We start from the raw sequence: 72,089 nt of genomic DNA, 5'->3' as shown, positions 1-72,089 counted from the left end.
TGTTTTTTTAACCTCAAAGAGTAGGATGATTCAGTTGGTTAGTTGTAGGTATGGTGATGTTTATCAAGCATTTTTATTTCTTAAGTTGTTTTTGTATTTGGTTGTGCTCAAAAGAGAATTTTAGTTTATTTCCAGCTTGGCAAAGTAAGATTCATAAATACCTGGACATATCTGTTATACTGGTAGGATAGATCCTCCAGAAGCCTATCTTTGCATGAGAATTTCAGAGTATCTTTAAAGAAGAACCAAAAGCCAGATACAGTGAACTCAATACTGTGAACAAACGAGTTCCTCACAAAGTTACAATGGATCAAGGACTAGTCACCCATAGTGTTGGCCAACCTGATAATATATTTTGCATTGTTTGTTCGTTTGTTTTTTGTTTTCCTTCCCTGTTTCTGTTCTATCTGTACCTCACTCCTGATCTCTGGAAACACATCCTCACATGAAATACGTATATAATATCATTTGTTGTCTCAAGCTCTGCTTTGATGGAAATCTAGGCCAGAAGAAGGAAATGCTGCTGTAGATCACCCTTTAATATACTGTCATCACATACTCTCAGAAATATAACCCAAATCATGTTGTGGAATATAACCTTATGAGATTACCATTCTCCATCCCACCCCAAACAAAAGCAAGAAGAAAAGGGGGAAAGAAGAAAATTCTTCCACCCGGCCCATATATAACTCTCAAAAAACTGAAAGTGTGGCGGAGATAAGAATTTACTACGAAAAAAGTTAAAAGAAACAAATGACTTAAAACGTGTAATATTAACTGTTTACAATAACAAAGTGTATAATCAGTACTGCAAAAGATTCAGGGAAAAGAGGAACTTGTGGAATTTATAAAGAAGGCTTTATTACAAAGGATTGGGTATGGCCTGACCAACTGGTAGGGAGAACACAAGTAGAGAAGGTTGATAGAAGTTATTCTGGGAATGAGGTCTAGAATGGGAAAATAGAAGCATTGTGCAAAGATGAGGAAACGTACACCATGAATGCATGTGGGGCTGAGTCAGTTCTGTGCTTCACTCCTGTCCTTTCCAAAGCAATGTGCTCTCTCTTTCACTTCCTCCATAAGCTCTGGACAACACATGTTACGTTCTCAAACACTGTTTTCAAATACCAAGTTCAACTCCTTCTTTTCCAGAATGGCTTCTTAGGGCTTAACAGACAAAGTTGCTAGAGAGATGCTTGAGGCAATAATAGGACAAAATAGATTGAAGACCTACTTCTAAGGAAGAAGGAACACAGATTAGGAGAGAATTAGAGGTGAGTGGTGAGGGAAACTGAAAATGTCACGATTCCTAGGTTTCTAATTTGGGCAGGCATTTATCTTCTAAAAGGGAAAGTAGAAGGATTAAATCATTAAGCTTCGCACTCTAACTTCTGGCACAGAACTGTTTGGTAACACTTTTTACACATCATCTTTGTCATCTGTGATCTCTGAGTCTACTCACTCTGGATCCTGAGTGACTTTATAAGTAACTATATTTATAAAGTATAGTTAAAGGCATGGTTGAAGGCATAGATTCTGGAGTCAGCCTACGTGTAAAACCTGATTCTAACACTTTTTTGGTTGTTTGCCCTTGATCAACATGCTTTACTTATTTGTGCCTCCATTTTCTCATCTGTAAAGTAGTCATAATAATTAGACCCAACTCATAAGTTTGTTGTAAAGAATAAAAACTTCCCACATAGAAAAATACTTGAATCAGTACCTGGCCCACCATAAACAGTAATTGTTAACTATTAGCACCTAGATTTCAAAAAACAAAAATTACTCCTTTGCCAGCCCCAATCCTATGAAATCCAACCTAATTTGATTAGTACCAGTCACCCTGTCTGACTAAAAGACTAAAACAAATAAATTGAAGAAAAAAACATTAATTATTTATATTTTGATTATCTTGAATTTAGTTAGTTTAGTTTTAATATACAAGGGTATTGTAACATTGGGAATTTTGTTTTATTTATTCCATTTTTAAATTTTCATTTAATTTATTGGGGTGACATTTGTTAGTAAAACTATATAGGTTTCAAGTGTACATCTCCATAACACATCAACTATATATATAATGCATTGTGTTCACCTCACAGTTCTCCTTCCATCACCAAACATTTAACCCTTTTTCCTCTTCTACCACCCCCCTCTCCGCCCTACCCTCTGGTAACCACTAAACTGTTTTCTGTGTTCATTGCAGCATTACTCATGGTGGCCAAGACATAGAGACCACCAAAGTGTCCTTCGATAGATAATTAGATAAAGAAGATGCGGAACATATATACACTGGAATATTATTCACCCATAAGAAAAGATGAAATATTGCCATTTGTGACAACATGGATGGATCTTGAGATTATCATGCTAAGTGAAATAAGTCACACAGAAAAAGTTGAGAACTATACGACATCTCTCAAATATGTGGGAATTTTAAAGGTCACTTTCCAGCATTAATTTTTCACAACAGAATGTACCCCTTGGCAATAGCATAGCAGTAGGGCTGCCCCACTGCCAACTGTAGAGAGCAGCACTATAAAGGGCCACACAGTGAGGCGTGCTGTGCTTCGTCTGGCAACTAAACAAGGACACCGGCGATGGAGTCACAAAAAGATGAGGACACACCACTGTCTTTTGTATACGTGGCACTTTCTATCCATATAATGTTAGCATGACCAGAACTCCTTGTGTCTATTGTTTAGCATGAACAATACTGGTACTTATATGTAGAATAAGCTAAGTAGTTCTTGTTTTCTTCAAAATCCATCAATTTGTTGGAATTGGAACCATTGCTACTGTAAGTTAAAAAAATCAGTTTGAACATGTTTTTCCTGTATCGAAAGGTTGAATTATTCATTTTATGCTTGGATTTTTTCAGAATCTTTTCTTAGTGTAACTTTTAGAGTATGAATTTACAAATGAATATTGAGATATGAAATCCATGAAATTGAAAATATTAACAAATCAGTGTAAGCAAGAAGTGCCAATTGACAATAATACAAGAAAGCTACAAATAAATATGGGGTTGTTGTTTTTCATCTTCTTTTTAAATTGCTTCATAAACAATATGTAAATATGCTACAAATCCTTTAAAAATGTTTTGTGAGGAGAAGATATTCCAATGTGGAGGACAAAGCTAGAATTTGTCTCTTGAAAATATGAATTTTATACAGCTCAGGGACCATCCTGTCACAGTTTGCACCAATTTTGCTCCCTTAGACAGGCTTATTTCTGTCTGAATTTGCTAGAAGGTATGTCAACACAACAGAAAAAAAAAAGGAAAAGAAAAATAATAATCAGAAGGAAGCAGTTATTTATAATCCCCATTGCTTTCTCAGGAGAATAGATACCAGTAACTGGAAGTTCTATTCTTTCCTGGGAGTGCAATGAGTGAAGTGATACAAGATCTGAGGAACAGAGGTCAGGAAATATATAGATAATTTATATATATTATAGAATTACATAAAAAAAGGACTTAGAAATATAAAACTGGGCTTAGTAAAAATTCAGAGATGCAAGGCTTTGGGAATAGTGGGGATATTTTAAAGTACTTTGCTGTGTGATTTGAAATGTAAACTATATTCTTCATCTCCCTCCCAAAACTTGTGTAAAATGTGAAACAATCACTTATGCTTTGTAGATTGAATCTACAATAATGTGCTCTTCCTTTCTAGAGATCAATGGAAAAGAAAAAACCTGGAGAACCAAACCAGATGCTGCTAGAAGATCCCTCCACATAGAAGTTACACAAATAAAGGGTCAACAAAGAGAATCTGAATGGGAGGGATAAAACGGTGCTTCTTCCAATATTGCATATCAGAAAACTCTAATATTTTCTAGAAAGGGCCTTTCTTCCACAACATATTTCATTATTAAAAAAAAAAAAAAAAGGATGTTAGTAACTGCTTAAGCAGAGAACAAAATCTGCCTGAAATGGAACACTTTCCATCGTAATTCAATAGATGTTGGGAAATGCCACTGCATTCATAGGAAACAGAAAGTGTGTGTGAAGAGAGCATGAATACACAGCTGGTGTATTTGAATGATTGGCTGTTTTCCTGTGATCACTGTCAACAGCTAAAGAAAGGGGTCTGCAGTTTCTCTAGGAAAAGTACTCAAATGGCAATTCCTTTTTTAGCCTCAAACCAAAATTGTTGTTTGTTTGTTTGTCCTAGTTTCACTGGATACAAATAAAAGACAATATATTAAAACAATTTAGTCAAACATATAAAAGATGTAAAATAGGCTGGCCGCTAGGCTCATCAGCAAATCATTCTAATTGCTGCTTAAATACTATTTGGGAAGGTCAAAAGGAGAGCCTGCAGACGGACATGCAACCTATGCCCGCTGGCTGTAGGGCTACAGATCCCAGGATAGCAGCAGTGCTGGGGTCGGCTGCAATCTGCTGCCAGGCTGGTCCTCTGCAGCCCACCAGGGAATGTACCGGAGAGAAGGACGAGCAGAACAAGGCTGCCGACCAGATGGCACTAAACCTGCCTCCTCTGGTAAGAGAAAAATCTGCCAAAACCAGGTGTTTCACATTTTACTATTTTTTTTCTTCCCTTTCCCATTCCCCCCCTCCCCCCCCAGCATGTCTCTGTGCGGGTCCATTGCAAGGGCTCTGACATAAGCACAGCTGTCTAGGAATTATCTAAAGAAATGAGTTTTGTTTTGTTTTTTTAAGTGTAAGAGATTTTGGAAACAGCTTTCGGGGACTACCCCTATGTACTGTACACTCAGAGTCCTTTGATCAGATTATTTCCAGGCACAATAGGAGCCTAAGAGGACTTTCAACAATTCCCCCTAATGGTTCTGATATGACAACAGGCTGGACTGATTAGATTCCTTCATTGGTGAAGACTGTGGTAGAAGCTTGAGAATAATCAGATTAGCTATATCAATGATCTTGCATATATGTTCAACAAATCTTCTTTGCTCTCTTAAAACAAGAGGGAGGGTGTCTTCTAATGGGAAAAGTGACCCAGATGTACACCCTTCAGTTCACGATGCACCAGTACAAGATGACAGGGGAATAAAAGAGGATTAATGAAAACAACTTCATACAGTGACAGGCAGGGAGCACAGGGTTATTCCACATTTATTTTAAAGTTCTTCAGCTTTGGCCCATGGGAAAAGAAAGTACAGAGCTCATGATTCAAAACCGAGAACATCTACTGAGTCACATTTTACTGGCATTTGTTGGGGTGGGGGGACACTTTTCCATATATGTCTTACTGCTTCATCTCAGAGAAGGCTAACCTGCCCATTTCCTCTCTATCCCATACTTCTGGCTGGGTGAGTCAAGGCCCAGGCATGTCTCCTTAAGTAAACATGAGCATGAAAATCCTAAAATGCAGGCTGGGAACTCGTTGAGGCAAACAGGAGAGCTGTTTGGGGACTTGAACCATTTTGTCAACAAATCCTGCATTTGGAGGGTTATGAGATATAGACAATATTAAACAATAACATTCATTCACCAACTACTTATGAGGTTCTGTATGTTTTTCTAGTGTTATACTACTTCTAGTCCAACTAGCCTACGATTTCTTGGACATTGAGCTGCTTTAGGAATGTTGTGGATAGATTCAAATGATGCCCTGGCCTGAGCATCACAGAAAATACATTGTTTTTTATTGAGAAGTACATGATTTAAAATATGCACAACATCTGGCAATTAATAGACACATGGTCGTTGTTAGTTTCCGCTCCCTTCATTTTGAGAAGCAGTATGCTATTGTGCAGTGAGTTTCCACATATCCCAGGTAGAGAACAACCTGGGTTCTATGGAGATGCCTCAGGCTGATGCAGAGAGAGATGAGAGGCATGAGTGAGTGAGTACAACTTCATGCCACTGTTTTTCAAGCAATGTTCAGCTCTGATATTTAACTGTTTTCTATCTTACGGTTTAGCATGAGATTGTATTTGAAGGACAATGTTGGAAAGAGCTACGTAGAAAGAGGGAGGTATGTTTAAGGCCATTAGGAGAGTAGGAAAAACACTGGTTTGAACTAAGAAAAACCTAATTTTAATCCTGATTTGGCTACTTACTAATTTTGTGAAATGGACATATCATTTAACTTCTTCAGTATAAATGGCCTCAAGACACTGAGGGTATATATCACTGTTGTGATTCAAACTGCATTGCTGTAATGAATCTAATATTTAGATTTTCCATTTGTAATCACAATATGTGAGTTAGTATAATTAATGCAATTTTTTTTTTCCATTTTGTATTTCTTATATTCCCACAACTGAAATCACATTTGAAGCGGGCTAATAAGGGGTATTTTAACTACTGTAGAACTGGGATAGTGCATATAATCAGCCTGAAATCTTTTGTCATTGCTTTTATTTTCATAATCCAAAGACCCGTATAACTTACCAGATTTATCATTACAAATGTGTTGTTAATATGGATAAGAGTCTCATAATTTCTGTCCTTAATGATATTAAGAATTGATATCCTTTTATATTAAAATAAAAGGTTTTTAAATTGGTTAGCTCTAGGGAATGAGAAGCTATGCATCTCTAATTGTTTACACTATTCATTGTCACTATGTGGGATTATATGCTTGGGCCTTTGTTCAAAAAAATTAAATTGAGCCATTAGACCAACATTTGAACATTGAAATATGGTTCTAGGTATTTCTTTAACTATTATTACTCTTAGCACTGTAAATGCTCACACTTCTCCAAGCACTCAGATCCCTCTACCTAACACTCATGCTCCTGTCCACCCCTCATCCCACACATACACTACTCAGTAGCTCATGCTCCTGTCTGTGGAATGCTTACCACTGTCAGTTAGTTATAAAGCCAATAAGATGTCCAACTCTCCAAATTCTAACTCGATCAATGGCACTAATTAGGTCTAGGCTAATATTTTTTTGGCTTTGCATACCATATGTAAAAACTCTTTTCTGTCTACTTTTTACTTAAATTTTAAACTTTGTTTTCTTCTGTCCTCTCTCTTTATAAGTCAATTCCAAATTCAAATAAGTCTCAAAAGACAATACTATAAATTGATTTAATACCCAATGAACCAAATTGACATTTATTTAAGGTATCCTATATAATATTATCAATCCACAGAATATCAGTTAATATACATGATATTAATATGGAAGATTATAACATCCCCTAAGTTAATTTGTGCACACGCACACACACACACACACACACACACGCAGTTTACGTTCAGTGGGACTTCAGGTGTTTTTCAGAGAACTATAAAATTACAACATTTAAAATTACAGAGATCACAATTAGAGCATTGTTTTTTTCCAACCTGTTTAGACACTGAGTTGTTACAGTGAAAGCTAATTCCAGCGTTCATTTTCAGCCTGAAGGAAAACAACAGTAGCTACACTATAACCTTTCTTCTTGCAAATCTGTTCCCCCAAGGCAAGTAATAGGCTGATTTTACCATTCACAGCCTGTCATTCATAATGTCCATGGTGTTATTAGTAATCTGAGCTCTAAAAAAATGCCACAGTTTGAATACTATGGCAGGGTGTGCAGATTTAGCCTTGACCTACATCCAAATTTTACAGAAAATAATGAGAAAACTATTTTGTTGGCCCAAAAAACAAAAACAAAAACCCAACAATAAACACAAGCTTTTTACATGTTACTGAACTCTAGAGATTTTTTGAAACACAAATACAAAAGGTGAAACAGAAGAATAAACTGAAAGGAAGAAAGAAGCAAAAATGACAACAAACAAAACATAAATAATTTCTCTAGCTGGAAAGACTTTTACAAAATTAGAGAGAAAATCTTTCTAAGCAGAGATCCTATGAAACCTTAACCATACGCTTTCTGTCAAAATGAGATTTGTTATGTTACACTTCTATAACTCAGACCTGCCGTGCTTGGAAAATAGCTTGTTCAGACTTACTCCATAATGATTTTCTTAGCACTATTTTTAAATGCATGTTTCTTAACTTGGGGAAAAACCATAGTTTGTTATGAAGCTGCTTTTTTCTGGGTCAGTGAAGATTTAAGGAAGCAGGAAATATCATTCAGAATGAAGACTCACACACCTGTCTCCAGATGGTCAAATTAACCAGCATTTTTATACTCATCATTGCTCTATTAAAAAGGGTCCAGGCACCTCAATTAATTTAGTGTATCATGGTTTAAATAATGTTTTATTTTGGAGGTGGGAACCATGAATTGCAACTGACATGGTTTCAGTAGAGGAGTCTTGTATGAAGATAAAATCAAATAATAAAACAGAACCTACTTTGGTAGAAAAACATCCTTAAGTTATTCAGAATTTTCCTCTTCATGAATTTTGATAACTAAAACAGTCAAGGCTCATGGATAAAACCATGCTATATATATATATATATATATATAAAAAATTTGCTTCAAGGGATTGATTTCATTTTCACAGATTTTAAAATAACTTTTGTTCATCTCCATTTGTTTGACTTATACCCTGCCTCCCATGAAGGCACTGGAAAGCCATTTTCCAAAACTCTGGATTCTTTTTTAAGGTAGCACATGATACACTTTCATAAACTAACAATAAAGAAGAAAAGGAATCACTGCCATTGTCACTTCCCCAAACCCACATTTCTCTCAACAATTATCTAAGCAGCTTTTAGGGTGAGCTGTTATTATTATTAACTGTGGTTACTTCATCACCAGAGTCAACACTGATCTTGGGAAAATAACCAAGATGTGAAAACAGCAAAATCCAGAATGTTTTCCTGGTTCTTCTCAATAAGACTCAATTCCTGGCTGTAATAGATCTATGAATAGTGATAGCCACCCAATCTTAGGCAATGGCAATTATGGTGACAGGTCCCGAATTTCATTCTGATTAATTTAAACAACATAAACACCCAAGGAGAACATGCCTTCTTACAAGAATTGCAGTCTGGTTTATTAAAACTTTGGTAGTTTGTGTAAGGGTTCAAAATGTTCTGCATAATGTCTGGGGTTTACTTCTGAGTTCTACATATTCAGTCAGAAAGGTCTCTTTGTTAGTATATTATTGACAAGATGGATTTTTTAGTAGCTGGTCCTTTGGTTTCTGGAGCATTTCACTATGGTTTATTTTGATGCATTTAAAATGCTAAAGTTTATAATTCCATATATTCATGATGCCATCTCAATTATTGTTTTAATAGGATTTTGCATCAGGAAAGATATGTCACAATAATGCAACTTTTAAAAATACCCGAATCTTTATACTTTAAAACTACAATCATTTATTTTTTTCTCATGGATCTGTGGGTTTGCTGGGCAGGGCTGCAAGCTTTAAGTTGGATCAAGTTCTGCTCCCTTCCTTGGAGTAAAGGGGCAGCTGGGTCATATTCTTTTCATGCCAGTGGTAGAAGTACAAGAAGGATGAACAGAGCTGGCAACTCTCACTCCCATCCACATCTTATTACCCAAAGAAGGTCACATGGTCAACTCCAAGATTAAAAGGGTGGAGAAATATACTCTAATGCTAATGTTACATACCAAAAAAAGGGCAAAACATTTTAAACAAAGATACAGTCTTCTAGTCTTTATACATGGTAGTTTATGTTCTCCCATGTTGCTTTAAAAGTACTAAATTTGAGGTGTTGAAATAAAAGATTTGTAAAATAGCAGACCAGCCTACTATCTGTTTTATTAGTAGAATTGAATTCCTAAAGAATAAATGATTAAACTAATCAAAAAGTACTTTTTTAACAACTTAAAAATGTTAAATAAAGAAAGGACGTTGTCAAGATGGTGCAGTAGGTAGACAGTGTGCTCACCTTCTCTCAGGACCACATCTAAATTACAAGTAAACTACAGTACAGCCATCACTGAGAATCACCTAAAATCTTGCTGAACCAAAGTCCTACAACTAAGGACATGCAGAAGAAGCCACATTGAAACTGGTAGGAGGGACAGAGATGTAGGACAGACTGGTCCCACACTCTCATGTGACCATTAAAAATTAGGAGGGATATCTACAACTGTGGAGGTATCCCAGAGCAGCAAGGGGTACCAACCTTTCCTGGGCCCAGAGTTCCAGTGCCAGGGAGAGAAGTCCCATAATTTCTGGCTGTGAAAACTGGTGGAGATTGTGGCTGTGTGAGATGGAGGGTAGCTCCGTGAGTCCCAGGCCCTCCTCTTAAAGGGACTGCACATGGACCTACCCACTGATGGAATCACTGGCTCTGAGCCCCAGATCTGGGGCAGTGGCTGGAGAGGCAACAGGGACAGTAATAGGGAAACTGAGTTGTCTGGCTTCAGGATAGGTTCTGGAGGGGCAGCTGTCTCCTGCAGGGAGGAGTTGGCAGAGGCCACTGTTTCTTTGTTGAGCCCCGCTAGCCTTGTGCAGACACAAGCAGATACCATATCTGAGTCTCCACCAAACTGGCTAAAGCTGTTTTTTCACCATACCCAGGTGACTAGAGATGCCGCCCCACCCAACTTTTGGTAACACTCAAGCCCCTTCCAGTGGCTTTTTCATATAAACCGCCTGACTTGGTTCTTGCTGCCAAGGATTTCCTAAAGGTTTGCAGAACCCAGACAAGCAGCATCGGGCTTGAGCATGTCCTGTACCTCTGGCTGAGTAGCCTAAGCCCAGCACTAGAGGCAGCCAGCCTTGGTTTGAGGTTTGGCCTCTCAATGTACTTCCAAGCAAAGCATGGGCAGCGAACATCTGTGAACTTCTTTGTGGCTCCTGCCAGAAGGCCCTGGTTGGGGCAAGGGCTGGAGCTGAACTTGACCTGCAGTGGGTCCTGCCCTGGTGGTCCTGGGGCAGGCTCCCCCAGTGGCCAGCTTCAAAATGAGATGGAGCATCACCCAGCCATCTCCAAAGACAACACACCCAAGGGGCAGATTTGGCAGGGTCCAGAGCCCGGCTGAGGCAGGTCCTGCTCTGTAGCATCAGCCCCTGCACCACAACTCCTCCACCGTAGTCACAGACAGTCCTCACAACGCCTGAGCCCAAGGGTCAGTCCTTCCCACTGATATGCAAATAGTAACCAAGGCTCAACTATAAGAGGAGGGCACGCACAATCCAAACAAACGAGTGCACGGCTCAAGTGACCAGGAAGATTGCACCACTGAGCCCCACAGCCCACCTACTACAAAAGGCCATTCTACAAAGACCAGAAGACAGAGTAGCCCTACCTAATACATAGAAACAAACACAGGGAGGCAGCCAAAATGAGGAGACAAAGAAACATGTCCCAAATTTTTAAAAAGAGAAAATACAGAATAAAGATCCAGAAAAAGAACCAAACAAAATGGAGGCAAGTAATCTACCACATGCAGAGTTCCAAACATTGGTTATAAGGATGCTCAGTGATCTCAGGGAGAACTTCAGCAAAGAGATAGAAAATGTAAAAATGGAAATATAAAGCATAATTAAGAACCAGTAGGAAATAAAGAATATAATAATGGAAATGAAGAATAATTACAAGACATCAACAGTAGATTAGATGAAAAAGAAGATAAAATGAGTGATTTAGAGTATAAGGTAGCAGAAAACACCCAATCAGAACAGCAAAAAAGAAAAACAAATCCAAAAAAATGAGGAGAGCTTAAGGTGCCTCTGGGACAACCCCAAGCGTATCAACATTTGAATTACTGGGGTACCAAAAGGAGAAGAGAGAGAGCAAGGTATTGAAAATCTATTTGAAGAAATAATGACTGAAAACTTCCCTAACCTAGTGAAGGAAATAGATATGCAAGGCTAGGAAGTACAGAGAGTCCCAAACAGGCCGACACCAAGACACATCATCATTAAAATGCCAAAGGTTAAGGACAAAAAGCAAATCTTAAAAGCAGCAAGAGAAAGGCAGTTAGTTACCTACAAGAGAGCTCCCATAAGAATTTCAGCTTATTTCTAAAGAGAAACTCTGCAAGCCGGAAGGGATTGGCACAAAATACTCAATGTGATGAAAAGCAAGGACCTGTAACCAAGATTACTTTACCCAGCAAAGCTATCATTTAGAATTGAAGGACAGATAACTTCCCAGACAAGAAAAAGCTAAAGGAGTTCATACTACCAAGCCAATATTACAAGGAATCATAGAGACTTCTTTAAGACAGAAAAACAAAATCAAAAATAAAATAAAATGGCAATAACTTTATACCTATTAACAATTATAGTCAATGGAAATTGATTAAATGCTCCAATCAAAATATATGGAACCTGAATGGATAAGAAAACAAGACACTTACATGTGCTGCTTACAAGAGATTCACTTCAGATCAAAAGACACACACAGACTGAAAGTAAAGGGATGGAAAAAGATATTTCATGAAAATGGAAACAACCCCCCCAAAAAAAATTGGGGTAGCGATACATATACCAGACAAAGTAGACTTTAAAACAAAGACTATAACAAGAGACAATGCAGGACCTAGTAATCACACTTCTGGGTATTTATCTGAACAAACCCAAAATGCTGCTTCGAGGAGACATGCTCATCCATATGTTCATCGCAACACTATTTACAGAAGCCAAGATATGAAGGCAACCTGGGTGTCACTGAATGGGTGAATGGATAAAGAAGAGGTGGTACGTATATATTATACAATGGAATATTACTCAGCCATTAAAAAAATAAAATAAAATCTGGCCATCTGTGACAACATGGATGGACCTAGAGGGTATTGTGCTGAGTGTAGTAAGTCAGACAGAAAAAGACAAATGTCATATGATTGTACTTATAAATGGAATCTGAAGAACAAAATAAACAAACAACAGAACAGAAACAAACTTATAGATACAGAGAACATTTTGATGGTTGCTAGCTGCTGGGGTGGGGGTGGGGGTGGGGGTAGATAGAAAGGGAAAGGGATTAAGAAATAAAAAGAAATAGATGTTATGGGAACTTAAAATGACATAACTTAGCGGCCCAAATTTAGGAGTATAAACCACTGTTTAATCAGTGCTGATTACAAGACAGAAGGAAAGTATCTTGCTTTATAAATCTTAAGATTCAGAGTAGGTTCTATCTCATCGTTATTCTCCAGTTGCAGGGCTAACAGACAGTTAACCACTATGCATTGGTCATTAAAATATTAAAATGATTCCATAATAGTGATGAACAGCCAACACCTTGAGCCACAAACACTTAGCATACACTCAACCCAGGCCACCAAGTTCCTTCCCCTGGCATTCTCCTTCCACAACTTTCTTACTGTCCAGGAGCTAAGGGTGTCATGTCCAGCTCTGCAGGGATCCACAGGACCCTGTTTTGATCCTCAAATAGCATTCAGTCTGATCAGACAGTGCCATTGTCAGTGCCCATGCTATACTGGAAATCGAATATTTTGAATATTACCTCCTCAGGTTTGATCAAGAGTAAACATTTTAAGTTTATGATCTATTGTGAGAAGAGACTAAATTCCATTGCTCATGATAAACATTAAAAAGCAGGTTTATTCTTCTTGATATTACCCAGCTCACTTTCTCTAACTATTCAATCCTTGTTAGTAAACAAAAAAAGCAGTGCTTTTAGTCATTAGAAACAGTAACAAAAATAATCATAACATGTGCCTCTGAGTAGTCTTTAATAATCATTTTTCACTTTATTACCTAACATAAGCAGAAAACATTTTTATTGTGGAAAAGAAAAGTATTGCTAATTTAAAAAAAAAAATTGATATCGTATTTGAAGTATCAGTAACAATCCAATGACTGTTTATTTTAAAACTATAATAATTAAGCTAAATATTAAATACCTATCCACAGCCTTCTACTTGAAGTACAAAATTATAGAGGGATGTATACAAAGACAGAAACCAGGGAAAATACGACTCACAGATGACGTGGCGGTGACCCTAATTTGCAATGCATACCAACTAAAAGTATCGAATACAAAGTTTCTGTATTTTGATAATTGTTGCTTAACCACAGTTTTCTTTTATGGACAGCACATCTGTCATCATTTAAGAAGAAAAGAAAATTTATGTCATACAATAATAAAAGTAATTTCAGAACAGATTATCTAAATGTGGGCCTGATCTATGGCCAGAGTGCTCTGGGCACTAGGGATTAGCGAGAGAGGAAAGAGAAAGATCTGGAAAGTGGATGTGTTTCATAAAGTCTGAAATTCCATGCGCTGCCTTGCCATCTTTGACCTTCACAATTCCCCAAAGGCGTAGCAATAGGTTCCCCTGCTTTCACCCGAAATGCTCCTTGACCCAATAGGAAAAATTCCCAACACAACTGGCTACCCTATAAACTAGACCAGCTGCAACTCACCTGGTCCTCGATCTAAAGGGTTTTGACCATATAGTCCCAAAAAATTATTCAAACAAGCCAATCACAAGTTCCCAAGGAAATCAAAGTTCACCTCACCCTCTTGTCACTCTAATGCCTGCTTCCCACAAGTGCCTACTGGTTCACTCTATTCCTGAGTGCAACCCCCAGATGGCCCTGCATGGTCCTCCTTCCCTGGGGTGTGAGTACATGAGACTAATAAACTGTTTCTGGTGTCATCTATCCAGTGTCAGGTATCACACGTTCAGATTTTTCATACTATTTGGAGGAGAGAATCCCTCCTTCATCAATAAGGTGAATAAGAGGTAATGAGAATAGAGTGAAATAGACTGAAATGATAACTATTTCAGGAAAGAGGATATAATTCAGGAGACACGGGGACCTTCAGTTATACAATTCCAATCCGTTTTATCTATTAGACACAGTGTTTAACTTCTGTGAGCTTTTTCAATGTCTGCAAAATGTTTCATATTTGAAAAGAACTGTTAGCTCCAAGTGCAAAAATAAAACTGTGAAATTAAATTTAATGAAAGATTAAGCATCTATAATACCTAATTACTAAATGTTTGTATAGTTATATATAAATTATATTTTATGTCGAAATGCGTACATTTTAGTGTGTTTAATATGATGTGGGATGAATGATTCTGATAATAAAAATTATTCAGAACTGGGAAGACTGTGGCTTAATAAGTAAATATTACTTTCTGAAAATTTAACAAAAAACAAACAAACAAACAAAAAACTTTTAGAATTGGCTTGAGGATGAAAACACTGGAATACAGTAGAGAAGAAAGGAAAGACTGTGGTAAGAAGAAAAGACCTAGTAGTAAAAGAAAAAATACATCAATACAGACATATGGAAAATTGTTTTCTGGAGGGCTAAGGAAAGGTCATTTTGCTTGCTACACAGTATCTGGTTATATCTAATAGTAAACATTAAGAAAAAGAAAACATTCATTCCCTCTTATCTAATGAACTCTTGGGTGAGAAAATTGTGAGATTCCCATATTGGGTCACAGTTTCGTTATATGTAACATATATTCAAGTCTTCCATACAACAGCCTATTTCAAGAAAACAAAACTAAACTAATATAACTGCATAATAGCATAGAGCTATGTCTATAGGGCTATTAATCTAGCTCCTTTCAAACCAATTCAACTGAGAGTAAACAAATAGTAAATGAACAGGGCCAGAACGAACACCAGAAACTGAAACTCTCAGCATCTTTTTCTAACTAATATAATTCAAAGGAATAAACTATATGTATTTTTCACGCAGGGAGAAATGTGGTATTAGTCAACACAAGGAACCAGAGTGAATATATATAATAAGGCATAGTATTTTTGTTAAAGATTTATTTTTACTGATTTTCTTATCTTTTGAAACTAATCTTCATCACTGCTAATTTTTTCACTTTTTTCCTCTACCTGTCACTGTTATTTCTTGTTTTCTTTCTTGTTATAAATAATTATGATTGTTATTTCCTCAAACTGAATGAAAGTATTATGGTCTGTACAAATCCATCAATTTATTACATCTAAATTGTCATCAGTGATTGTTGTTTATATTCATCAAGCTGCAATATAATGCAAAGAAATTACCTTTAGTATTTATTTTGAAATTCACAAAATAATTTTACTTCTTGTGGGAGCAATAATATTCCTCTTAAAACCTTCAGTTTTGAAAGTATTGTAGTAATTAATTTAAATAGCATTTTTATTTTTAAGATTGAAAAATACTGAAATAGCCATAATAAGGAATTTTTCTGATTTAAATATGGTGACAATTAGAGGGAAAATCTGTTTGCTGTTATAAGGATTTTTGGTTTTGATTTTGTTTTAAATTTCTAGAACACTTTCTCCTAGTTACTTAACATAGAGCTTTCCTTTCAGTGACAGATAAGGAGAAATGGTGTATTGGAGTATTAGGAGAAATGGTACCTTGCTTTGAAAGTTAGAGCAAAGAACGATTTAAGTCACCAAAAGGTTGGCTGCTAACTTTGATTTAGTCCCATTTATTTAAATGGTTGCATTATAGCTGACAACATTTTGTGACATATACTGAGTATAACAATTCATTTACTTTTTCTGCTCTAGTAACTGCATCATAAAATATCATTAAAATCCACCTAAAACTCAGTAACAATCATCCTTGGCATATTACTCTATATTCTAGTAATACTTGTCGACAAATTTCTATGTCCAGCATAAATCTTTTGCTTTCATTTTCATAATGCCTATGCAGGCTTAGAACATACGTGAGATTCTAGGACCCTTTATAATACACAAAATATTTAACAGTTTAATTGTCTGAAAATATAAAAGAGCCTAAGGTCCATTTTCCTATTTGTCTACAAACACTGAGCATTAAAATTTCAGTTATGTGACAATTTGAACTAATCTAAATGTTTGACTTTTGTATTCTTGGTTGACTTATAATTTTAAAATTATGTAGTTTATAAATGAGCAGGAATAATTAAGCTAGTGGAATAATGATGTATAACTAACTCTGAAAATAGTAAAACATACTATAAAGACATTATACTTTTAAAAGTGTAGTACAAGTACAGGAAAAGGCAGGCAGATACATCAAAAGGAGAGAGAACGAGAGAGAAAGCTAGAGCAAGAGAGCCTGAAAACATATCTTGGTAATGTAGGAATTAAGAATATGAGAAAGAGTAACATTTCAAATCATTAGGAAAAATATAGGCAAATGAAAGTAACAAAAACATTAAAAATACAGAAAACAACACCTCCAAAATCTTTTAATTGATAAGTAGACATCAATTAATTCAAACTTATTAGAAATGACTCTAAAAATTTTAAATTCTTGTCAGGCAAAGGTTTAACGTCTTTCATTTTAAAGAGATTTATAAAAATGAATGTATCAATAATTGCTCAAACAATTTATAAAAGAAGAAATGTAAGTAAATAGTGAATGTTAATGAAAGTGTTCAAACTAGTAATTTAAGTGAAATTGAAAACAGTAATGTGCAATGTTTTTGATTATGGAATTGGCAAAATGGAAGAAAGAAATAAAAGAGGGTAGAAAAAGAGGAGTGGAGAGAAAATAAGAAAGAGAAAGAGGGAGCAGAGGAAGAGGCAGCGAAAAGGAGGTGGGAAAGGAGGAAGAAAAAATATATAAGATGAAAAGAGAAAAGAGAAAATCTCTACCCATTGTTAGCCAGGGTATTTAAAAATGCAATATCATACAATGCTAAGAAACATAGAAATTGACACAAGATGTCTGATACAAAATTTGGCAATGCACACAATATATCTCATATATATGCATATATACCTCAACCCTTTAGGAATTCATGCTAAAGAAATCAAAGCGTGTCCAAATATTTAGCTCAAAAATGTTACAGCATCTTTGTATATGAGGGAAAGTTGCAAGTAATCAAATGACAAATTCAAGATGTTAGTTAAGAAAATTATAACATGCACATATAAGAGTTGCAGTCTTTTAAAATAAGGCTTTTGAACTGTAATGAAAGATGTTCAACATATATCGTTTAGTGGGAAAGGCATAAAATCAATGATAATATTGCTTATGAAATAATAGCATATCCCATTTGATAATATACATTTGTATATTATATGTATATGAAATCACTAACAGTGGTTATTACTGGAGGAAACAGTATGGTTGATTTTTCTACTCTTCATTTATATGTATTTTCTATAAATTACTGTTCAAATTTTAAGCAAGAAAAGTTGCCATATGAGTTTCAGCAAATCATTAACAGAGATTTTGTGCATACACCCCTAAGTTTTATTTAATGTTTTTCTCTTAGCTAACAATATTTTCTATGTGAATAATCTATTCTTATTTTTATATCTTAAAATTTCTAAAAACTGGAATGTAATATTTTATCCAGATATCTATCACTGGAGATATAACTGAAAGTACATACAGTATCTTTTTCCTAGTAAACATGGCATTTCATAGCAATGAACAAACAACAATAATAGCTGATATTCATACAGTACATCTACTTACCATGCACTTATCCCAGCATTTTACATATATTTTCATAAGTTTATAAAGTTTAACTATAACTATTTTGTTCATTTTATCTGATTTACTATTAACATGTATTTTAAAATATAACTTCTCTTTGAGGAAAAATATTGGATTACCAAATGTTATAAAGTTATACTTAGAGTAGAAAAACTTAATTTACCTCACTTAAAAGGAGAGAGAGAGTAGAGGAACTTATAAAGAAGAAATAAGTTAAACAGTAAGACTAGTCTCAAAATACTATGAGCATACTCACAGTACTTTCAATAATTAATCAGTTAAATAAAATAAAATAAAATAAATAAATAAATAAATAAATAAATAAATAAATAAATAAATAAATAAATAAAAAGACCAAAGAAATATCAGCTAGAGAAAAAGTAGGATATCATATACCAATTCTTCATATACTAGTCACATATACTATACATACTAAACATCAAATATTAATCCCTTTTCCTCACAAGTTGTTCTTACTCTTAAAATTAGTACCTCCAAAAATGAATATTTCACAATTTGATCAAATATTTCATTGTCCTCAAAACCCCTATGCACTTCCAACCAAGTATTTTTTTTTTTTCCAACTTGCTTCCCCTGCCACTTCAATTCAACGGCCCCTTTCCATTAATGTTTGCCCAGCAGCAAATAACTGCATCCTTTGTTCTAGCACCCTGAGAGAGTAGTCATTTCATAGAGAAAAATGACTGAAATTCCATGTACTTGGTTCATAATAGATATAAACCGCATCCATTCTAGAAATATGAACATAGAGTGACTAGTAACTAGTATTAATGGATTAGCTTAATTTATATTCAATACTGTCAAATGATCAGGCTCCCACAAGATCACAAAAAACACTTGTCAGATATATACGTATTTTTAACCACACTTTGTCCCATTAGGGTTTACAGATCCTTCTAGTCAAGAAATTAGTAATTATTTCAACATCAAATGCCTTTTTGAGAAATGAATGAAAAATGTGGAAATACTTCCTATAAAAATGCACTGTATCACTGAGAAATAGTTTAGGATGAAAGAGAAAAATCCGAAACTTAAAAGAGATACAAGATCACTTCTCCTTCATGTAATAATTTGGAGATGAGCAGTCCAGGGTAATTTGACAACCACAGGAGGGTAGGAAAACTAAGCCAGTTCTATTCTATGGCTTTACTGTGCATAGCTTTCATTTCTCAGACCACTCGTGAACCCAGGAAATGCTTCAACTCCTGCCATTTTGTCTACATTCCAGACAGCAGGTGGGAAGAAAGGATAAAGAAGGGCACCCTGTTTATTTGTTTGTTTTTTTCCAAATGGCACTCCACAGAATTTTCATCTTACTCTCACTTATATTTCATTGGCTGGAATGTATGATCATACTAACTGCAAGAGAGGCTGGGAAATCGAAGGAAGTTTGGGAAGATGGACGTTCAGAGACCACCAGCTGACTTCACATGTACTCAGAAACCTTTGCATTCAAATTAAGGTGGTTTATGAAGCCCTCCCATCCCAGAAGTCTATCCCAAGAATCTGTCACACAGATCCAATATCAAGAACGCCTGCTCCCATGGTGAAAATGTCCATAGTCTAAGAGGCTGGGTTTAAGACATAGTCCTGCTTTGTTGCTCCACATAGTATAGAAACCTGAGAAGTAGAAATTCTATGGTAACTATATTGAACATCTATAGGTCATGTCTGTTTATTTTCTGACTTTCACTTTATCATGTATGACAAGAATTTAGCCTCACTAAAAAATCCTTGGGCTGGCTGGATGGCTCAGGTGGTTAGAGCACGAGCTCTTAATAACAGGGTTGCGATTGGATTCCCACATGAGACAGTGAAATGCGCCCTCCACAACTAGATTGAAGACAACGAGCTGCCGCTGAGAGGCCAGCAGAGCAGCCAGATGGCTCAGTTGGTTAGAGCTTGAGCTCTTAGCAACAAGGTTGCAGGTTCAATCCCTGCATAGGATGGTGGGCTGTCGCCCCAGCAACTAAGATTAAAAACGGTGACTGGATTTGGAACTGAGCTGCACCCTCCACAACTAGATTGAACGACTTGGAGCTGATGGGCCCTAGAAAAACACACTGTCCCCCAATATTTCCCAATTTAAAAAAAACAAAAAACAATAAAACATCCTTCTCATTTATTTTGAGAATACAGGATAGGTTTCTCATGTACCTGCCATCAAGTCATCTCAATTATTACCTGATGATTGTCATTTATTCCCCTCTTACTTTAGCCTTTGTTGTGATTTCTCCTTCCAAAAATCACAATTTCAAGCATCTGCCATGTAAAGCTCCTTAAAGGGTCTTTTTTTTTTTTTTTTCTGTCTGTCTGGCAAATGGATTTTTGTAGGGCTTTGGGGATTTAGGGACCAATCTAGGAAAAAGATATGACCAAGAAGTAGTAGTAACACACACAGACTTTAGCTTTGACATGTTTGCATGTGAGGGCAGCCCAGATGCTATAGCAGGGGCTGGAGAGGTTAGGGATAAGTGGGGGGTGGATGTGTCACTACCCAGAAGAGAAGATAAGGGAACTCCCCCTGGGAGAGGAGGATCAGAGAGGGAGTTTAAACATCTAGATGACGTGCTCAGCCAGGAATCTCTGGGTCAGAGAACTCTGAAGTGCAGCTGGGACTTGAGGCCCTATAATTGCAATAGGTCTTTTCACTAGGTGATGGCTGTCAAGGTGAGGTTTCACAGGGCATGTAAAACAAGCAAGTTTCAAATGGCTAAATATGCATGTCTGAACAATTTTTAAAACTATTGTATGTGTAAAATTTTTAGTTTGGCATCAGTGGGCTTTTGAGCTAAGAGGTCTCAGCCTGCAGTGAGGAAATAATCTATGGGCCAATCATTTATCAACATCACAACAAAAAATGCCTCTACTGCTAGGAACTGCCCTTGCCCCTGGGTCAGGGAGTGGGGCAGTTAATGAACAAGACTGCAAGTGTCCAAATGGAGGAGACTTCTTCTGAGTCCTCAGTCAACTCATGTCCACTGGTGTTCCAGGTGGAAATGGGAAGAATGCTGATGAGTAAGGAGCTTGTGCAATCACGTGGTGCACACAGTTCATGCTAAAACCCAGAGGCAGAAGGGCTGGTAGATTGGACAGTTTCCCAGCCTTTGAGTATACCATGGAGACACATGATTGCAAAGAGCACAATTATGTGCATTTGCACTCTAGTGAGGGGACCTTGCCCTTTTGATACTTTTGCGTGTGATAGTGTCTCTGACAGAGCCGGTGTGAGAAGAACAGCCTTGCATTAGCTACAATCCCTTCTCTCTCTTTACTGGTGAAAGACACAGGAAAGAAAGAAGCCCTGACGAATGTAAGATTTGGTATCATGTTCATGATACCAAACAATGGCCATCTGATAAATCTAAAATGTAAGGATGAATTTCAAGACAAGTTGATTAAATTCCAAACTGTTTCAGATAAGGGTTTTCACCTGCATTTCTGAAACCCATTAAATGAATGCTAAAGTTGACCACTGAGAAGTATGAAAGAGCTAAATAATTTGATAAACATAAGACTCGTATGCTTGCAATATGAAGCCTACATTACAGTGAATAAAACGACATGGGATGCTTGCATATATTTCTAGACTGATAATAATGTCCTGATCTGCTTTTTGAAAAGTATTTCTTTCAATTTGATTTGAGATTTACAGACTAACTTTCCCCTGAGCTCCATAAGGCATTTCGATGCTACCTATCCTGAGTACAGTTATAATATTATTTTTTAAATGTTTTCTCTATTTTATGCTTATTTTGCAACAATCTATTTGCTGATACTGAATTTACATGCACTGTTTTGGAGAGATAGGCATCTATATAGGATTTAAGTTATACTCTTCTTTCCTTTATCTGGAGATATGAAGATTATACAACCTTAGAGACTAACAGGGGCCAGAAATTTTTAGGAGTAATGAATATAGGAAGAAACAGTTATGCTGAGTGATATACACAATGTATTTCTGATAATATCTTGAGAAGAAAAGATTACACTCTCACTTTTCTACACACTTAAGGGAATTTCTTTGGTATCTTGACCTCCTATGTCAGGATGAAATAGAAGTCTTATGGTGATAAGCATATAGAGGTGCTGTGCAATAGGGATCAGAAAGGCAAAGTACATACAGCTTACAGGTGACAACATCGGTGGGCAGTAAATAATACATATTTAAGTGTTCATATATATTCTTTTCAACTATCATTGCTGTGCTGCCAGTAACTTTTCAAGTGCTAAAATATTTTTCCTAATTTTTTTCTCAGATATTTTCTACATGTCCTGTTCATGTAGGTAGGTGACTTGGATGTGCCTATTTTAAAATAAGTACAAATAAGAATACTGTTCACCAGAAAAAAGTTTGGGCCAAGTCTTCAGGCCAAAAAGTGCTATGGCTGATCTTAAAATTATCATGCTAAGTGAAATAAATCAGACAGAAAAAGTCGAGAATCATATGATTTCACTCATATGTGGGATATAACACTGAAAGCAACAAATGAACAAGGCAAACAAACAAACAAACAAACAAATCATAGACACAGACAACAGTTTAATGGTTACCAGAGGGAAACAAGGGTGGAAGGGAGGTAGAAAAGAGTAAAGTGGGTCATGTATATGGTACCAAAAGATTTGACTTTGGGTGGTGAACACACCATACAATACAGAGATGATGTGTTATAGAATTGTACACTTGAAACCTATATAATTTTATCAACCGATGTCACCCCAACTAACTTAATAAAAACAAAACTTTAAAAAGTAAATAAAATACACTTTATAGTGAAAAAGAGCCATGTCTGCAGTTATTTAGATAATGTTCCAAGCTTATTTTAACACATGTTGCATCAGAAAACCTAGTTAAAGAAGTAATCTGCATCCACACTCTAGTCTGCATGCTCTTTGACATCAGGGAGCATGTTCTCTTAATTTTCCGCATCCCAACCTTTAGCACAGTGCCTGGTCTCTAGTAGTATTCAATTGACATGATACCACATGTAAGACTGGAAAGTACAAGATTAATTCCAGCTCCATGGCAATAGGGAATCTTCTGGGTCGTTTACACAGAGCAGCGCCTGGCATTAACATTTGTACTTTCTCAGAATTTTTTCAATATCCCTATGATCAAACATTAGCATTTGGAATTTTCAAAAAAATACAATTTACTAGAGAAAGGTGAAGTATTTGCTCATGTCAATTAAGGAAACCAGATTACATAAATTCTCAGTATCTTCTGTCACTGGTGAGAAAAAATATATACAAACCCCAGGTTCATGAGTGAGACAGTGGTGAGACTATAGAATCCCAGACTGGTAAATAAATGATACTCCAAATTGCCAGCTGCCAGACAGAAGTGATATGCAATTAGTTTAATAAGGTTAATCTATAGCCCAATGTTAAAGTTAATTAAAGTTATAATAGTCTACTGTATTGAAACAGAACCTTGACTTCAAATAATTTTTCTCTAGACTTCAAGTCACTCTAGTACTGAATTATATGTGAATTATTTCTATTCTCTCATCACTGTGAATAAACCCTGTGTTGTAATGGAAGCATTTCCCAGACCCTTTACATAGCATTGACCATGTTTATATTAGGAAAGGAATTATCAAAGATATGGATTCAAACCAATAATGCTTACCTTCAGTTAGTCAGTCTAAGAAAAGTCTTTATGGCACCAAAGTACTGAAAATGATTACATTGACGCCTTCTAAAATGTTTCTAGTTTTGCTTTATTTTCCTATCTTTAATTATCAGGTAGCAAAGCATCAGCTATGTTTGTTTCCCACTCTATATTTACTTACATTTTTTTTAATATCATCTTTATAACTTTGTGCATTGAAGAGCTATTCTCAGAAACATCTGTTTCCATTTCTATATATACCTAACATTGTTCCTCATGCCATTAATGGGACTGAAACTAGGGCATGATATAACTTCTGCCAATTGATTTAAGCAATAAGATTTTAGATCATGTATTCCTTGATTCCCCTATTTATTCAACAATTAATAACTAAGGATGTGCCAGACACTGTGCTAAGTGGTAGTGTTACCATTATGCACAATAGAACAGAGCTCACTGATGACAGTTGTGATAAGTATTCTTGGAATGAGAGTACTTGCTGCTATAAACACAGATAACAGGAATTGACCTCACAGAGAAGACTTCCTTGAGATTAAAAAAAAAAGAAAAAGAAAAAAATCATAGAGCTAAAAGTTAATATAATCATAGAAGTGGTATGAAGAGCTTTCTGGGTAAAGTGGAGAAAAAAAAAAAGAAATCTCCATTATAGGAGGAATATGTCATTGTCAAGGAACCTGAGAGAAGCTGTTGTAGCTGCAGCACAAAGAACATGGGAAAAAGTGGCAAGATTGCCAGATGACCTACAAGATTCACTTTTTTTCTATAAACTAGAACAGATTTTTTAGCGGTCCTTGGGGCTAGCTTTGGTAATATGGCTGAAACTAATCCATGGAATGTATACAGTCTATGCAATTCTCAGGTCAAAGATTTTAAGAAGAGATTGTATCCTTTCAACTTCTCTATCTCTTGTATGAAGACGATGACAGGTCTTTGGGACTAGATGATCTGTAAGAGAAAAGGGGCCTGGGGCTCTAAATTAATGACTGGGGGGAAAAGGCTAGCTAATCAGAATACTCCCTTTGAGCTATTATAAGTGAGAAATATGCTTCTACTATGTTTAATACATTACACATGTTGGTGTTTATTTGTTACTGAAATTTAACCTAATATAACTCATTCAGAAGTATACAACTTAAAGTAAGATATTATCATGACAAAACTTAAATACATGGCACTGAGTGGAAATCAATGATATATTTCTCCAGAAAGCTAGAGACCTATGCTATGCAGTGGCAAAACATATGATTAAAATATTGCCTACAAGTTTCTGTTTCTTTATTTGTCTTGTTCCTTTGTTGCTTTAAGTTTTATTACAGAATTGTACACTAGAAACCTATGTAACTTTACTAACCATTGTCACCCCAATAAACTTTAATTAAAAAGAAATGTTGCCTACAATAATTAGGAAGACAGACTGTGTGCCTATAGAGCCTCTAACGTTAGGTAGGAGCAGCTACTAGAAAGGATTAAATTTTACTGCTTGCTCTTGGCTTCTTGTTGCTTATAACAAGGTGTTTAAAGAAAGAGATGAAATAAGGCAAGGGATTTCTGGTTTGCAAACATACATAAAAGGGAAGAGAATATGGCCAGAAACTTAGATTCTCTCAACGTTGGACTTCTTCTGAGAATTCCAAAGACTAGGAAGTAAGACTAGAAGTTTGAGCAGTGAAGACCCATTAAAATCTCTGTTTTACAAAGAAATTAGTGCAGTCTGTGGTAAATGTAGAAAAAGAGTAGAGCTATATCTGTTGCTTTAGCTAGTCTCAAGGTAATCATCAACAAATTGAGAGAGAAAGGGAGAGAGCGAGAGAGTGGGGAGGAGAGAGGTCAGAGAAGAAAGCAGGGTTAAGAACTCAACTAAGAAAGAACTTTAAGTGTTCTGGAGATGACTGAAATCAAAGGAATCAGATGTCTACAATGTTTTTGAGGAATTTCCCTGGTGGCCAGGGGGAGAATAAAGTCTAGAACTTCCTTTGACTGAGCTGTAAAACAATTCTTGGACTCTAGGCAATGCTTGAGAAAGATGTAGTATCCATAAGATGTACAGCCCCCACCCTCAAAGCGGGCACACTCTTCCATTGTCACTTTATGTGTTCATGGTGGAAAATAAACAAGGATGAACCTCCCAGAAGCTGGAGCCTCCTACAGAGAGCATCCTACATCTAATTAAGGAAATGCCTCTATGGCCAAGGCTGGAGACTTTCACATTGCCTTGCCGAGAGTTTTCCATCCTGGTATTGACAAGAAACTTTGTATGATGCATATTGTCATGTACGTATGTATGTATGTATGTATGTATGTATGTATGTGTGTATGTATTGCAATAACCCTGTCCTTGCTTTATTATTATAAATTGGTAGTATGGGTTGTGGGGCAGAGACAGATAATTTGTACTTGATCCACTGCAGGCCACCAGACTATGAGGAAACACAACCTTAATACATGGACAAAATGTATGCATTTTCAAGACATCTTGAACTCTGAGGTAGATACATGCATTATGCACATCACACACTCAATGCAACTTCCAGTTGCCATTCTTTAGGATGCAATCAATTTGTTCCTAGTTGGCAAAGAATATTAAAAATTACATTTGTTGATTAGAAAGTACCAAAAAGAGAGAAAAATGTCACTATTTTCAGAGACTTTATGTGTTCACCAAAACTCATATTCTCCTTCTCTTGAGCACATCCTAGACTGGATTTTTCAACTTTCTTATCGACTCAGTTTTTAATGGAAGGTGAGCAGAAGTGATGTATGCCTTTTACAGATCAAGATCAAAGCTTCTATAAAAATAGCATGTCGTCTCCATGCAGACGTCTCCCTTCCACAGATGGATGAAGACATCAACAGAGCGTTTGGGAGAGGCGGTCACAAGAAGAAAAAACAATGAATCCCTGAATCATTGCAAGGACAACAACCACCCTCTGACAAGCGATACCCACTTTGGTGGGCTAAATGAATGAAAACTAATATCTAATATAATTGAGCCATTATACAATTTTAGTCTTTTTTTTCTAACAGTAGTTTAGTTTATCATGATTAATGTCAGGGACGTGGTCATACAAAAAATAAAACTAGAACAGAGAGAGACCATAAGGGGCTTATAAAGTAAAATGATCATATGTTCCAGTTTGCCTGGGAGTGTCTGATTTTAAGCTTACCACCCAGAGTCCCATCTACCTCAACTTTATCCAAGAATTTTAATTTTTAAATGAAGTATTGTTGTTAATATTTGTACGAAAATAAGTCATGTGTCCAGTGGTGTGTAAAAAGCATAGATAGTTAACAATCTCCTTTTAACATCTATTTAATCCTGAAAAATGACCAGGAATAAGCAGACCAATTCCAGATGTAATGCTAACAAAATCTTCCTGACAAGGACACTACACAGGGTGTTCACTGATAAAATAAAACATGTTCAGTCACGAGCAGCTAGGGAAAGCTACCTCACAGCCTGGTCTGATGAATTAAACTCTTTCATACTGATACCCATGCCTGGTATTTTGTTGTGGTTTGGTAACACTTTTTTTTTTTTTCCTCCTTAAACTCTTTAGCAGCAATGGACTTAAAAATTTAATGATTAATAAAAATCACTAAGTACTGAGTTTGTGCTACTGGCATAAAATATGGTCCTGACTTTCCCATCTACCATGGGGCTGTGATGATATCACTGACCACAAGGAAGCCAGAAAATGCAAGTTTACTAAGGGAACATCCACAGCTATTCCAGAAATTAGCTATGTAAGAGAAGCCTGTACCTGAAGATCATGATTTAACACATGCTGCAGCAGGAGGTGTATTTATACATCACTCTGTGAAGTATAACACTTCTTTTAGATCAACTGACTACCCTATTAAATAATTCTGCACATTTTTAATTTCAAGTTTCCATGTGCATTTTAGAAAGATGAAGAGAAAACTGTTAGTGTGTCAGCTACATTAGCAAAAGAAAAAAAATTAAACAGATAAATGAGCTCAGTGTTATATACTGCCATTAGGTGTTTCAAATAGAAAATCAGTTTTCTTAATTGAACAATGATTTGGTATTTTTCATCTAATATACGGGAACAAAGGAAAGCTTTTCAAAACTTCATTTTTTCGAAAGTGAATCCATCAGACATATATAAATGCTTTTTAAAATTCCATTTAAAAGTTCAACACTGAAGATAAAATTATAAAAATACAAGTTTTGATGGCGCACAATGTTTTGCTCATATACTGCTTGGGGTCCAAGAATTGCTTTACATCTCAATCAAAGGATGTTCTAGACTTTTTTTTTCCCAGTAAAGTTCCTCAAAAATATTTTAAACATACAATCCATTTGATTCAGTCATCTCCATATACTAATAACGACTCTCAAAGTTCTTTCCCATCTGAGACAACGGGAAGGTTGAGAGGACTGGCAGTCCAAAACAATGGACTCTGGCATTCCAAAGACCAGTTGTAACCTGCTGTCACCAGTAGACGGGGGAAGAAGATCAGTGCCTAGGAAACAGGACCCCCCACACACACACACACAGACTTACACCAGGACTAATAAGCAGCCACTTCTTTTCTCTCATCCCATGAGCATGCATAAGCTTTCCCCTAGGCTAGGGTGTCATCTTAAGCTAAAGGAGGGGAGAGTCAATCATGAGAGAAGAAAAAGAGGAGGGCTGAGCTTTGAATATATGGAACATTTAACTGCAAAACATCGAATTTTGAAGTACAAGTTTGAAGTATGTCTTGCTCTCCATCTGTACAAATGGGAACTTCAGAGAAATGCGAACAGTGACAGAAGATAAGCTATGACGTTGTTGTCCATTAAATGTAGTATGTTAAATTATCAACACAAGTATAGCACGTGCATATCTCTCCATAATAAAGGTTAACATCATTCTACCCCTCACTGTATTACCCATGCCTGTGCCACGTAAATCTTTATATTTCCTACTCTCTTTTATATAACCAGTGAGTGGCACAGCCTTTTTCTTTCTTTCTTCTTTTTTTTTTTTAAGTTGAATAATAAATATAACTGTAATTAAGAACAGATGTAGTCAATTTAGATCTTTCCTTATTCCCCGTGGCCATATTCCCTTCATCTCCTTCCTTTATAAATCCAGTAGCAGGGCTCCCATTCCTTTTGTCACCTCAGAGGAACTGCCTGGATGGAAGCAGGCCTCCCATGCAGGCATCCCTTCAGTCAGGCTTAGCAACACTGTCCATATAATTAATGCTGAGAGCTTTAGAAAGGTCAAGCATTCAAAGTTCCTTCCAACTTACTTTTGGTCCTGATCAATGTGAGGAGAACTCATATTTTTGAGATTAGATCTTACTGGTATTTCATAACATGATTATTTGGCAGGCTTGCCCTCAACCAAAATGAGATATCCCATACATGCCAAACAGAAGACCTAAAATTTGGACATGAGGGCATTAATTTGGTAAGACCTGAGAGAGCAGCAGATAACATGAAAGCCCAAATGAAAAGTTAATTGATCAAATGCTTTGTGGTTGGAACCCATGCCTGAGAGGCAGATCTGCATATGTTCAGACTCCAGGAGTTGTGTTATTTATATTGTATGTTATCTAATTGCTTTTTAAAAATTAGTTTCAAGTGTAAAAACAATGTAACAGACATTTACACCCCTCACTAAGTGATCAACCTCCTCCCTCAATCTACAACCCCTCTGATATCATATATAGCTGTTACAATTCCATTGACTCTATTCCCTATGCTGTACTTCATAACCCGAGATATACACACACACCACACGCACATATATATATATATATGTGAATAATACTGAATGTCAACTATAATTATATATAGTTATATATAGTTGCTATATATATATATATATGTGTGTGTGTGTATATATATATATATATATATATATATATAGCAACTATATATAATTATAGTTGACATTCAGTATTATTCACCTCAGCCTCAGATGTATAGTGCAGTGGTCAGGCATTTACACAGTCCATGAAGTAGTCTCCCTAATAAGACAAGTGCCCATCTGACACCCTACAAAATCTTTACATTATTGATTATACTACAATCTTTACATTATTGATATATATACTGTGACTATTAATTTGTACTTTGTAACCCCTTTACCTTCTTCCCCATTCCCAACCACCTCCCATATTACTCGGCCATAAAGAAGAATAAAATCTTACCATTTGCAATGACATGGATGGACCTAGAGAATATTATGCTGAGTGAAATAAGTCAGATGGAAAACGACAACTATCACATGATCTCACTTATATGTGGAATCTAAATAACAGAATAAATGAGCAAATTAAACATAAAGTCTATATTTCTGAGTCTTCAGAGATATAGAGAAAAAATTGATTTGCTAGATGCTTTATCTTTAACTTAAGCTGATGAATAACTTGTGAATGCAGTCTTTATAATGAAAATGGAAATATTTAATTAAAAGAGAGCTTCCACACAATGCAATATATAGATGATGTATTATAGAAACGTATACTTGAAACCTATATAATTTTACTAACCAATGTCACCTCAATAAATTTAATAAAGATTGAAACAACAACAACCCAACAACAACAAAAGAGTGTCCAGTCTGTATTTTTTTTTAAAAGGAGAGAAAGGAGAATGGAAACAATAGAAAATACGCAGAATAAACAAAAACCCTAGACCAGATGGTTTTACAGGTGAACTTTACAAAACATTCAAAAAAGAATGATCACCTATTCTCTTCAAACTATTCCAAAAAATCCAGAAGGAGGGAAGGCTGCCAAATTATTTTTTGAGGTCACTATCACCCTGATTTCAAAATTAGACAAAGACATTACAAAAAAAGAAAACTACAGGCCGATATCCAAAACATATATACAAAATTCCTCAACAAAATATTAGCAAACAGAATTCAGCAATACATTAAAAAGATCATACACCATGATCAAGTGGGATTCATTCCTGGTATGCAAAATTAGTTCAATATCCACGAATCAATTAATGTGATACACCACATTAACAAAATGAAAAATAAAAATCATATGATCATATCAAGAGATACAGAAAAAGCATTTCAAAAAATCCAGCAGCCATTTATGATAAAAACCCTTAAGAAAGTCGGAATAGAGGGATCATATCTCAACATAATAAAGGCCATATATGATAAATCCACAGCTAACATCATACTCAATGAGGAAAAGCTAAAACCATTCCCCTTAAGATCAGGAACAAGGCAAGGTTGCCCACTTTCTCCACTTTTATTGAACATAGTGCAGGAAGTTCTAGCCACAGCAATCAGACAATAAAAATAAATAAAAGGCATCCAAATTGGTAAGGAGGAAATAAAATTGTCATTATATGCAGATGGCATGATACTATATAGAGAGAACCCCAAAGACGCCACCCAAAAGCTACTAAGATTGATAAATGAATTTAGTAAGCAGCAGGACACAAAATTAATATTCAGAAAACAGTTGCATTTGTATATACCAATAATAAACTATCAGAAGGAGAAATTAAGAAAACAGTCCCATTTACAAATGCTTCAAAGATTATAAAATACTTAGGAATAAATATAACCAAAGAAGTAAAAGACCTGTACTCAGAAAATTATAAGACACTGAAGAGAGAAATTAAAGAAGATACAAATAGATGGAAACACATACCATGCTCATGGATAGGAAGAATTAACATAGTTAAAACGTCCATACTGCCTAAGGCAATATACAGATTCAATGTAATTCCTATCAAACTACCAAGGACATTTTTTCACAGAAGTAGAACATATAATCCTAAAATTTATATGGAACCATAAAAGATCCCGGATAGCCATGGCAATCTTGAGAAATAAGAACGAAGTGGGAGGTATCACGATACCCGACATCAAATTATACTACAAGGCTATAATAATCAAAACAGCATGGTACTGGCATAAAAGCAGACACATTGATCAATGCAACAGAATAGACACCAGAAATAAATCCATGCCTATATGGTCATTTAATCTATGACAGTGGAAGCAAGAATTTACACTGGAGTAAAGACGGTCTATTCAATAGATGGTGCTGGGAAACCTGGACAGACATATGCAAAAAAATGAAGCTGGATCACCTCCTTACACCATATACAACAATAAATTCAAAATGGATTAAAGAGTCAAATGTAAGATCTGAAACCATAAAACTCCTAGAAGAAACTATAAGAAGAAAGTTTGCAGACATTACCCTTAGTAATATGTTTACTGATATATCCCCTCAGGCAAAGGAAGTAAGAGAAAAAATAAACATATGGGATTATGTCAAACTAAAAAGATTTTTCACAGCAAAGGAAACCATTAATAAAACAAAAAGGCATCCTACTGAATGGGAGAAGATACTTGTCAATGATATATCTGATAACGAGTTATTATTCAAAATTTATAAAAAACTCATTCAACACCAAAACAAATAAACAACCCAATTAAAAATGGGCAGAGGACATCAGGAGACATTTTTCCAAAGAGGACATACAGATGGCAAACAGACATATGAAAAAATGCTCAACCTCAAATCATTAGAGAAATGCAAATAAAACCCACAATGATATACTACGTCACCCCAGTCAAAATGGTTATTATAAATAAATCAACAAACAACAAGTGCTGGAGAGGATGTGGAGAAAATGGATCCCTCGTGCACTGTTGGTGGCATTGCAGATTGGTGCAGCCACTATGGAAATCAGTATGGAGGTATCTCAAAAAAATGGACATGGAATTATGTTATGACCCAGCAATTCCACTCCTAGGTATCTATTCACAGAAATCCAAAACACTAATTCGAGAAAAATGCACCCCTATGTTTATTGCAGCACTATTCACAGTAGCCAAGACATGGAAACAACCGAAATACCCATCGGTAGACGACTGGGTTAAGAAACTGTGGGTACATTTACACAATGGAGTATTACTCGGCCATAAAGAAGAATGAAAACTTCCCATTTGCAACAATATGGATGGACCTTGAGAACATTATGCTAAGTGAAATAAGTCAGATGGAGAAAGATAAGTACCATATGATCTCACTTATATGTGGAATCTAAAGAATAGAATAAATGAACAAACTAATCAGAAACAGTTTCAGAAATATAGAGGAAAAACAGGGTTGCAAGATGGCGGCGGGGATGGAAATGAGAAAGTGAAAGGATTAGAAAGCACAATTGGTAACCACGATTGGGGCTATGAAAGACAGTTTGGGAAATATAATCAATAATGTTGTAAAGATTTTGTAGGGTATCCAATGGACACTTGTCTTATGAGGGAGACCACTTCATGGACGGTGTAGGTGCCTGATCACTGCACTGTACACCTGAAGCTGAAGCTGAATAATAATGAATGTCAACTATAATTATATATATATATATATAGTCACAGGAAGTGGAGCACCGCATAAGGAATAGAGAAGACAGTGGAAATGTAATGATTGTGTGCGATGTCAGTGGGGTAGTAGATTGGGGGAGGAAGGTAATCACTTTGTGAGGGGTATAAACGTCTATTACATTGTTTTGTACACCTGAAACTAATAATAAAAATACTACTACTACGACGACGACGACAACGACTACTATTACTACTACTACTACTACTACTAATAATAATAATAATAACAATAATAATAAAAAGAAAATAAGCAGAATAGAAGCATTTCTGGATAGCCTTGTGAAAATAGTAGAGATTTCCAGTATGATCTCAGCCAGACCATTTACAATTAGCTTCAACTTTTCATATTGAAGATGGGAGTTGTTATTGTTGTTTTGCTTGTTTTGTTTTTGTGGAGGTGTTTGAATTTGTTATTTCAATAGCCTATTGTCACTTTTCTTCGAATCTGAGACTCATAAATGAATCCAAAATTTTGTTTAATGCTGAATGGATTCTGGTTTTCTGCAAGTTCCTTTGGATATTGTCTTTAAATGGGGATTGATGGACATTTTAAATACAATAACAAGTAAGAACTTATTGAGTCTCAAACTGGCATAAGCCTCACTGAACATAAATTTCAAGGTCTATAGTAAGTAGTGAAATATTACCTATCTTTCCATCATTATAACCTTGATTTTTTTTTTTGCCTATGCATGAAAGTGCATTGAATCTGAGTAACTTTTTTCCTTAAAATTCAAATTAGTATATGGTTTACTTAAAAGATTAATTTGTTTTTATGCTTTCTGTTCTCTTTAGCTTGTCCCTCAGACATACTATTAAAAATAATTCTTAAAATATATATGAGAGGATAGATATATAACACCTCTACCCTTTCAACTGAAAAAATAGCAAGTGTGTACCTAATATTTTTACCCCTGCAGGTGCATAAGTCTTGAAGTAGCATTTCTATAAAAAGGTCAGCAAACTGAGTGACTAAGAAATGACATAATTTTACTGTTAATAATTCCATTCTTAGCCATTTTTAGTAAATTGGAAAAGAAGGTGATATATATTTTTTGGCTCATCAAGTAGCTTTAAAAATAGATCAGATTCTGTCAAAAAAGAAAGGTAACTCATTGTATACTTCAGAAAAAAATTTATAGCAAGAAAAGTTTTTATTTCTTATTAAAAACATGTTGAATCCTGAAATCCAGAAGTTTTCTTTTACACAATTTCATGGAAGTTGAACATTGACTTGTAAAATTAATGGTCTATAATCTACAAACAAAAACTCATAGACGGTTTAGTGGTTACCAGACGGTAAGGGGAGAGGAGGTAAAAGAGGGAAAACGGGGTCAAATATATGGTGACGGAAGAACTGATTCTGGTTGGTGAACACAATGCGATATATAGATGATGTATTATAGAACTGTATACTTGAAGCCTGTATAACTGAACCAACCAATATCACCTCAATAAATTTAATAAAATATAAATAAAATAGATGGTCTATAACCTGGGAGCTGATCAGTCGATGATTATAAATTTGACACACATTGTCAACTTCCTATAATTGCAAATATAGAATTTGGAAGTGATAAGAGGAGGATGAGTGTGGCATTATGAATTCAGGGTGAAATGTTAAAACCAAATGTTCATGTAAGAAGAAAAAATATACACTTTCATTGAATCCAGGTGGTGCAGCAAGATCAAAAGTTATCTGAGTGGTCAGAAGGTCAACTTACATATCTTTCTTCATTTGTTCATTGAGTAAGTAATCACTAAGTGCTTACTATGTGTAAAGCACCTTACTAAGCCCTGTGATAACTATATGAATGAAAAGGACACAGTCTATAAAAAATTAATAATAAAGAACCCTGACATAATCTATATGGGTTGGGAATATTTTCCCAAGAAATAGACATTTAAACTGGGATATAAAGAAATACGTAGGAATTGATGATACATCCTAGTCAGTTAGAAAAGAGATCTTTCAGACATTGGGAACAGCCCTTGGGAACAGAGTGTTTGTGATACATTAGAAAAATTAAAAGAAGCCCCATGCAGACAGAATGGAGACTAGGTACGGTGAGTTGGTGACAGTTTATATAGATCTTCCAAAAGGAAATCAATGACTTTTTGGCAACTTCAATATCTATACTGATTCTGATTCTAGATGTCTATTCTTCACTGGTTGATATTTGAAAATACCTTGTTGATATTTGAAAAATTCATCACTTAAATTGGAAACATTAAGCTTATTTTCAAAAAATTAATATCTTTCAAAATTATTTCCCATAACCCTTTCTCTCCCCCAGCATGTGTGCACATGTACATATACACAGAAACGTACACAACTGAGTTTTATTGTCTCATATTTCCTGGTGATCCAAGCATCTTTGCTTTCTTTTCCCATTGTGCTACATTTAAAGAAAACATTCATTAGATGCAAACAAAGACATTCCAAATTCCCCTGTAACCACAAAGCTACTTGAAAGCAATGAGCAAATGAATGAACACAAGATGGAGTTGCTTTTATTTTTTTCAAGCCTGTGAATTTTATCCCTTCCCAGAGTTTGATTATTGCTTCCATGTTCATGTTTTAAACTGTAGGCTATTACTGTAGAAATACTACAGCTTCATAGGAAAGGAATGGAAATGAAAATGTCTGTATATCAGATAACACAGTCACATTTTATATAACAGCTACACAAATAGCACTATTTTGTGATAATTTGCCAAGTATCAGATCTGTACTATTACATCCAAATATAAATAGCCTAATAAAAATGGGTGTTATGGTGATATAACAAAATGTCAGATAAGAGAAAGCATTTGAAAACTGCTCTTTGAAGTTATTATTTTCTTTAAAAAAATATTATTGAAAGAATACTGTTATAATGGCCATATTACTCAAAGCAATATATAGATTTAATGCAATCCCCATCAAAATCCCAATGGCATTTATTAAAGAAATAGAACAAAAAAATCATCAGATTTATATGGAACCACAAAAGACCCTGAATAGCCAAAGCCATCTAAAGAAAAGGAAAAAAAAAAAAACAGGGCTGGAGGTATCACACTCCCTGACTTCAATTTATACTACAAAGTGATAGTAATCAGAACAGCATGGTATTGGCAGAAAGACAGACACAAAGACCAATGGAATAGAATTGAGAACCCTGAAATGAACCCCATTTATATGGGCAGACGATTTTCAATAAAGGAGCCAAAAACATACAATGGAAAAAAGAAAGCCTCTTAATAAATGGTGCTGGGAAAACTGGAAAGCCATGTGAAAAAGAATGAAACTAGACTGCTACCTGTCACCATGTTCCAAAATTAACTCGAAATGGTTCAAAGACCTAAATATAAGACCTGAAACAATAAACTGCATAGACGAAAACAGAGGTAGTAAACATACGGACCTTGGGTTCAAAGAGGATTTTACGAATTTGACCTCAAAGGGAAGAGAAGTAAAAGCTAAAATAAATGAATGGGACTATATCAAACTAAGAAGCTTCTGCACAGCAAAAGAAACCATCAACACAACAAAGACACGACCAACTGAATGGGAGAAGATATTGCAAACAATATCTTCGATAAGGGGCTAATATCCAAAATACATAAAATAATCATACAACTTAACAACTTAAAACCAAAAAATCGAATTAAAAAAATGGGCAGAGGACATGAACAGATACTTCCCCCAAGAAGACATGTAATGAGCCAACAGATATGTGAAAAATGCTCAACTTCACTAGCTGTTAGGGGAAATGCACATCACAATCACAATGAGATAACACATCACACCTGTTAGAATGGCTATCATCAACAAGAAAAACAATAACAGTGTTGGAAAGGCTGTAGAGAAAAAGGCACCCTCATACCCTCTTGGTGGGAATGTAAATTGGTACAGCCACTATGGAAAACATTATGCGGGTTCCTCAAAAAATTAACAATAGAACCACCGTATGACCCAGCAATCCCTCTTCTGAGTATCTACCCTAAAAATCTGAAAACATTTATCCGTACGATACATGTACCCCTATGTTCATTATAGCATTATTCACAGTGGCCAAGACATGGAAACAATCAAAGTGTCCTTCAAAAGAGGGCTGAATAAAGATGATGTGGTACATATATGCAATGGAAAATTATTCAACCATAGGATGAAATACTGTCATTTGCAATAACATGGATGGATTTGGGGATTATCATGCTAAGCGAAATAAGTCAGACAGAAAAAGTTGAGAACCAAATGACTTCACTCATATGTGGGCTATAAAACTAAGAGCCACAAATGAACAAGACAAACAAATAAAAGCTCACAGATAGAGACAACAGTTTACTGGTTACCAGAGGGTAAGGGGTGAATGGGGGGGGAGGTAGAAAAGGGTAAAGGGGATCAAATATATGGTGATGGAAGGAGAATTGACTCTGGGTGGTGAACACACAATGCAATATATAGATGATGTATTATAGAAATACACACTTGAACCTTATGTAATTTTACTAACCAATGTCACCCCAATAAATTTAATAAAGATTAAAAAAAGAACACTGTGTGTCAGTATACTAGATGCTTCTCATGTGTGATTTTATATTAATCTAAAGATAACTCTAGGAAATAGATAATAGTATTCTCATTTTATAGATGAGGAAAAATGAGGCTTACAAAATTTCAGCAACTAGCCCAAGTTCACAAGTGAGTAATCAGAATTCAATCCTAGGACTTTCTAATTACAAACCCTAGAATCCTAAGCACATTGTCATGTTTCCTAAAAGATCCCTATTTCTTTTGTTCTTAATCTTCGATTTCAAAGTGCTTTGGTAATTGGATGGCAGTTACTCTTGCACAGTTAATTTCCCTATAAATGATATGTAATTTGAGTATAAAATTGGGGAGCATATTGATTCTTTTTTAAAGGGGATCCTTAGGAGGTAAAAAATGATCTGTTTTTCTGCCACATTATTATTTTCTCTTTCTCTTTCTTCCTCCTAAATATAGGAATCATTATTCCTTCACTGACTCTGAACTTTCCCTCTTAGCGATCTCTTCGCAACACGTTGTTTTAAATGTGACTATAATAAAAGTCTGTCCCCAAATCTACTGCCCTGAACTTTAGTCCTCTATTTTCAGTCTCCTGAATACCAACCAAGTTTACCAAGTCATTGTATTCCTTCTCTCCTGCTCCTTACTGATAATACTGATAGCATTGTTACAATACTGCTTGCTCTGTTCTTATTTCAAAATAAATCCTGGACTCAATTTAAGAAAACTTAATACACCATTAGTTAGCTATATAAGCCAGTTTCTCAACAAATTACCATAGTTGTGTGTGTGTGTGTGTGTGTGTATGTGTGTGTGTATATATATATATATGTATATGATTTCTATCAATGGTAGAGTGATGCCTCTGCTGAATCTATGACATGGTATGTTTTATAAAGAAGAAAAAAATAATAAAAATTTGGTCCAAGATCCCACGTTTGGAAATGTCATTTTGTCTCATAATTTTTGAAGGAGTTTCCAGTACAGTCAAATAGCTCTGATTTCTTTTGCGCCTCACCTTTTCTCTTGGTCCACTATTCTTATCTTGGGTAAAGCTGCCTTCTCACTCAGATTTTTGATAGCCCCCAAATTGCTCTTTTTTCCTGCAGTAAATATATATGTATATTTGGTGGCCTAACCACCTTTTTGGCATATTTCCGTTACTCAGCACTCTACTGTATCCTGTGTGGGCATTTTTAGGAAGATAATATGTGAAGATTCTCTGTTCCCCCCACTCCCAGCAAAGGGAGGTGCTTGTGATGGTCAAGAAGTTCTGTCCATCGGCCTTATAGTGCTCCGTGGTTCCTGGGAGTTCTCATACCTGGTTTGATCAGCCTTTCTGTCAGTTCTGTGAGCTAAACTGAGACCCTTGCAACAAATTCCTTTTTGCTTATGTTAGAATCCTAATAGACACACCTCTCTAGGACATTCTCTACCATCCATTTTGTACACAGCTGCCTACTTTGTTTTCTTACTTTAAATGTCATCAACATTTGCAGCAACACTAGTATTTACCAACAACACTAATAAGCACAACGTGTACTCAGATTTCCCTCTCTAATAACATCCTTCACTAGAAAGGAGGGATGATGATTCATTTCGTGAAGCAAGAAATTCAGATTAGGTCTAGAACTTCCAATTGTTATATATTAAGATTACTTCAAAGAATGACAAAGACAGAGCTGTAAATAAAAAATAGCGTTTTAAAGGGTTTACTCCTGACCAGATTAAGCAATGTGAAAATGAAATAATTATAGATCGCTAAAGGTAGTTGAATTTATGAAAGGGCCATAAACTCACAAGGCTACTAAAACAAAAAATTAACATAAGTTACTCAAAATAAAATTTTAATATCTAAGTATGATGATTATGATAGGATATACTTATGCTGTCATTAATTTTTTTTCATTAAATTTATTGGGGTGATTAGTAGAACTATATAGGTTTCAAGTGTACATTTCTATAATATAGCATCTACTTTACATTGTGTGTTCTCCACCCAGAGTCAGTTCTCCTTCCATCACCATATATTTGATCCCCTTTTCCCTCTTCTACCACCTCTCTCTCCCCTTGTCATTAATTTTTAATAAATGGGAAAGTGTTCAATGATATATCAGCATTTTAAAATTCTTTTAAAGGCACTTTGATATGTAAATACACATTAATACACAAATACATATATGATGTAATCATATACAATATAAATGTATCTGATTTATGAGATATACTCGTATTTACTTTTATAACTGGGGAATTAATCAAAAATTATTCTAAGTAAGCAAGTGTGAATATAGGCATTGAACCAAAAACAAGAAAAAATGGTTACCACTGGTCACAGTATTTCAATGACATCATAATAGTTTGGTAGGACTAACGCATCATGAACTGGGTGGCTTTAATCACAGAAATGTATTGTCTCACAACTCTGGAGGAGAGAAGCCCGAAATCAAGGTGTCTGCCGGGGCAGGTTCCTTCTGAGGGCTTTCAGAAAGAATCCGGCCCATGCTTGTCTATCTTCTGGGTGGTTTTCTGGCAATCTTCGGCAGGTCTTTGCTTGTAGAAGCATTAACCTGATTTCTGGCTTCATCTTCACATGACATCCGTCCTGTGTATGTGTATGTCTGTGTCTAAATTTCCCTTTTTAATAAGGATATCAGTCATATTGGATTAGGACCCACCATAATGATCTTAACTAATTACATCTGCCACAACCTTATCCCCAAATAAGGTGCCATTCTGAGTTACCAGGGGTTAGGATTTCAACATATACATTTTGGGAGGGAATTCAACCCAGAATAGACATTCGATGCCATAATACATATTAAAGGAACAATATGTGAATATACTGAGGGCTGAACATAATTAAATGTTGATATGTCAAATTAATGAAGTAGCCTGGAGCAATTAAAATTGTGAATATGATGACTTCACAAAATGAAATTATTTTTAAAAAAAAACACATTTCTTTTCATCACTGTTAAAACTATGAAAGCTGCTTATATGTGATAAATGATTGAAAAGAAATGTGAAAAAAATATATACTTAGAGAGCTAAGGAAAGCAATTAGGGGTGAAGTGTTACAATTCTTTTTATAATGTTTATTTAAAAGTAATGTAAATGTTGAAGACGGAGTGACTGTGGTAACCCTTGGAACATGTTTTTCCTGGGAAAGAGCCTGATTTAGACAGAGAAACCTGGGTAAGCCACTCCTGATGACACCTAAATCAAAAGCAGTCACTGAGGAGCAAGGGTAATAGACTTCTAACAGTATGAACACAAATTGAGTATATTCAATATTTGAGGTGTTATTTTCTTGAAAATGACCTACACACAAAAGAACTCAATACAAGTAGCGGTAGCCAGCGTGCACAGGGGAACAACTGTACTTGCCACAGAGCAGTCAAGTAAACATTTCAGTTTGGAAGTGATGTGGAAAGTAAAGGTTGTCCTTGCCTAAAGGAGGATAATAAGCTGTGGTCAAAAAAGACCGCATAACAGTCCCACCATTCTAGAACCTAACCACAAGGGCGGGTGAACTCATGGCGCCAACAGATATTGTAACTGTGGTTTAGGAACAAAGATCACTCGAATGCCCAAGGTTTCTGTTCATAGATGGATGTGTCTGTTTGAAAATATTGCTTGTACTGTAGCTCCCCTCTCCCGCCCCTGCCCTTATCCGTGGTTTCACTTGTCTTGGTTTCAGTTACCCATGGTCAACGCTGGTCTGAAAATATTAAGGTAAAAATTCCAGAAATAATCTATAAGTTTTAAATTAAGCACTGTTCTAAGTATATGATGAAATCTCACGCTGTCCCACTCTGTCCCACCCAGGACGTGAAGCATCCCTTTGCCTCTCATCTCCATGCTGTATACGCTCCTTACCCGTTAGTCACTTAGTAGCCATCTCAGTTATCAGATTGACTGTCACAGTATCACAGTGCTTGTGTAACCCTTATTTTACTTAATAATGGTATCAATGCACAAGAGTAGTGATGCTGGTAATTCGGATATGCCACAGAGAAGCCACAAAGTGTACTCACGAATAGGAAAAAACAGCATATATAGGATTCTGTAATGCCCACAGTTTTTGGCTTCCACTGGGGGTTTTGCAGTGTGGAATGAATGATCATTTAGAATTGAAGGAGCTTATTGGGTTCTCTGTATAAGATTTAGAAGAGTCTCGAATAAGGCTTAACATAATAGTATCTTTGATCTCCATGTTCAGGCACTATGAACCTCACCTCGTAGACCAAACTTCTTAGTGAAAAATGTGCATTCCCTTCAATCTTAGAGTGCTTTTCATTGGGCTTTTCCCAAGCTGATACGTAATATGTTTATAATTTGGCACTCACTTAGTTAATTAATTTCATACATGGAGTGAGATACAAATGAGTCCCATGGTCCCAAGATATCTAGAGAGCCCAGAAACTAGTGGAAAATTTTCAGTGCCCATTAGTAGTTAAAAAATAAATAAAATAAAATACACAGCTTTAAAGATATTAAGAAAAGATTCCTGAAGAAAAATACTTTTATGTTGAAAGAAAAGGTTTCAATTTTAGGCTTATCATGTCAATTTTTCTTAATAAAATCCCATCTGTTCCCATCTCAATAATATCCCATGGAATATGAATTTTATGGTGAAAAGGAAAAATGACAAAGGAAATAGGAGTGAGTTGAACAGTATTGAAGAGGGCCTGTCTAACATAAAGTTTTGCAAAATTATTCACTGAATTAGACTTGATATATTGCATTGCCAAACTTCTTTTTTTTTTTATGTCAGAGGATATTCATTGGATATTCATTGGTCTACATACTGTCTAAAAGTCTGTGAACTAGTCTTGTGTTTTCTGCCTGCCCCCTAGAACTCAAATGGCTACAGACATTAAAGGAGTTACAGGAGTTACTGTTTGTTGCCAATATCATGGACAATTACTTGACTGATTTAATATAAAAGAAAAACTCTCCCAAGGATTCTAAAATTATATTCAGAATCTGATAAAATAAGCATTTATTGAGCAACCATCTGTCTGACACCAAACTGGGAATTGTAAAAAATGAATAGATATATCGAACATGACTCTTTAGAAGGGTGGTTTCAAATTATACTGTGAATTGGATTTACCTGGCACATATTAATAAGGTAGTTTCTGACCTCTGCTAAGATTTGACAATTCAGAAGATCTAGGACAGCAATCGAGAATCAGCACTCAAACAACTAGCCTGGGTAAATCTGATGCTAATACTCCATGACCCATGCTTTGAGAATCACTGGTCCAAAATGGAAAAATACTATACATATAAATAGTGAAAACACAAGGTAAGCTAGAATGTAAAACTATACAGGGAAAATAATCTGATTAGTGGAGGAGATGCAGGCTGTGGAGTCAGGAGAACTCTATTTAAATCCTCTTATTAGCTGTAAGACCTTGGGGCTGATAGTTACTTCCCCAATTTTTAATTAACCCATCTAGAAAGTGGAAAGAGTGATCATTTCTTTTTAGGATTTTCATAAGAATTATATGAGGAAATGTACATCAAGTGCCTAACAGATACAGAAGTCTAAAACTTTGTTTAAAAGTTATCTTCCTTCTTCTCCCCCATACAAATGGAGTAAGTGAAATGCTAGAAGTCAGAGACTGTGGACATCTCATTTTCAGCAAGATTCCACCTACCCTTAGCTGCCAAATAATTCTGAAGATATGGAAAATCCACTAGCCATGTATTCACAGTGAAAGCTAACCAACCTGGACTAATTGTTAACATATTTGACTTGCCTAAGTATTTTAAGAAACCAAAATAGAAATTGGCAGGTAAATAGATAAAAAGATGCCTTATAAAGAGATACTGAAACACAAAAGCACATCCTTATACTAATCTGGCAAGTCGCAATCTTATAGGAATTGTAATAGGTAGGAAATTTGATGATAAGCAGCAGGGAGTAAGTACAAGGACCTGAATCAGGGACAGCATAAGATTTCAGAAAGTAAAATGGCACCTGTGGAAATACAGATATGTGGAAGTAAAACTAGATCAATGTTTCACAACTCAAATCAATATATCATTTGGTAAACTATCTAAATGTTTTATCCCTTGAAGTGAAAAAGCAGAGGGGAGCATAGTTGAATTCCACAGCTGCCTTTTTCTGAGATGAGTTTTGTACATTTAAGGTTAGTGAGAGTAAGTCAATGAAGCTTGTCAAGAAGGATACAATGGATTTAACTATCTGCATTAAAAGCCTCAAAGTCTATATAAACCTCTTTCAACAAATTTAGCACTAGACACAGATTTCACAAAAACCAGCATGAAAACCAATGTAAAAATGTGAAAGCAAAAAAACCAGTTCAGTTTTAGAGTGACTGAGCAGATAGACCGAGAAAAGTCTACCACAATGAAGCACCTGACTTACAAATATGGAGAAAACAAAGACTAATAATTAAAAAGTTTAAAGCAGAGGCTCCTGAGGGAGGAAAGTAGATCATTCACACAGGCCTGGATCCTGGAAAAAATGAAGACTGACTGTGAATGGGATTTTAGTCACCACTAATAGACATCAATGCAAATAGGAAACACATAGCTATTGTAATATATATATATATATATATATATATATATATATATATATTTGAATTGAGTATAGAAACATCTAGAGTTAATTATACTACTGTGTTTCAGTATCTACTGCTGCTACTTTTGTTGTGAATTCGAAGTTGATATTTTAGCAAATTAGCAGATCTGTGAGCATCCCCTATAGACTTACTAACAGGGTTGCAAGGAACTGATGGTTGGTTCTGACTCAATGGATTCAACTGATTATCCACAAAACAGAAAAGCCATGAGGAAATTAACAAAGAAATTAGTATCCATTCTAAACTATGATGTTTGTAACTTTTTTTGAATGGTTGCAACATAGTAGACCCACTCTTTGTGTGCCTTGGTTCAAGGGAAGAAAAGCCATCCATGAATCTGAAAGTGACAAAAGTTGCACCACTCGTAAGTTTGCCTTCCCTGTAATTTCTCATTCACATGAGAGACCTTGACAACTGTCCTTCCTACAGCTCTGCCTATTTGCTGGAAATAGTGTACGTCTGTAACTCATACAGAGACTTATGTTCTAAGGCCAGGCATAATGAACTATTTTGAGCTAGCCAATAAAAACTAAAAAATAAAATTTGTTAAAATTTATCTTGGTGCCTTAAATGTGTCTTCCTCCCCCACACCCCTCCAGTAACCATGTAAAATTCAATAGCGAGAATAGTTTTGTTAAATATGCCCATCCTGTGGACATTAGAAATAATATCTTGGCTACATCAGAAATAACCAACTAAAGAAGTTACTACATAAATTATCATCCTGAACTATTTAGGCCAAATCCTGCCTGGATGTGCCCTTTTTGCTGGAAAATTACATGAACATATTGCTGAGATAAAGGAGACCTGCCATTCTGGCACCATTAGAGGATGAATTAATCTTACTTTAAACCAATTTTTTCTTTGTTAAATGAGACACAGTGTTGGCGATGATGTCATGATGGATGATTAAACATTATTGGACCTTGAAGATCTCAAGTCTGCACCAAAATTGGCAAAATGAATACCCTGTACAACGTTAAACAACAGCTAAGTCTTAATTCCTGGGGAAGAACGGCTTTTAGAAGAGTAGTGAAGATGGATTTATGACCACAACATATGGTAAGACCTTTAGAAGGGAAATAAAATAGTTTGTGTACTATTTGTTTCACAAAAGTTATATACTATATGCTTTTAAAAATCAGAGGTTTTGTATACCATGAAGCATTACTTGGCCATAAGAAAAGATGAAATACTGCCATTTGTGACAACATGGATGGATCTTGAGGTTATCATGCTAAGCAAAATAAGTCAGACAGAAAAAGTGGAGAACCATATAACTTCACTCATATGTGGGCTATAAAACTAAAAGCAACTAATGAAAAAGACAAACAAACAAACAAAAGCTCATAGACACAGGCAACAGTTTAGCAGTTACGAGAGGGTATGAGGAGGGAGACGGTAGAAGAGGGTAAAGGAGGTTAAATATATGGTGATGGAAGGATAACTGACTCTGGGTGGTGAACACACAATGCAATATATAAATGATGTATTATAAAAATGTACAACTGAAACCTATATAATTTTACCAACCAATATCACCCCAATAAATTTAATAAAATTTTTTTAAAAAATTTAAAAATGGGAACAACTTGACAGTACACATAATGGAATTTTTAGGCTAATAAGACAAAATAGAATAAAAAAACAAGAAAAGAACACATTAACTGCTCTTTACTACACATAACGAGGGTGAAGAAACAACTCTTAAAGATCATGTTGTTTGTATAATATGAATCTCTTATTCAGAATTGAGTTATTGGGACATTATTAAAGTTGTTTACAAAAATGATGAGAACAAAACTCTATTTGAGATAAAGTGATTGAAACCTTGGCTAAAGAATACTTATTACCTAAACATTATTTGAAAATGGGAATTAACAAAGGTAGAGCAGAAAAAACACTACTTTTGTCTACAGTTTTTACTTTTTGTCTTTAGAATATAATCTTTGAAGAATTTTATGCAGGATGTTGAGATCTTCATAAACATTATTCCATTTAAAACATTTACAGTAATGTTTAGAAAAATGAAAAATTTCATCATATGATCTAAACTTTGAAATCTAAGACCAAATGTGCATATCCTGACCCCAAAGACACTGCTCTATCAATTGGTCTATGTACTATACTTGCATTATAGCTGACTGTCTCTGAATGACATAAATCAAATATCAATATTTAACCTTAAATATGAATGCTATGCTTTTACAGATTCTTGATTTACCTAAAACCTTTGCATTAAAAAAAAAAAACTTGAAGAAAATACAAGAATGAATGTTACATTACAGAAAATTTTTATTCTTTGTACTTTACATTTTTGTTCTTAATTTTCCAAATTTTGTCCAATGAACATGTATTGCTTTTCTAATTCAATAAAGAGCATGGCATTAAAAAAAAGTACCATGCATGTTGCGTGGAATATTATAGGCATTCAATAACTGGTGGCATTTGTTTGTGGTAAGTTAGATTATCTGTTAACATGTCAAATAATATGAAGATAAAAGCAAACCATATACCTTTTCTTATATACCTCTTAGCATGTTTGCCTCAGACTGATTTCTATTTAAAATATTTTATATTTGCTTATCATCCAGATATTTTTAAGTTAGAAATTGTAAGACAATGTGTTGCATAGACTCTATGTTCTAAAAAAATACTTTCCAAACTGTGCACCACAGAACATCAATCTTATGACATCCTCTGAGAAGAATATCTAAATAAAATTTGTTGGAATTTATTTCTAAACTTTTGTAGAAACTTAACATTATTTTGAAGAATTCTAACTTGATTTATTTATGAAACACTGAAAATGTTTAACTTTCATGTACCATGTAGTTTCCAAAAATATATTTCATGCATGGTAAACAATGAATAACATACCAAAGACTGGTATTCGGAGACCCACTCTTTACAAACATTGACTCTAGAGAATGGTTACAAGAGGTAAATAAACCTTTTTTGGACATTTTATAAAAAGCAGCAAGATTTTTACAAAAATTTTGTCTATGTCCTATCTACACAGATTAACTGAAAGAATATACAGTACCTATTTCATCAAAGTGTTAAATATTTGATCTACATTTAATATCCTATCAAATTTAATGTGAAGTCAGTAACTGATTGCATCAGTTTCTTAGGAGTTATTCTCATTCATACTTGTCAAAGCCGCAGCCCCTTGTAGACTCCTCTTAATATACTCGTATGAAAACAATCAGCATTGTGATTTGTAAGAAGTTGGTGACATGACTATAATAAATCTAAAAATTAGCTGTGCTTCTGAATTACTGAAAAGAGTTCACCACTGAACACAATTACAGTTAAAATGCAGAAGTGACTGAATAGTATAGGCTAGGTAATTTCATATCTAATCATTATAATCAAGAGTTTACAATCATTACAGGTAATCTTTGCATTAAGAGATCAAATTGGTTTTTAAAGTAAACATTTTCATTTTGTTCTTCTAAATACTCCTGTGGTTGGACTGGAATGAGCCAGACTTAGCAAAGGATTTGCTTTGATCAATAATACTCAAGCAAGGGGAAGATCGGTCCAGTGATTAATTTCATGTTGTACTCATGGGAAGAAAACAGCTGAGAATATTTGTCTCAATAATCCCTTTTCCCAGATGTAATTACAAATGGAATTGATCAACTCATGTCTTTCTATTGAGGCAGATGCAGGCATATTAGAATTGCTAGCGTGTGTAATAATTTAGTAGCGATCCTCGACCCTTGGGGCTACAGGGAATTAGATATTAGAATCTTATTTTAGAAGAAAATACTTTTTCTTCTTCAAGTTCCTTCTTGTCAAGATTAAATACTTCCTCTTTTGGCATCTTTGTAGAGCCTTGTGAAGAAAAGCTAAGAACTGAATGTTTATCAGCAGCATAGTAGATGTGGAAGAATACTAGGTTTGGGAGACAGACAGACTTCCTAAAGATATTTAAGTTGCTATAAACTTACCTTCTTGGAACCTCAACTGCCTCATCTTTATAATGTGGACAATGCTATAGATATATTGCAGGGCTGTTATGAGGATTACATGAGATCATCTTTATAAAGCAACCAGACACTTCCAGAGAAGTGGTAAGTAATTAATAAAAGCCATTCTTCACATTTCAGATACTTTTGCTGTGTAACTTCTATAGCACATCGTGATAAAACTTGTATTTAATATACATGCCTTATTTAGCAATAATTACATTTAACACCCAAAAATATACCTCAGATGTCAATTTGTTAAGCTGGGCTTGCACACCAAATTAATAATGGGAAATTTCAGTGGATTGAATTAAAACCGACCCTTGATGTCTATTATCTCCTTTGAAGTATATTCATACCAGCATATTTATAGATACTGAAATCACACACATCAGTTTTCACTCAGGAATAGGACCAAATGAAGTTCTAACATAAAGAACTAGGATATAAGCACTGACTAAATTACCTTTTTGACATTGCATGAAAGTGAAAGAGATCCAACTATCTTGGTTAACTAATCTATATTTTTGAAAACTTAAACTAGGTTGTTTGTTTTAAACACATACATATTGCATTTAATAATACCTTGCCCAACTCTGAGTCATGACAGTGCTACTGTTTCTGAAGTTTCCTAAAATATTTATAAATATACATGTATATGTTATATATTTCACTAAGTGGGGAGGATTTGCATACCCTCTCAGCTAATGGAAGGCAGAGTTAGTATGGCATCTGTGTTGTAAATTTTGTACCAAGGAACTTAATACACAATTCTACAAGCACTCTCCGCCAATGAGCAGTTCATCACACAACTATGATGTGAGCAAGTTCTTCAATGTGTGTTTTTATGCTACAGAGGCCTTTCTTTCTGCCATTTACTTTGCACTGGCTAAGAGTTTTTATTTTGAATAGCTGACAAACATTGTATAAATGAGAAGTTACACTTTCCACAAAGAACCATCATTCTGGATATTAAAATTCAAGTTTTACAGAAGCTCATAATGTCTGCAAGAACATGATTGATGAAATAGAGTGAAAAATCAGTAGGCAACTAGGTAGCAGGTAGAAATACTTTGATGTTGTAAAGAGCATCATAAACCTCATTGAATCCTGATATAGAACAGACAAGCAAACATAGAAAAGAAGATATGGATGTCACAGTTTAAGGGATCTAAAGAGAATGGTAGAGAAACTGCTAATAGAGAAAAAAACAGATCTTCAACAAAGACTCTGTTATAAAGACCACCCACAGCGCTAATTCAATTAAAACATACACTTTCAGGTTCCATATTTCTCCTTTTCTCTCTCTCTCTGCCCCTGCTCCTTCTTTCCTTCCCTCCCTCTATACACATACCCATCCCATCAGCTTTCCAAGAAATGGGTATAATTATTATATTACTGCCCTCTTAGTCATTTTACTTTGATATCAAACCAAAACATACTGGAAAAACAAAAAGAGATGAGTTCTATTTTTATTTACCTCTTATTTTAAAGATGGTCTTTACAAACAAAATGATATGAAGCCATGAATCCATCGTTACATCTGAATTGCCCTGGTAATTATCCAGTCAATTCTATCCCTTTGGCCATACACACACTCATGATTAACTATTTTTCATTGCTGGTCTGAATTGACAAGTGATAGTTTTCTTCTAAATCTTGAAATGTGAAAATTGGTTTTGAGAAAAAAAATTACAAAGAGTTTTGACCCAGTGTAATTTCCCTATCTTATATGCATAACATCATTTGTTCTCAACAGTTTTAGTGGTTTGGAGGGGTTTTGTTCTCTTTGCAAACCAATTGCATACTTCCCTGCATAGTTTCTTCTTGTAGTTCTGGAAGCCATTTTTATAAATAAAGCCAATATTGGTTGTATCAGTTAGGCCACCATTTGTTGCCATGACAAAAAACAACTAAGACTGGCTCACGATAAAATAAAATGTATTCACATAACTGAAAAGCCTGCAGAAAAGGCTGACTTCTGGTGTGATTTATGATAGGAGATCAACTGACTTCTGCTGAGTTTGGTTTCTCTATTTCTTGTTTTTATGACCTTTTTGATGTTTCTCTTCTGGGAGAGGTAGCAAGAAACTTTAGCATCTCTAAATTTAACACCTTGTTTTGTCCAAATATTCCCTAGTTTCTTAAAGCAAAGGCTTCTGGTTAACTTTGAAATGTACTAATCAGAATGGCTTTAGCCAGGGTATCAAATGCATTAATCTTTTAAGTCTAGGTAGCTTGTCTTACCCTCAGAGATAGGAGTGGCATCAGTTTAATGAAAGCACAACCACTGAAGCTACTTTAGGGAGAAGTGGTTAACTCAAAACTAAAAGCACATACACTTACTAAAAGAAGAAAGGGTGCAGAATTACCTCAACAAAAAATAAATAACCTCTGCTCAAAATCTCATTTTGCCAAAAATACGTTTTCAAATATGTAAATAGGGACATTTAAATATGATGCACTAAACATTGTTTCTTCTTTTCCATTCCCCCTCTTATTTTCCCCTTGTTAATGCACCTACTGGGTGGTATATATGGGGGGAAGAAGAATGTCTCTGCTCTTGGAAGGGGCTGAATCACAAATGAAGATGGATCTGAAAAACAGGAGAATGAGTACCTCTCAAGGGATCAGAAACTTCTGATCTCACGAATTGATTAACAACTATTTGAATTAACAAAAAATCGGGAAGACTTGCTCTGAAGTTTCAGATTAAATGACTTCTGCATGAACAAGGACTTTGTCTCTTCCTAACAACACTGTCCTAAAAGACTGTTGAATCTAAGATGCCATTGATTATAAAGCATACCATTATTTCATGTTCCACTGGGACAAGGAAAAAACAGCCAATTAAACTATAACACAGCATTGATTGTAGGATGCTTGTAGACATAAGAAATGTTACAAAGGGAGGAAAATATGCTCCTAGCATTGATACCATATACAGTTGAATATAATTTACATTGCACTAGAGTATTGTTTAGGACATATATTTGGAATCAGACAGACCTGGGTTTATGACCCAATGCCTCACATACAAGTTGCATGACTGTTTCAAACTACTTATTTTTGTCTTCAGTTTTCTCATATGAAAAATAGGATATCATCAATGTTAATGATATAGGGTATGAAGATTTAAAGTAGATAATTCATGGAAAGCCCATCACTCAAAATAACTGTCATTTAGTAAACATTCAGTAATTCTAAGTTTTGATGTCAGTTATTTGGGATATATAGAGAAATTTAAAAAATAAAAATATATAAATATTCAAACACATTTTAAACCATAATTTTGGAGTGCTAACCCTCCTACCACACTACTTTATAGGAAAGTGCCATAAATCATTGTACATAATGGTCATTCTTCATCAATCACTGCCCACACTATTCTTGCTAGAATAACACTTCCTCCCTCACAGCTCTTTTTTCCAAACAAGACATTTTCTTTCCATGTTCTCTTCATATTTCACTTCTTCACCCCCTTTCCAAAACTTCTTTTAGTGATCATTTTATTCCCTTCCTGGTTCATATGAAGATGGAAACTGCCTGCCTCTTTGACACTAGGATGACCCAAATATTTTGTTTTAAGGAAATATGAGCAAAAGTTCAATTCTTGGCAGAGCTGTTAAGTAAGGGCCAGTAAAGGAATTCTCTAATTTTCTGGCCTCAGTTTTTGTGGAAATATGCAGAGGTAGCTCAGATGCTTGAGCATGTATCATGAGCCGAAAGTTCCTGCATCGAACATAGATTGAGAATAGAGAAATATAATTTTGCTGTGTTTATTCTTTGAGAATATTTTTTCTGACCATAGCAAAACCTAAGCCGATAGTTGCCTGCCTGGGGTAAATTTGGTGCCCTGCAGACATGTGGCACAATCTGGAGACAAGTCTGGCTGTCACAACTGGGGGCAGGGATGTTACTAGCATGTAACACACAGAGGCTGCTGCCAAATATCCTACAACACTACAGACTCAGAATTAAGAATTATCTCTCTGAAAATGTCAATTGTGCCAAGGCTGAGAAATTTGATTTATGCTTTCTTGACAACACATTTTAGTTTAAAATTAACAATTTATTTAAAGAAGTCCCTAGATTAATGCTTATATATATATAGTTAATAAATGTTCATTGGTTAAAAGTTAATCCAACAAATTTATTTCAAATATTCAGGAGAAACTGTTCCAAATAATTTAAATATTGTGCTTATTTGTGGTTTCAAAAAGCACAAATAGGATTTATTTATTTAAGAAGTTTAGAAGAAATTTTAGAGCCCCACAATAAGACCAAGTAAATATAGATGCTGAGCTAAAGACTCTGTTGCAGTATCAGGAACTACACCAGGAACACAATTTACCAAACATCGGTCATGTGCAGTTTATAGCCTTACAAAAATCAGAACTAAACTAAATCAAAGTAAATGCATTTAACAGTGCTATATGGTGGCCTTCTTCCCTTTAATTTCTGTGAAATGCTTTTTAGCTAAACAGTAGAGTTCTGTCTAGAAGAGAACTAATAAGATTAGTTTAAACCACTTCTAGGCTTTGAGATATTTTCTTCTTTGAAATATCTAGTTTGTCTTCAGAGATTAATGAAAAGGAAGTCATTTTTATTCCTGTTACTATAATGTACCTGCAATTTATGCCATAATGTGTTTCCCCCAAAATAAGACCTAGCTGGACCATCAGCTCTAACTCATCTTTTGGAGCAAAAATTAATATAAGACCCAGTCTTATTTTAATATAATATAGGACCAGGTCTTTACAATATAATATAATAATAGTATAATATAATATAATATAATACTGGGTCTTATATAAGACCTGATCTTATATTAATTTTTGCTCCAAAAGATGCATTAGAGCTGATGGCCCAGATAGGTCTTATTTTGGGGGAAACATGGTAGCAAAATAAGCTTTCAGTTGAAGAAATTTCAACTGATCTTCAAAAGGACTTTTCAGGGGTAATATAAATTTTCTAAGTGTCTAGCTTTTAAGCAACTGTGCCAGCAGACTGAGAGTCTCACTTGCCCCATGGTGAAGGTGGGCAAGAGGGTGAGCAGCTTCCAAAATAGGGTTCACTTAGGACTACACGACCCTAGCTTAATGTGTGTTTCATATTAGTTCATGAACACATATGTTGAAGAATATATGAGTTTCAGCATGTTCTGTGTGGGAAATTGTAACAACTACATCAAATAAATACTATCTGTCTTAAAAATGCTGCCATTTTTTTAAATTTATTTTCTTTTTCTAGTAAACTCTTCCTTCAATCACTTGAGTTCCACAACTATTCTACCTAGACTAGTGCTATCCAATAGAAATACAAGCAAGCCACAAGTCTGAGACACATGAGTAATTATAAATTTTCTAGTAGCCACCCTAGGAAAAGTAACACAAAGCAGACAAAATTATGTTAACATTTTGTTTAACTCAATATATATACAATATTTTTTCAAACATGTAATCAATATGAAAAGGTTATTGAGAATGTTACTGGTTTTCATACAAATCTGAAGTCAGGTGTATTTGTTATGTTACAGGACATCTCAAAAGAAACTAGCTATATTTCAAATGCTCAACACTCACATGTAGCTAGTGAATACCTCTCTGCATAGTATAAATCTAGAGAAATGAATGAATGAATAAACAAATTTGCCAAACTTGGATAACAGTGGGAAAACTAAGAGGGAAAGATACATTCTTCAAAAATAAGAAAAGTCAGCAAGTGGAGAGGAAACAAAATAGGTTGTGGGGTTCCAAAGAGCAGATCTAGGACCGATTAATGTGTAGTATATGGGCTTAAAAAGATTTTAGTCACTAGTATTATTCCAATAACAGAACAGTTTGCATTTAAAGTATGCGAGGGATTCACACTATTCCAAGTATCTACCGGGAGTGCCAAAAAATGTATGCATTTTAAGAGATGTTATCTATGTATTAATTTTTGAACTTGAATTGAATTACACTAGCAATGTGTAGTATGACATTTGCTCAAAAGATAGCATTAATCAAATGAATGCTAATGTTATTCATTGTATTACAATTTTAATAGTTTATTCATTTCTTAAAATGTGTATACATATTTTTGGCAACCTCTGTATTTCCCAGGTAGAAAGAATAATATCTAAATAAAATCATTAAATAAAGGCTTAGCCCTGTCCATTTTGACTCTATCACAGCCAACACACTACCATAATAATATTTCATAAGCTTTTCTTAGAAACCATGCTAAGAATCATCTAGTATCTCACCTAATTCTTTCATCAACTTTGGTCAATAACAATGTTTAGTGTTCTCATTTTGACATATGAAGAAACTGAGCCTTCAAGAGGTTAAAGAAATGTTCAAGGACATATGGCTAATGAATAGGGGAGCTACAATCTAAGTTCAAATGCTGTGAATCTTTAGCTTAACCACTCTGCCATTAGAATATAGATCCACCTACAGCAGCCATCTCACATACGAACCTGCGTCCTAACACTGAACTATACTCAAAGCAATTTCAGGCACTAGGTGTACTTTTATCTCAGCTCCTTTTATCTTCCCCCAAGGTGATTTGCAAACCAATCTATTCAATTATATGAAAAACTTCACTTTTACTTATTTTTCCTCAGTTCTAGCCTGTAGTTCCTCTTTAATGTTCTTCATAAAAGAAATGTAAGAAATCAATAATTAAAAAGAGAGGAAATTATAGTTATAGTTAGTGTGACTATAAAGAATTTGTATTTAGGTTGGATTATATTCAGGACATATTTTTCAAAAGCTTATCTTCCAATTTAACAACATGCTACTGTATTTTACCATCTATAATGCATACCCATGTTTTTGGCCCAAACTTTCAGGGAAAAAACCTTTTGTTTCAATTTTTTAATTCAAAATTTTATTTGTTTATATGTAGGTACCTATTTTTTGTATTATAACGGAATTTTAGCATCTATTTATTTACTTTTTATTATTATTACACTTTTAACTCATCAACATAAATAAAATATTAAAAACATTTATATGGATATGGAATTAGTACTACCCATGTATAATGTGCATCCTTATTTTTCCCTCACAAATTTGTGCAAAAAAAGTGTTCATTATACACAGCAAAATACAGTATTTGGTTTAAAGCTGAAGAAGTATTTTTATAATAAAAACAACTGACTTATTTGCCCTGTCATTAGTATTTTTTTTTTTTTAATTTAACATGTTGTTTTTAATCCTCCTATTCAGCTATTACATATCAGGTGAGCCCACATTCATGAGAATATTAGTCACCTTGTTCGTGGCTTCATCATCATCCCTGTAGAGTGTTATCATTGTCTTTCTTTAATCTATCAGTTCAATCTGCCAGGTTTGGCATCACCTCTAGCAGTTTGGGAACTCAACATTCCACTTAAAATCTTCCTATAGGGCTGGCCTGGTGGCTCAGGTGGTTAGAGCTCCATGCTCCTAACTCCGAAGGCTGCCGGTTCGATTCCCACATGGGCCAGTGGGCTCTCAACCATAAGGTTGCCGGTTCAACTCCTTGAGTCCCACAAGGGATGGTGGGCTGTGCCCCCTGCAACTAGAAAAAAACAGCAACTGGACCTGGAGCTGAGCTGCACCCTCCACAACTAAGACTGAAAGGACAACAACTTGAAGCTGAACGTGATTGAAAGGACAACAACTTGACTTGGAAAAAAGGCCTGGAAGGTACACACTGTTCCCCAATAAAGTCCTGTTCCCCTTCCCCAATTAAAAAAAAAAAATCTTCCTATAAACATCAGTCCTTCTTTTTCCTTGAGAAACTTAACTTGTGAGTCATCCCCAAGACCAGCCAGCACCCATGAGTATACCATCTCCAGACCTCTGCTACCTTTACCCTGAGGAAAATGTGAACAAAAGAAGGAATGGGCTCTAAATATGATTATCTCATTTGGAACAGAGTAGTAAGATTGAAAAACAGTAATTTCTTTGACAGAATGAGATGCATTATTTTGAGATTCATCTCAAACGATTTGAGACAAATAATTTTACTATGATTAGTCAAGCTATAGAAGCCACATGCTCTTTACATTAACAGAACTTTGAAAACAGTGTGTTGTTGGCTCTTTGTTTTACTCAAGCTCTTATTTCTGAAGTACTGAATAGAATTAATAAAAAGAATTTATGCTTTGCATTTATATTTGTTGACATTTGAAATGTTTTAGCAAGGAATGATTCTCTGAAAACATCCACAAGTCCATGTTACATGTGTATCATTTGTTTATAACCCTGAGGAGGCAGCAGAAGCTTCTGAAACATCTATCCAATTATACATTCATATCTGATGATCACCCTTCAGCATGTGCTTATTATATAGAAGAAGGTTTTTAGTGGATACATTTTATTTCCCTTCAGAGTCCTAAAATATAATGCATAACCAAACGTGAATGTAGACCTAAGAGAAAGCCAACACTTCAGTCTTGCACTTCTGATAACCTTATCAGCCACATTCACAAGACATTAGAGTGCAATAGATGAAGACACTTTCTGCAACTAAAACTAATTACTCTATATTTCTCTTAAGCTCTTGCCGTCTGTAATTCATGTTAGTCGAATATTTTCTCTAACTCAAAGTCATGCTCTACTTTGACAAATTGCCTCGCAGGTGATTTCTTTATTCCATGAATAATTATTTCAACTCTGACTCACTGTTAACTAAATAGGGCAGTGCTTGCCTTTATTTTTGTTTTGCTGTCTGAAATGAATAAATGAGTATAATTCTAGCCAACTTGCTCTTCATTAGCAAAATATTACTTTACATTCTGTTTGGCAGATAAAAGGCAAACTATGCTCAATGTGGGGTCAGGGATGGGGTGAATTGGAGAACCTTTAAAGATTTAATACATCAATAGGAAGAGAATTAGTCTATAAACCTGAAATAGGAAATGTGTTCAGAATATATTTGCATCTGTTCCCTAAAACAGTATTTCTCACTATGATCTTTTCTCACTGTGATCTTTTTTAGAAAAAAAAAGTTCTAATTCTACCATATGTAGCAGGAAATTGAAAAAGGAAAAAGATGTATATGGTTGTTTGGACTCAAATGAGACTCTAAAATGCAGTACACAATGGAATAGGCATTTTCCTATTTTGAACCTACTAAAACTAAATTATGACAAAAAGGCACCCCTGTTTTGGATTCACACCAGGCTGGATTTCAGAAGGTGAACCTTAACGCATGTATCTACTAGGAATGTGCTCAACAAAAGCCTCACTAAAGCCTTAAGTAAATAAAAGGTAGATTTGTCTTACCTAGCAAAACATCCAAGAATAGGTCATCCAGAGTATGTATGAGGGGTTGGTAATGTCATCAAGAATCTTAGTTCTTATCTGGATTTACCTTTTACTCCCCCTGCACCACAATTGGTAATGTGTAAATCTGTATCCATGCTCGTTGCTTCATTCCTTAGTTGGAATCTATACCTCCGGGTGTTGTATCCATGTAGCTCATGGCATGTCGGCTACACTGGTCAAACCAAGTTATAAAGCCATACCTACCTTCCTTAAGAACTGTAAATACTAGTGAAAAGCATTAATATCTGCTAGAGAAATTCAAGAGCCCTATATAACTAAATTGTAATTGAAACAAAGACACAGGGAAAACAAATATCTCAAGATATTATCTCAAACAATATCTCAATATGTTCTTAGAGTTAGTTTAATTGGAAATGATTGAGTCACTGATAAAAATAAAAAAAAATCAGAAGTACCTTTCAATAGAAATAGGATAAATTCAATTTAAGTTATCGTCAGTTTGAAGCAATAGCTATAAAGGGAGCTAAATGGAAATATTCAGCATTCTCTGAGAGTGGTAGCCCTGAAGAGATTAGGGATAGAGATGTGGACTTGAGAGGCACAGGAACTGAGTATATAGTTTAAGCAATAATAGTGGATAAAGTGTCTGAATAAGCGCACTGAAACCTAAGAGCAGATAGAGAAAGCTGAAGGCTGACCTTTGCTTCTTACAATGAGGGAAATTAGAACCAGTAAGGGAGGACAAAAATGAAAAGGTGAAGAAGTTCCACAGAAGCCAAGTATAAAGAATGTCAAGAGTAAAATTGTGAACTGCTAATTATAAAAAATAAATAAATAAATAAATGTATGTGTAGGAAAGATGGAGCCAGTCAGGCTTCCCTCCCCCGCCAGCTGGTGATCCTGACTGGTGGCCCTCTGGTCTGATAAGATGAAATGTTGTGCAGGCACTGTCCATCCTGTAAATACTCTTATGTAAGTACCTTGGCTGTGAGCCACTTTTGTCTTGGTGGATTATAAAAGGGTTCCGGCCATTTTACGAGGGGGCACGGCTGCCGTGGGCTGCTGAAAAATGGGCTACTGTGGGCTGCTGCTGCTGGCTGTGGGTAGTAACCTAAAAATGTCCAGCTGTGTGCAACAGAAGACACCCTGGCTGTGTCCCAGAAAACCTGTAAATAAAATATGTCTACTTTGCTTTCGGCTCCACACATCTTCTTCCAGCTCCCCGAGTCACAGACACCTTGCCCCCGGGACTCAACCCACTGGGACAGTATGTCTACTGACAACTGAGAAAAAATGCTTAAACATATCAACTGGTAATAACTGAAGCCATTTATGCAAGTTTCAGTCAATTATTAGAATGAAAATACCTGTATATAGACAGTTAAGAAGTTACGAAAAATGTATTCTTTAAGGAAAAATGAATTGTTTATACCCAGCAGAGTTCATGGACATAGTAAGCATTCACCTACGTGTACATGAATGTGAATCGTAAAACTCAATGATTAAAAGTTCTAAAGATATAATTGACTTTATTTTTCCCAAGTTTCTAAATGATAATGATGACCATAACACCAATATTCTGTAATTATAGAGTAGCTCATAATATCACTATTAAGTAGGAAGAGGTTATGGTCCTTAATTCAGAAAGAGAAGCACAAAGGAGACCAATTCATATCATTAATTCATTAAAACACACACACACACAAGTGGCAGCAGAATAAGGAAAGGAGCCCTGAGTCTTTGACTCATACTATAATACTTTGCCAAATTATCTTACTTCACCTTCACTCTCCTTGCAGTGTGTATCAGTCAATTTCTGCTGTGTAACAAACAACCATGAAAATCTCTGGGTGTTAAAACTGTACACATTGATTTCTAACTCTCACATCCTCAGATTGGTGGAGGTTTGGCTGACTTAGCTGGGTTTGGCTGGACTTGGTTCTGAGTAATGAGTTCTGTATAGCTTTGCTCCATGTATCTCTTGTCCTCCTTATACCAGAACCATGTTTTTCTGGCGGTGATGGAAGAAGCATAAAACAGCAAACACAAAAGCATAAGCACATTTCAAGCACTTGCTTGTCACTATAATCCCATCTGCTAAAGCAAATCGCATGATCAAACCCAATCTCAATGTAGTGAGGAAGTAATCTCTGCTTCCAGTGAGAGAAAATATAAAGTCACATTGAAGAAAACAGGGATAATGGTGTGCTGGAGCCAGTTTGTGTAGACTCATGAGAGCTGATCTCACCTCTGAATTCAGTGATGCTATATAGGTAGTTTGAAACTGGCTATGGCAGGTTTATTTATACCATGCAAATCAACAACGACTAAATATCACAGGGTTGTTTATTGCTGAGAGCCAGTTACTAAACATTTACCATCACACCCCTGAGAATCAATAGAGGGAAGTTATGGACAAATTTGGAGAATCAATGCTGTTTACCAAACATTATACTACATACTCCATACTTTCCTTCATTCATTTATTCATTCCTTCTGATTCACTGAGGACTTACTACAGTTCTACTACTGTATTAGCATGGTGTGAGAATAAAATGACGAATAAGAAATTAGCTCTCAGTTAGTTCTGCTTCCATCTTCTACCACACTCCTCCCCGTTTACCTCTGGTAAACACTAAACTATTATCTGTAACTACGAGTTTTTATTTGTTTGTTTGTCATGTTTGTTTGTTGTTTTCATTTTTATAGCTCACAAATGAGTGACTTCATATAGTTCTCAACTTTTTCTGTCTGACTGTTTCACTTAGCATAATTTCAAGATCCATCCATGTTGTTGCAAATGGCAGTATTTCATCTTTTCTTATGGCTGAGTAACTATACCATTGTATATATGTACCACATCTTCTTCATCCAATCATCTATCAAAGGACCCTTAGGTTGTTTCCATGTCTTGGCCACTGTGAATAAAGCTGCAATGAACATAGTGGTTCACAAATCTTTATGAATAAATGTTTTCAGATTTTTGGGGTAGATACACAGAAGAAGGATTACTGGGTCATATGGTAATTCTATTATTTTTTTGAGGATCCTCCCTACTGTCTCGATAGTGGCTGTACCAATTTACATTCCCACCAACAATGTATGAGGGTTCTTTTTTCTCCACAACCTCTCCAACACCTTTTACTAGTTGTCTTGTCAATAATAGTCACACTAACAGGTATGAGGTGGTGTCTCATTGTGGTTTGATTTGTATTTCCCTAATAGCTAGTGAAGTTGAGCATCTTTTCATATAACTGTTGGCCATTTGTGTCTTCTTGGGAGAAGTGTCTCTTCAGGTCCTGTGCCCATTTTTTAATTAGATTGTTGTTGGTTGTTTTTTTGTTATTGCTGTTTTTTTTTGTTTTTGTTTTTTTGTGTGTTTTTCTTTTAAGTTGTATGAGTTCTTCATATATTTTGGATATTAGTCTCTTATTGGAGATGCTGTTTGCAAATATCTTCTCCTGTTTGGTTGGTTGCCTCTTTGTTTTGTTGGTTTCTTTTGCGGTGCAGAGCATTTTAGTTGGATATTGTCCCATTAATTTATTTTACTTTTGCTTTCCTTGCCTTTGAGGTCAAACTCATAAAATCCTCTCTGAACCCAAGGTCTAGAAGTTTAATACCTATGCTTTCTTCTTTGCAATTTATTGTTTCGGGTCTTATATTGAGGTCTTTGATCCATTTTGAGTTAATCTTAGCATATGGTGACAGATAAAGTCTAGTTTCATTCATTTTCACGTGGCTTTCCAATTTCCCCAGCACCATTTATTGAAGAGGCTTTCTTTTCTCTATTGTATGATTTGGGCTACTTTGTCAAAAATTGTCTGCCCGTATATATGTGGGTTTATTTCTGGGTAGTAAAAACAATGCAATATATAGATGAGATATTACAGAAATATACACTTGGAACCTATATAATTTTACTAACCAATGTCACCCCAATAAATTTAATACAAATTAATAAAAAGATAGCTCTGTTCTGGTGTTTTTCATGAGAAAAGAGGAGAAGTACATATATATATATATATATATATATATATATATATATATATATATATATATATATTTCTAAGATGTACTATACTAAGCAATATGTACAAGATGTTATATCATCCCAGAAAAAAGAGACACAATATTTTGCTACTTGCTCCTCCAAATGTTAGGAAAATTAAGATCTGAGGTCACACATAAACCTGAAACATTTAAAGCTCAGAATGTACTAGAGAAGGTACTTTGGCATTTTCATAAGCAGGCCTACATATTGCTATTACCCTTTCAGCAAGTGTAATCATCAATGACTATCCAGTCAACACAACAGCACAGGTAATAGGAAAATAGCAAGGAACTATATTTTAATTAGCTTTTATTAAATGATTGAATGCTTCCTTATTGAATTGGTTTTATTGCATTATGAGTATGATGTTTTATCTTAAAATATTTCTGCTATCCTTTGGTAGATTACATCATCTTTAAAATATGTCTACCCTATATATGGTGTTCTATGTTATAGTTTACCTAATTAACAACTTTGTAAATGTTTCTCAAAGCTATATTCGAAAATAAGCAAGGGCCAGGAGTACATTATCTGCCATGTTTTAAGAGACCCAGTTATGAGGCAGTTATTTAGGAACTTCAATTTGTCAGGTTTGACAACATTGTAATTGATTGCAATAATAAAACTTAACAACAGCTGAATAACTATGGAGGGATTAGCCTTGTTTTCTTAAGGGTTTTGCAAATATGATAAGTAGGTTGTGGTGCTTTTACTGACATAAGTGCACAAGAGAAATATGATCTCTTTTAGTGCACAGTGTGACAAAAGATCAAGTTGTTGGGCTACAACAAATTAAACATATTGAATTTCAACTGTGGTCTAATGCAGCCTTAAGTTTGTTTCAGTCTATTCAAGTGATACCTTTCCATGCTAGTGATATAACTTTATCAGCAAATCTGAGGGAGTGGCAGTGTAGTTCATTATTTTATGTAGTATTTACTGTTTAAATGAAATAAGCCTTTATTTATAAGCCTTTATTTATGACTGGGTGGGATTTAAACAATAAATCTCGTTTGAATCACTTTACATCTATGCCAAACCTTCATAATGCAGTTTGTTATGCTAAACAAAAGATGTCTAATTTCAATTATACTAGTGACTTTATTCAAGCCAACCAAATAAAACAACAAAAACATTACTGTGGCATTTTTTTGTATTTAGATTTTCTAAAAATGAGAGGTACCAGCATATTTTCTTCTTGAATTTTAGTGACATATTTAAAATGATAAAATATTACTGACTTACCTTGAGGGATAGCTTTATACCCTGATGCAAATTAGTGATTTTCTTACTTGCAAACATTTTCATTTGTGAATGGAAGAGATAATTTATTGTACTAACTGCTAAGCCTGGGTTGAAAACAATAACAGTTTCATCTAAAATTGGAGTGAATCTAGAGTTTCTCTTAATAATTAAGTAAGTCTAGGCAAATTTGAAAGGTACACAATGTAAAATCTTAGGAAATATTTTCCATAACTGTCAACTAAAAATAAATACATTATTTTGCACCAATAATGACAAAAACCTGCCAATGATACATTTAAAAGAAGCTATTAGGTCATAAAATTAGTATAAAGAGTCTTCTTTTTAAGAACATTTTATTAAAATTTCAGCACCTACTTCTTAGGCATAAATAATAATACCTTTACCTTTTACCCTGTATGTACTTCAGATCTATGTAATAATAAGGATAAAAACTTATAATCTAGCACCCACCAGTCTGATTCACTGAAGCTATCACTCAAATCAATTAGTAACATTTATCATTTCAAATATGCCACTAAAATTCAAGGAAAAAAATACACTGATACCTCTCATTTTTTAGAAAATCTAAATACAAAAACTGCCACAGTAATTTTCTCATTACTTTATTTGCCAGGTTAGTATAATTTAAATTAGACACCATTTTGTTTAGCATAGGAAACTGTATTATGACAGTTTGGCATAGCTCTCTTATATAGTGGCTCAATCAAACAAACATATTGAACTCTAGTTCATGGTATACATGCTGAGGTATTTGTAAGTGTTTATATCTGCCATTTTATTTAAAATACATCATAAAGAAGATGCTTTGATGGATAAATAGAGGAATGGATAGAAAAATAGACATGTAATAAATTAAATACAGGCAAATGTTAACTATAGAATCTAGGTTGTATGAATGTATTCACTGTATGATCCTTTCAATTTTTCATTACATTTAAAAGTTTTCTTAATAAGTTGCTTTAAAAAATCCATATGTTTGGGTTTAAACAATGTATTGAATAATGCCTAGTACATAATAGTAGTCTAATAGTTTCCATGGAATAAATTAGTAAATAGATAAATTATTTAATAAATCATTAAGAAAAATAGGAAAAACTTCTTAATGGCAGGTCATGTGAAAAATATCCTTGGTTTTAGATAACCTTCTACTTATTTTCCCAGTAATAGTCCATAAATATCAAGGAATCAAACACCACTATAAATGATAATACAATAAATACAGTGTTCAAATCAAGAGATAAAGAAATCCTTGCCCTGTAAGTAAGGCCAAGATAGTTGAGTAGGAAACACTGTGCTTGCCTCATCCCATGAACACATCAAAATTACAACTAAATTATAGAATAGTCTACCCGGAGAACTATCTGAGTCTAGTTGAACAGAAGTTTTATAACTAAGGATATAAAGAAGAAGCCACATCTAGACTGTTAGAGGAGGAGCAGAGACGTAAAATGGGCTAGTTCTAAACCTCCATGTGGCGGATGAAAATTGGAAGGGATATCTCAGCCACAGAGGTTCCCCACAGAGGAGCCAAAGACCCCAACTATACACCAGGTGCCCCAGCCCAGAGCACTGGTGCTGGGAAGTGGAGCCCCCTCAACATCTGCCTATGAAAAACAGTGGGGATTCCAACCTCTGGGTGGAATGGAAGGCTACAGGAAATCTAAATGTCCTTAAAGAGCCCGTGCACAGGCTTACTCACAGGCACTCACCCTGGGTCCCAGTGGGGGGAGGGTGACTTGAGAGCATCAGAGGTATATGGGAGCAGACTGAGGTGTGTGGCTTCAGGCGAGGACTAGAGGACTCTTGCCATTTTCCCTGAGTTGGGTCATTCTCCCTTGCAGCCAGGAGGCAGGCACCATCTTTCTGTGTTGAGCCTGCCCCTTATGCTTACAGCCAAATCTGAATCAGACTGGTCTGGTGAGCTCTGCTCACTCTACACTGGTGGCTCAGTGAGACCCCCACCACTCCCAGCTCTATATATCACAAGGCATTATCAGTGGCTGATTCTTACAGGAGCTGGTAACTGGCAGCAGGCCTCAGTGTGTCCTGGCTTTTTGCAGACCTACCCCAGACCCGGTACTGGGGGGAGCCATCCTTGGTTCACAGCACAGCCTCTCCCACACACCACCAGTTCCTGCACAGGCAGCAAACAACCATGGATCACTTTGTAGTGCCTACCAGGTAGTCCCTGGCCGGTCACAGGCAGTGGCTGACCTAGGCCTGCACCAGAGACCCTCTCAAGAGGCCCCAGAACCAACATACATGGAAGTTGGCTTCAGACCACAACAGAGAACCATCCAATTAGCCCCATAAGTTATACAACAAAAGGGTGGTCTCAACAGGCACCAGAGCCCACTGGGGCAAATCCCACTCTGTGTGGTAAGCTACCCTGCACAGCAGCCTGTAAGCTGTGGACATGGCCAAAACCCAGAGCCAGTCAGTCTGAGGGTCAGTCCCATGTATTGTGTGCCACACACACAATCTCATTTCTCAGTGACAGTCCAAGCTTCTGAGGGAATGTGCTGTTTTATATATCCTTGCAGCCCTAGAGCTTAGCATAATTTTGCTAATTTATTTCATAAACTTATTGAAAAATCTTGTGCTAAGTACTGTGCTGAGATTTCAGCTAAAAAGTTGGTTTTGACACTGACCCTGCTCTTAAGCAGCCTGAAATTGGAAACAAACATATAACCCAATAATTGCAAAGCAATGTAGTGAGTCTAGTGACAGGGATATGCACAAGATGCTACAGAACCTAATATGAAAAGAGCATCTGACTCATACCAGGGAGAAGGAATGGGAGAAGCAGGAGAACAGAGCAAGTATTAAAGGGTTCATGAAACTACTGTTGTACAATTGTGAGTGTACTGAGGAGGGAGGGGCTCTGTAGGGAATCAGTGCATGAGAATGAAGAAAGGGCTGCATCTGTGTTGGGCACACTTTTTGGGAAAATTATTTGACTTAATAGTAGACTGCTCATGTTAAGTGACTATTAATCCTTTCATGCAACCAGCTGCTCTAGATTAGGATGCCTCATTGGCTAGGTTAATTTCAGGGTTCACTCCAACTCTCACCTGTGAAAAATACCAATTCGAGATACTGCAGTCTGTTGCTTGAGAACAAAAAACATAAAAGGCACTTCTGTAACCATAATCTTTGACCTAATAAGTAAACCTATCTATCATCTGTAGTTGCTACAATACAAAAGTTGTAGAAGTCTCTATTATTTACCCAAAGAAAACTTAGTTATCTTTTTTGTAATCTGCAAACAATACAGAAGTTCTTAACCTGGATTTCATGGACTCTGGATTTCAAGCGGTCCAAGAACTCAGGTGGGAAAAATTGACATCTTACTAATCATTAAATGAAATCTAGCATTCCTCTTAATGTAAACAGAGGCAACAAACTACACTAGTATTAATAGCACCTGTGACTTGTCATCAATAGGAATCACATGTATTTTCATATCACATTGCAGTTATTGCAGATACATCAAATATCATTTACTTTCTTCATAACTTTGAAATTACAATAAATATTATAATCACTGAGAGTCTTGCTATTGTGAGAATAAAGAATCATTGTTCTTTACTATGTCATAAACTTTTTATAATGGTTTGATAACTATAGGTATATAATTAGTAACCTTTGAAATCCTATGTATGCCATTTTATACATTTAAAATATTATTCTAAGAAGACATTGGCTTAATGAGGACCAGCTAAGTTTCCATGTGCCAACAAGATAAAATTAAGTTTAAATTTAAAAAATAATAATAAAGGAAGCTTCAAAGGAGTCCTTTGGTATCATATCTTTTGTTTTCTTGTTTTTGTTCCCTTGTTATTTGTCCCCCTCCCAAAATTTAAGGGTGGGGACAAGTCAAATGTGGCCTAATATCTCTCATCTATCCAGCCTACCCGTACCCACCTCTACAGAGAATCTGAGGCTCTCAAGCCATCCATCGCTCTCTGTGATAAGATTGCTTATGCATCTCTCTTCCCAACTTATTCGTTGACATTTTTTTTCTACTAGTAACTGAGGGCTAAACATGAGAGATTTGAATGAAACTATTCTGATGTTTCCTCTAAGCTGGCTTTGACTTTGGGGTTCACCTGGTGCTGGTTTATTGAGATGGTATGCCATCAGATGCCCAGTAACTGCAGTGCTACTGCCATTCCCATAGTGATGTCTGCTGGTCTGGCTTTTTACAGCACTCTCTGGTTCTATTCCATTTGACCTTGGAGTCTGACTACCTGAAGCTTAGCAATAAAAGATGATCCCACATCACTTCCGACTCTCAAGGGTATCCATCCTCCATGGATAAAGAACAGTGGGTAATATCAGTAGTGCCTTTGGTGCCTCTGTAGGCACATCCATCCACATTTAAATACACGTTTTTATGTTTAGCCATTTATTCCCAGCTGTGAAATATTGCAACAGCTTATACATTAGCATAGTAATCCAGACCTTAGGTCTGGGGGAAATTTATGTCGAACATTTTTAATGCCATTATTCACACTATGTGTGAAGCTGAGTAAGACTTTCTTCAGGATCAGAGCAATATCTAATTCATACCCCACTGGCTGCTCTGCTAAAAATCTAATTATTTTGACTTCAGTTATATTGCAGTGTTAAAAAGAAAGTTTAAGCCAATGATTTCAGCGTGGCACTTGCAAATGTAGATGGCAGCAGAGTCAAAGAGAACCAGGTCAAAATCTCGGCTTTGTCATGTACTAATCGCGTGGCCTTGACTTAGACTTAACCTCACTTAACCTCAGTTTCTTGACTATAAAATAATGAATGCCATGGGATTAAATGAAGAAATAAGAGAATAAAAATTCAATGAAAATACAAAGCCCGCTATGTAGTTGGGGCTCAATGAAAGAAAGCTATTATGACAATGATTGTCTTTAATGAGGCACTGAGAGGTTAAGGAGTTTCTCCAAGGTCACTTAGTTACTCATCTAATGGAAACACTAAGACAAAACTTATTTCTTCAGCCTAAATTCTATTGTTTAAAGTTTAATACCTGATACCAAAGAGTCAGAGGCAGAACACTTAGTCATAAAGTAACTGATTTCCATCTCATGTGTACAAGGAAAAGTTCATGGACCTATAAGAGCAATGAGTTCATTAAAAAAAATAGCTGCACCTTCACATCATCCTAAAGCTCCTCCTTTATGTATTTTGCTCCCATGGAATAATGGAGTCTAAGATCACAGAGAACTCGCCTTCTCTTTGCATAATATTAGGAACACAGACTGGATTAAGATTGTACACATTTCTCATCCCGGACTTTTAAATTCAATCTTGTTCTAACTGTAAGGCTTTTCCCATTCCATCTAGTACCTCCATCTGTCTTCCATCACCAAACCCTCTTTTCCAGACCTAATCCACTCTCTGTATTTTGTGTCCCCATACCCTTCATTATACACTCAGCACAAGCTAACAAGTCCTCCATGCGACCCCCTGCCAACAGGTCCTGATACCCTGTTCACATTGTGAGATCTGAAAATGTAAAGATGTTATCTAGTGATTCTTTGCATCCGTATTGACAAGCAAAGTCCTTAGTGATAACACTCAATAAAAATCATACCTGCTCTCAGATCTGCAGCCGCAGAGCAAATGAGCAAACCAGATCATGTCACTCCACTATTTCAACCTCAACATTTGCTTCACACTGGCTTTAGGAGAAACAGCAACATCCTAACATGTACAATACTGTCAGCGGCACACTGACCTCTCCTTGCCTCTCTAGCCTCAACTCTCAACACTTAATTCTTAATTCTATAGCCACTGTTATTGCTGCCTTCAATGAGCAATTCTTTTTCTCAAACTGGAGACTTGGCAGTTCTCTGCAAGAACACTCATCCCTCCACCCTTCATCCATCTATCTCAGAGTCATCCTTTGTATATCAGCTTAAATATCAGTTCCTTGCCAAGGCCTATCTTGATTCCTCAGAGTACTTTATAACTTTAAATGTCTGTGTTCTGACTTCTCTGTTCAACTCTTTCTTATACACTCAACTGTGATTTGTTTTTCCTTTCCACGTGTTTATCACTAGACTTTTAAGATGTTGGCATGGTGTCATGTCTCATTTCTCCCCATGGATCTTAACCAAAACATCTGTCATCTGCCCCAGAGAGCTGCTCCTGTTAGCCAGTCATTCCTTGAAACCTTCTCTTCCTTGGTTTCTGATCCGACCCATGGACCCTGCTCAAGTGAATTCTTTCCCAACTTGTGCTTGACTTACCTTTTTTTTAAGTATTTTTAAATTTTTTATTCATTTTTTTAATTAGTTTCAGGTGTACAAAGAAACATAATAGTAAGACATTTATACCCCTCACAAAGTGATAACTTCCCTCACCTAAGCTACTACCCCTCTGACATCTTATGTAACTGTTACAATACCACTGATTGTCTTCCTTATGCTGTACTCCACCTCCTGTAAATATATATGTATATATATACACACATATATGCAAAGAATCCATATTTATATAATTATATTTGACATTTCAGCCATTTTGAGAACAAGTAGTGGTTCTGAAGTTTGCACATATCTATAGCAACATGCTAATAATAGGGACAATGAAGTTTTTTATACAACTCAGCTTATTCACTTTAAAGAATCATTCCATCACTAGGCATTCATCCAGTTATTCCACAAGTATTAGTTGAGTATTTATGTGATGATCACTAGGATAAGCATGAGAGAAATGACAAGGCAAAGGCCTATGCCTGTCTCTCAGGGACCTCACATTCAATTGAAGAAGACAGACCCTCCTTATTACTCCCTACATTTACACAACACACACACACACACGCACACACACACACACACACACACACACACGTGCCATTTAAGAGCTCACAACATAACTAATTTAATATGGTGGCCCAACCTAGACTAGAAGGTCAGATAAAGCCTTCTTGAGGAAATATCTATTACCTACAATAGGCAAAAGAGTGCAGCTATCACATCAAAGTTGAGATCCAGTCAGACTGGGTTTAAATCCCTGCTCTTGCCACTATTATGTAGCCTGCTGAGTTTTGTAACTTCTCTAATGTCAGTTTCCCCATTTGTAAAATAAGGTTAATATCACTACTTACTTTACTGCATTGTTATAAAGATTAAGTGAACTAACGTATGCAAAAATATTTAAAGCAGTGTCTGGCACATAAAGTACTATAAACTTGGCTAATGTCATTACTTTACAATTCTGTCCTTCCAAATTTCTTAGAGTTACATTTTCTTTTCTTTTTTTTTCTGAAATTATGTTGATAGACCATGGCAATAATTTTCTAAATGGACTGGGTTGACAAATGACAAATTGGGGAATTTTAGATGTGTATGGGGATTGGTAATCTTACTACTTTAGATTTTGAAACGTTAAGATGAAATATCCAAAATCCTTAAACTAACATCCCAGGCCCTCTATCATTTTGCACTTGAATCTTTAGCTTCATATTCTACTGGTCTCATTTTCAATTGCTATGTAACAAACCACCCCAACAATTCATGGTTTGAAATAAAATCCAATATATTATAACTCATGATTATATGGGGTCAGATATTCTGTCAGCCAAGTGATCCTAATATTGACTGGGGTCACTTGGTGGTATTCAACCAGTGACTTGTCTGGTCTGAAGGGTCCAGGATGGTTTTACTCATGTATCTGGGGTATTGATGGAGAAGACTGAAAGACCAGGCTCAACTGAGCCCCTCAGCCTCTCTGCGTAGTCTCAGAGTCTTGCCACATGGTTTTCCCAGTAAGGTAACCAGGCTTCTTATATGGTGGTAGGTTTCCTCTACCGTGAGTGTTGCAAGATTCAGGAAATGGAGCTGCTAGTCTTTTAAGACCTGGTCCAGAAACTGATAGAGTGTCACTTCCACCATATTCTATTTAGTTATATTCACAGGGGCAAAGACTGCTAAATTGAAGGCGAGAGGCCATAGACTCCACCTCTCGAAAGGAAGAGTGCAAGACTCTGTGACCATCTTTAGTCTGCCACACCTACCAAACTCAGCCTGGGGTGATTCATTTAAATAATGTTCAATTCTTCTAATTTCTCAAACCCCTTACTATTCAAAGCCTCAATTCCTTTATACATCCTGATCTACCTTTCTTCTTCTAGCTAACTTTAACTCATCCTTCAAATTCCAGTTCAGACATAATCTACTGCTGTCCCCACCCCTAAATAGCCTCTGACTGGACAGCATGCTGATCGCATGCCTATCTCATCTCTTGACATATGTTATTGAAATGATCTTTTAATATGTTTTCCTCACCAGTATATCAGCTCTGTGGTGGGGAGCAAATACCGTGCTTTATTGATATATTATTTTCTACAGTCTAACACAATACATGGTATATAATGTATTCCATTTTATCTGAATGACTGTCGTTACTTTTATTTTTATTAAATATGTACCAAGATTAGTACATAAAATGTTTACTTTAATTCAAATGACTAAGGCACTTCACCAAGAATATTTGGCTTCGAAACATTTTTAAACTGATTAATTTGTAAAATTTCAACTTTTATATAAGAACAAATTATTTTAAAATATATGAGGCTGGGTAGATATAAATATAGATGACATAGATATAGATATAGATATAGATCTTTACTCAATTACAATATGCATTTTTTAAGGGTTGAATTGGCATAGGCTAAGAAATAATGTTTTTAAAGTTAGACATTACTTGGAAGACAGTAAAAATGATGAAGAAGCTGTCTTGATGTTGACAGAGAAACAGAATTATATATGATCTTTCAAGTGTAGAAAATTAAACGATATCTGGTTATAGGTGTAGTTGATCACAATCCAAAACTTAAAGTGCAAATAAGCCCCAAGGAATTTCCCATTATTTCTAGAGGTAACAAAAACAGCTTGCCAAATTGCTCTATTTGTAAAACTTTTCAGCCAATCTACTCTTACACCTTCTATCTTTCTATTTATTCTTTCAGTTCTCTGTCACTGATGGTAGAAAATGGCTTTATGATTATATATGGAATACAATGTGTTTACATTTATTG

The sequence above is a fragment of the Rhinolophus sinicus genome, linkage group LG04, assembly GCF_036562045.2.
Source record: "Rhinolophus sinicus isolate RSC01 linkage group LG04, ASM3656204v1, whole genome shotgun sequence".
NCBI lineage: Eukaryota > Metazoa > Chordata > Mammalia > Chiroptera > Rhinolophidae > Rhinolophus > Rhinolophus sinicus.
This window is presented reverse-complemented; position numbering follows the sequence as displayed.